This window comes from Juglans microcarpa x Juglans regia, chromosome 1S, assembly GCF_004785595.1.
Source record: "Juglans microcarpa x Juglans regia isolate MS1-56 chromosome 1S, Jm3101_v1.0, whole genome shotgun sequence".
In the NCBI taxonomy this organism is placed as follows: domain Eukaryota; kingdom Viridiplantae; phylum Streptophyta; class Magnoliopsida; order Fagales; family Juglandaceae; genus Juglans; species Juglans microcarpa x Juglans regia.
Window position 1 is genome coordinate 27,871,170 of NC_054595.1, and position 60,948 is coordinate 27,932,117.

The 60,948-nt window shown below is 34.4% G+C and overlaps 6 protein-coding genes across 19 annotated transcripts in view; 2 read left to right on the forward strand and 4 right to left on the reverse strand.

Moving 5' to 3' along the window:
• Positions 1–2,583, reverse strand: part of LOC121246858 (OVARIAN TUMOR DOMAIN-containing deubiquitinating enzyme 9-like) — a 7,151-nt gene extending 4,568 nt beyond the window's left edge. For 2 of the 4 annotated variants that reach the window (XM_041145170.1, XM_041145169.1), the window contains exons 1-4: positions 2,416–2,583; positions 1,613–1,957; positions 1,255–1,520; positions 290–363 (exon numbers count right to left, since the gene is read on the reverse strand). In XM_041145170.1, coding sequence (XP_041001104.1) covers positions 290–363; positions 1,255–1,520; positions 1,613–1,934 — 662 coding nt within the window. In that variant the 5' untranslated portion in view covers positions 1,935–1,957; positions 2,416–2,583. Of the gene's footprint in view, positions 1–289; positions 364–1,254; positions 1,521–1,612; positions 1,962–2,415 lie in introns of all 4 variants that reach the window. The other 2 variants (XM_041145168.1, XM_041145167.1) reach the window with 2 other exon arrangements.
• A 3,691-nt stretch (positions 2,584–6,274) lies between these two features.
• On the reverse strand, positions 6,275–9,510 carry LOC121247237 (serine/threonine-protein kinase PCRK1-like). Of its 6 annotated transcripts, none has more exons than XM_041145611.1 (6): positions 8,821–9,510; positions 8,629–8,698; positions 8,054–8,459; positions 7,440–7,700; positions 7,133–7,255; positions 6,275–7,006 (listed from the first exon to the last, which is right to left on the reverse strand). In XM_041145611.1, exons 3-6 carry the CDS (start codon positions 8,432–8,434, stop codon positions 6,383–6,385), a joined length of 1,389 nt encoding a protein of 462 aa, XP_041001545.1. In that variant the 5' UTR covers positions 8,435–8,459; positions 8,629–8,698; positions 8,821–9,510; the 3' UTR covers positions 6,275–6,382. The 6 variants fall into 6 exon arrangements, with proteins under 6 accessions (XP_041001545.1, XP_041001546.1, XP_041001544.1 ...); XM_041145612.1 differs by lacking the exon at positions 8,629–8,698 and having other exon boundaries at positions 8,054–8,474; positions 8,821–8,984; positions 9,157–9,509; XM_041145610.1 differs by having other exon boundaries at positions 8,054–8,474; positions 8,821–9,509.
• Positions 9,511–11,344: 1,834 nt separating this feature from the next.
• LOC121247213 (ATPase GET3B-like) lies at positions 11,345–20,781 on the forward strand. 5 transcript variants are annotated; one of them, XM_041145583.1, is made up of 12 exons: positions 11,345–11,654; positions 17,152–17,363; positions 17,445–17,534; positions 17,671–17,781; positions 18,477–18,551; positions 18,644–18,712; positions 18,781–18,846; positions 19,353–19,427; positions 19,511–19,609; positions 19,795–19,929; positions 20,287–20,441; positions 20,534–20,781. In XM_041145583.1, exons 1-11 carry the CDS (start codon positions 11,465–11,467, stop codon positions 20,422–20,424), a joined length of 1,260 nt encoding a protein of 419 aa, XP_041001517.1. In that variant the 5' UTR covers positions 11,345–11,464; the 3' UTR covers positions 20,425–20,441; positions 20,534–20,781. The 5 variants fall into 5 exon arrangements, with proteins under 5 accessions (XP_041001517.1, XP_041001516.1, XP_041001518.1 ...); XM_041145582.1 differs by having other exon boundaries at positions 20,568–20,781; XM_041145584.1 differs by having other exon boundaries at positions 20,287–20,440; positions 20,564–20,781.
• A 1,615-nt stretch (positions 20,782–22,396) lies between these two features.
• Positions 22,397–27,561, reverse strand: LOC121246896 (adenosine kinase 2-like). Its single transcript, XM_041145208.1, has 12 exons — positions 27,370–27,561; positions 26,238–26,291; positions 25,789–25,835; positions 25,605–25,636; positions 25,405–25,506; positions 25,253–25,320; positions 23,939–24,015; positions 23,752–23,849; positions 23,603–23,673; positions 23,463–23,529; positions 23,186–23,369; positions 22,397–22,824 (listed from the first exon to the last, which is right to left on the reverse strand). Exons 1-12 carry the CDS (start codon positions 27,450–27,452, stop codon positions 22,682–22,684), a joined length of 1,026 nt encoding a protein of 341 aa, XP_041001142.1. The 5' UTR covers positions 27,453–27,561; the 3' UTR covers positions 22,397–22,681.
• Positions 27,562–33,553: 5,992 nt separating this feature from the next.
• Positions 33,554–38,244, reverse strand: LOC121245957 (phenylalanine ammonia-lyase G4). The gene is made up of 2 exons (XM_041143892.1): positions 37,681–38,244; positions 33,554–35,562 (listed from the first exon to the last, which is right to left on the reverse strand). The coding sequence occupies exons 1-2, from the start codon at positions 38,082–38,084 to the stop codon at positions 33,813–33,815; spliced, it is 2,154 nt and encodes a 717-aa protein (XP_040999826.1). The 5' UTR covers positions 38,085–38,244; the 3' UTR covers positions 33,554–33,812.
• Positions 38,245–56,139: 17,895 nt separating this feature from the next.
• On the forward strand, positions 56,140–60,680 carry LOC121246181 (E3 ubiquitin-protein ligase WAV3-like). 2 transcript variants are annotated; one of them, XM_041144231.1, is made up of 2 exons: positions 56,140–56,776; positions 58,348–60,680. In XM_041144231.1, the coding sequence occupies exons 1-2, from the start codon at positions 56,549–56,551 to the stop codon at positions 60,250–60,252; spliced, it is 2,133 nt and encodes a 710-aa protein (XP_041000165.1). In that variant the 5' UTR covers positions 56,140–56,548; the 3' UTR covers positions 60,253–60,680. The 2 variants fall into 2 exon arrangements, with proteins under 2 accessions (XP_041000165.1, XP_041000166.1); XM_041144232.1 differs by having other exon boundaries at positions 58,351–60,680.
• The last annotated feature ends 268 nt before the right edge of the window (positions 60,681–60,948 follow it).

A 60,948-nucleotide genomic window follows, 5' to 3' on the forward strand; every position in this document is an offset into this window, starting at 1 on the left:
CAGTTTCTACATACAGAAAGGGCCCCAAAAGAAAGCAAAGATAAAAAAAAAAAAAGCTTTAAAACTTTATAAATATTACATATATAAAGTTTTGATAACTTTATATATACTAATGTGGGAAAGGAATATATATATATATATATATTACCAAGTAATGGCTGTTTCAGTATATTTGATATTTTCAGTAATTTATGTTTGAAAAAACCATAATAGATATATAACAATCCAGAGCTCCCAATAATCAAATGTACTAAGGATAGCAATATACAGTGAGAAGATGACAGAATACCTTTCTAGCAGCCTTTGGTGATCTGATATTTCTTCATCCACAGAGGGCATTTTCTCATTTGTTTTAGGGACATGCTGCAAAACCAAAATTTAATAGCCACCACATCCTTAACAACAAATTAGAAAAGCACATATATCTGCTCAAATGTAAGCTATCCACCTTAAGATTTTTTTTTTTTTTTTTCCCCGGAAACTGTCCAAGTAGGGACAGAACCTTAGTCCACAGAGAGTATACAAGAGAAGCACCCAGAAGGACTTATCAAGAAAAAAAGAAGCACCCAGAAGGGAAAAACTAACATCTATGAATTAAAAGATAAATAAACTCCACTAATAACTAGTGGCCACGGTCCAGTCAGAAAGAATGCAAGAATCAAAACTTCAACTTTGCCATGGATAATTTACACCCCTCAAAATCCCATGCAGTTCTCTCTCTCTCTCTCTCTCTCTCTCTCTCATTTTGATAGATAAGATAAGATTTTATTTGATCAAATAGGCAAAACCCAAGTATACAGGAAGTATTTGTTTTTAAAAATTGTTGGATCATCATACCATAATCGAAGTTCAAGCATTCTAACAATCAAGAATCTGCATCATTTACACAAAATTGAAAACTAAAGAGAAAATGCATCCTCTCTTCTCTCAAAATATACTGAAAATGGATTCACACTTATGGTACTTGTGAGATAATTTGCTTCATAGGATATTTAATAAGTTTATGACAATCTATTCCAAACAGCACCCCTGAAAAAAGTAGAGAAATCCAAAAAAGTAGAAAATGCTGCTGCTCCACAAAAAGGAGTGCTGCCAATCTCCTGATGTTCAAATATAAAGATTCTCCTACTTCATTTGTGGAATCTGCTTCAAATGGCACCAGTTTTGACATACACCACTACACATGATGAGGTGTTGGAACCAGCAAGAGGAGTTCAGATACAATAATTTTCTCCCTTAAAAGAAAAGACTTACAGGAACAGGAATCATCTGATTAAATCTTTTGCCTACTTCACCATCAAGAGCAGACTCGTCTGTAATATCCAATGTACGCAAACAGTCTTCTGCATTGGATAATCTTTCCCATGGACAAGAACATGAATTGAAAATTTCAAGTTCAGCCAGTAGATCATTTCCAATTTTTCTGTGATCATCAGCCTTCAGTATTACGCTTTTGCTGGGATCTGCATCCTCCATCTTTCTGCCAGGATTATGTCCTGCTTTCTTATCATTTTCATGCCCTACATGTTGTTGGAAATCCATCACAGTAAGCAAAACACGGAATACCAAAAATGAATAACAATCAGAAAAGCAGCAGCTAAGCTTTCCTCACCAGAACTGTATCGTCTTTCTGAAGGACCGAGCCAATCTTGTGCCAGAACAGACGCTTGCAAATGTGCTTCCCCAACATTAGATAATCCAGAAGCTTCTAGAGAATAGATTCGCGAAAATTCTTCTTGAAGAGCACGTGCTACAACCTCATCATTCTCCACATTAGCATTCTCAGAAAAACCTTCTCTGACATACTCAACTTGACTTAAATCTTGGTCATACTGAGTAATGGTACTACAACAACCAGTATTTTTAAGGGCGCAAACATCAAGCAGATGGAGGCCCCACCGAGTAACATCAGGATCTAGCTCGTACGTTTCCATTTACTCATTCCGCCCAAAAGAAGCTGTCTACTCCAATTATGTCGCTCTATCTCTCTATGCCCCAAAAGATTTTGAGAACCGGGTGAGAGAATTAATTAGATCAGTCATAATCAGACCCCACCGAGGGTTGGAAAAAGGCCAAGATATGAGAAATGTAGCTAATCCATTCATTTTATTTCTAGAGTTTTTAATCAATTTTGTGCGGTACCCATAGCAATTAAAAAGAAAAATAACTCAAATCATGGTGGGGACAGTTCAATATATTCTGAACCCCATGCAAACTGCAAGCAGCCTTGTGATCTCTAGACCAAATCAAATAAATAAAAATACGAGTATAACAAATTACAAAATCATTCCAACGTAGAACTTTAGGAAAACTCAAATTTCACCCTTTATAATGCCAGGATCCGTAAAACCCTAGACCTAAACCACGGAGAGAGAGAGAGTTATGCATTGCTAGATGAAAAGCAAGGAAACGTACCTCCTCCGGGAACCCAAAGAATGATTGTTTGTGGGCGATGCATAGAATCTTGAGAAAGGAGGACAATGAAGACGAGGAGTGGAATCCACGCGCCTGGGGTTAAAAATCGAGGAGCAGTTATGTATCACTGGATCGTGACGGAAAGAATATAGCGATGGGACAGATTGCCAAAGCCGGTAACCGAAAGAGTATAGAGGCGGTGTTTACTTTACATTTTATTAAAATGATATGAAAAATTTAATTGTAATCGATTTTGCGCATTAATACGTATATGTATTTAATATGATTGGTCAAAAAATAAATTTTATTAAAAATAATATTAATTTAAATTTAAAATATGAAAGTAATAATATTAATACGCAGATTGGTACGGAAACTTACTTCTACATAACAAAACTCAAATGATATTTGCATTCTTTTAAGTTTTTTGGCATTTTTTTTTAGTATTGTTGCATATATTGGTGAAGTACGTAAGCATCATATAGTTTTTTGAAAAAAATTTAAGTTTATTATTAACTTTTTGTTTATGTAAATCTCGTATTTATTTATTTTTTTAAAGGAATTGTACAGCGCTTGCGCATTCCACAACCGCAAATATCATTTTTTTTTTTTTTAGTTTTACTCATCATCATCCTCACATACCACATATCACACTTATTTTTTTATTTTTTCTAAATTAATTGAGTTCTTCTACTTATTATCCATACACTACATATTTGGTAAGATAACAAAATTAAAAATTTTAAAATTATGTGTGGTATGAAGATGATTAGTATGATTTTTTTTTAAATCAGTAAATATAAAAAGTAATTTTTTAATAACAGGTTCTATTATTTTAATGAGTACGCGAGATTTGTATATTTTAAAATTATATCTAACATCACTGTCATTTAAAACCAATTTATTACATCATTCATTTCGTAGTCATCGATGAATTGTATCGTTTAGGGTAATAAGTGTGCAATGTCCCGTACTCACTTTGAAAAAGGGTGACAGCCATTTTTAAAAAAATATTTTTTTTATATGGATTCCAAAGTTATCCACTTTTTTTAAAATGAGTACACGCATACTACACACTCAAAGATTGAAAATATTTTTTCTCATAGTTTTATTATAGATATATATATTATTTTAAAAAAAAAAATAGAGATATATTATTTATGAGTAATGTTAGATACGGTTAATGGTATGCAAATCATGCGCACTCTCTTTGTAAAATAGTGTGTTCCACTAATAGAAAATAATTTTTTCATGTGAATCTCGAATTCAATTATTTTTTTAAATATAATGCATGTGACTCGCACACCCTAAAACCAAATATCATTTCTCATTCTTTATTCAAAACAATTAGATATATATATATACACACATGTCAAATCATTTAATATTTTAAAACAATATTATTGGAAGGGCTTTACTGCCACCATAAGGGCTCGCAGGCTGCCACCTTGGGCCTGGGTCATAGGGGCCTGACAAATCACTCAAGGCTCAAACTCCTCTAGCTCAATAGAACTCAGGTCAGTTTGTTAGAAAGATGAACGCCCGCCCGCTTATCCTAGAACCATTAGGATATTCACTCATTCAAAACAAGTGGATGGTCCGAAAGCCCTGGGGTTCAAGTTTCAAATAGTAGGCAATGCATTTGGTTCAGGTGATCTTAAGGAGACAAATCCTCTATTTAAATGATCCATGTATGCTAATAAAAACTCAGGAATAATTGGCACTTAGAATATTGATATCGTGACTGACTTAAGTATCAGAGAGGCTCATTTCAACCCTTAAAGTCATCTTGCTCTTTGGTTGCAAGAGATCGAGAGTGCGTAATGATAAAATACGTCCTTAACAATTATCTATAATTTTTTTAAGAACAATGACAATGTCTCGTGATTTTATTTACACCTGGCAGGATAAACTCATAATTACATCAAAACACATTAGAGAATACCAATATTAAAACCCAAAATCAAATTGGGTAAAATAATTAAACTTACTATTTTGAGCCCGTACAACACAAAGCTAAGATGTATGAATTGATTTAGAATAATCAAAAGAGCGAGTATACAAAATGGATGTTGGAGAGAACAAAACATCCTAACTCTTGGGTTATGGAGTCTAATTAGTTTTGTGAGCTGGAAAAGCAAACAAATTGTTCCCTCGACTGTTGGCCCAAGTGAAACTTGAACAGAAAACTTGCTCAAGGTTTGCCCAACAGTTCGCTCAAGCCAATATTAGATTGGTTGTTCGCTTACAGCACACTTGCACCCGCTCAAGTGATAAACCTTGTTTGGTTAGATTATGACTTTCAATGCCATTTGCTATATATATATATATATATATATATATATATATATACATATATTATGTTTACGTTCATAGTGTATCAGATTGAATATAAAGAGGCAAGAAACAAAATAGAATATCTTGTAAGAGAGAAAAAACCATAGAAAGAGAGGTGAGATGTGTGTGAGTAGAACGAAGCTATTGTAACTCATTTGTATAATTGTGATCTCCTTTTAAATAAAATATCTTGTAGCTTTGTGAATATAGATACGTTGCTGAATCACATTAAATACTATGTGTTGTGTATATGCTTGATTCATGTATTTCTGTATTTATTTAGTTACCTCTTTCGTTTTTGTTGTGTGTGGATGCGGTATTTTTCACAACATTGACTTGCAACCCCTCGTACTTGCAAGCCCATCTGCAAGCTGTTTGCACTCTCTGTAGACATATTTGACATCAACTATCATATAATCACCTAGGTTAAGGACCTCCTCCCAAATTTTTAAAAAACAAAAAACCCATGGTAGTTGAAACTATGTAATCTACATAAACATTCTAGGCCACGTTTGAATATTGAGATGGGATGAAAAATTTGTAAATAATATTATTTATTATCTCTCTCAAATTGGACCTTGCAATTCAATTAAGAAATTAGAAAAAGATGTTAATCGTAATCTTATAACCTCTATTATGAGGCCTCTATAGTTGATGTTTAGCAATTATTAATTTTATAATTTAAAAAATAAGAATTTACCTAAATATCTCTCTCAAGCTCTTTTGAACATAGAAAATCTATAAATAATGCCTTAGAAAAGTTTTGAAATGTATTTTTTTTATTGACTTTCGTAAAATATTTGAGAGCTATACGCATAAAATTGCTAAGATATGATTCTCATTGGAGTCAATGAAAAGCTGATAAGTAAATCTAAAAAATTTATTTGAATATCAATTTAAAAGATTCTATTTTGGAACTTTGGTAAAGAAAAATTATAGTCATAATCCTTACATCACACATAATTTTTTATCTTCTTATTTTTTTTTCTCTTAATAAATATATGGTGTAAAGATGATGAGTAGAAGAATTCAATTAATTTAGCAGGAATAAAAAAAAAAAAAATTAAAGACTTGTTTAGATAGAGAAATGATCACATCTCATCTCATCATTACAACTTTTTTAAATATTCACACAAAATATAATAAACAATTCAATTTTTTCAAATTTCAAAATAATAATAATATTAAAAAATAATATTCTAATAATATTTTATTCAAATCATTTAAAACTATATAATCTCATCTTAATATCCAAACGAGCCATAAATGTGATGTGTATTGTGTAAGATAATGAGTAGCAAAATTAATTTGTAAAAAATTGTTTTGGTATTTATGTTTTTTATTTCTCACTGAAATCTAACAAACGATTAAAGATGTTTCAAGTGAAAATAAAAACTTGTATTTTTAACACATGATTTTTTTAACAAAATAATAATAAAAAAAATGTGTGCAGTAGTGTAGAAATGATAAGTAGATTTTTTTAAATTTTAACTTTCTCGGTTGCCATACATGCCGAGTTAAGAATTTCCAACATACATCCACTCATCTATGTTGATGGGATTTACACGTGCTGCACAGTAAAGAGAGAACTAAGAATTTTCACATTCTAACAGATATCCAGCCTACCTCCCTAGGAGGGGAAGGAGCTGGGTGGGCCGGAGAGAGGGTTTAGCCAGCCCCACTCCCCCACAACAACAACAAGAAGATTATTTCTCAGGTCCTCATTTTCATCCCCCCGTGTCTTGACAACCTTGGGCCTCGATGTACCACGCCTCAAAAGACCTTTTCCTCTGATCAGCGGATCCAAAAACAACCTCTTCAAACGTTGTCTTTTGGATTTAAGTAAATCATCATCTTCTGCAGCCAAGCTCTTGATGGGGAGTTGGGGGCTTCCAATATCTGTTGTCTCCATAATTCCACTAACCATCTTCAGGACTTCACTCATTGTGGGGCGTGATTTAGGTTGCCGAACCAAGCACCGGTTGGCTACGGTAGCCAACTTTTGAGCGCACTTGAGGGAGTATTTTCCTTGGAGTCTTGGGTCCAAAATCAGCTCAAACTTTCTTATATTAGAGAGGTGTGACTTCACCCAATCCAACATTTTCTGCTCATTCTTGGGGCGGTTTCCGTCAAAAGGGCGCCTGCCGGTAATGAGTTCATAAAGAAAAACACCATAACCCCAGACATCAATTTTTGATGTAAGATGTCCGGTTTGAATGTATTCAGGAGCCGCATATCCAATTGTTCCTACAACCTAACCAAAGTTTTGGAAAATTGGTTCCTCTGTTTCTATGAACTAGCCTTCATTCAGAGAGTGCATGAGTCCATAATGGTCACTGCAACAAGAAGAATAAAACATGCATGAATAGTTTAGACATACCGCAGTTGAGACATGACTTAATCCATCTGAAGGGCCCAGCCTGGCCAATCCGAAATCTGACAACTTTGCATTCCAATCTTCATCCAAAAGTATGTTTGAAGACTTAAAATCTCTAAAGATAATCTGCACCCATAACAAAGACGAGCAAGAAATAATCTCTAAAGATAATCCATAACAAAATTTTACAAAAGAGCAAGAAATAAAGACGAGCTATTAATGAATAATAGCTCATCTTAAAAGTGAAAAAGAAATAGCTTTTACTATAGTTCAGCAAATCTTATTTTCGACTCAAAAGAATGCAGGAGACCTGAAAATCCATTCCTTCATGGAGGTATGTTAAACCACGAGCAGCATCATGGGCTATTCTCATTCTTGTGGTCCATGAAAGAGGTGACTGAAATCGGTTTGATAAATGATCCTGCACACTTCTATTGGGCATGTATTCGTACACCAGCAGCCTCTGGATCCCTCTTTCATCATCCTCAGCACAGTAACCCAATAATTTAACAAGGTTTGGATGTTGGACAACCCCTAAAACGTTTACTTCATTCACCCACTCTTTATGGCCCTGTCAGACAAGATACATCTTAAAAACAGTAGATATTTTGAAATGCTACAAACACAGACATGGAATACGATAACATTAGTTTAAAAAAAGAAAAATCCCTGAAGTTTTTCATTTTAAACTTCACCAACAAGAGGGTGAGACAATATATGACAGAAACAGATCTGTATTGCCTTCGGTGCTGATATGTTTGTATTAAAAGTTTATTCCATTAACATGACAAACATACAAAAATGTCTGAAAATTTTCAAATTTTCCAGCATAGAACATCATACTAAGGATTATTGCAAAATCAGGTGCAGTAGAAGCATATTTTTAACTCAATACGAAAGAAGAGCAGGAAGAAGAAAACTTGCCTGCAATCCCCTTCGACTTAGTTGTTTAACGGCAACATCGATCTTTTTATGAGGATCCTCTGTGCTCCTGATCACACCCCTATATACACCACCAAACCCACCCTCTCCAAGCATGACGGAGCGGCTGAAATTCTTTGTGGCTGTCTTCAACTCCGAGAATGTGAATTCTCTAAGATTACTTTGTCTTTGAGACATGATTGCAAATGTCTTGACTGAGGATGCTGTGCTCAATTCTGAGACATTCTGAGAATTGAATTCGGAACCAGATCTCCTCATATCCTGGTCGGCCGACATGGATTTGGAAGTGGACCTAATGGAAATTAACTTGGTAGTCGTCGGTTCATCATGTTTCCCTTTGTTGGAGAAAAGAAAACACTTCATAGCCCCCTCAAAACCAATTGCTTCCCTGCAAATCCAACACCTGTGTCATGGTGGAAAACAACTTCCACTTCATTCCTATACTCTAGAACTTTCTTTCAGCATTGTTTTTACGGAACCCATGTTCCAAAATTGATCAATTATGTTTAATCCCCTTGCTATATTCCAAAGCAAGATAAAGGTGCCAGAACCCGTACAGTAAGAAGAAAGTCTTTGGGGACAATCAAGTTTTTGAAAACCTAGAATTCCATTTCCATTGTGACTCACCTGAATACCCATAATCCGGGAAAATCAATAATATCAAAAGTCAATTTCGGAAACTTAGCATGCTTAAACACAGAAAAGATAAAAGATACACTTGATATGATGAGCAGAAGAAGACGGCTTACCTCTCATATAAGTCCAATCGATAGAAATGAAGAAGAACTTCTGTAACATTCACAAAACTTAAATTTAAGAGCTTTCACGAGAAACCCAGAAACCAAGAACGCAGTAAAGTTTATCCAAGGGCATAACGAGCACTCCACGATCTGCGGGAAGTAAATACTACGCCCTGAAATTTAGCTCGCCAACCAAAAGGCCCATTAGATTAAAAAAAAGAAAAAAGAAGAAGTCAGCAAACAGCAAAAAAGAAAAAGAAAAAAGTGAGAGGGCGTGGACTCGGAAAGTAGAGGTGTGTGAAACAGATTTAGGGTGGAAGCGAAAACCGAGGGAGAAGAGAAGACCGATCGCTTTCTTCTGGAGAAAGGCACGGAGGAGGTATATCACGGAGACGAGTCTATCTCCCAAGTCTAAAGTATTTCAAATATTTTAAGAATTCTTCATGGATGATTTGTGAAATGTAGTTGGTACTCGGTAGTTGATGACAACCTAAACTAATAAAAAAAGACGACAAGAACTCGAAAATCTCGGTTTTAGAGAAGAACGAGGATGTAATTTCCTCTACACTCACAAAGCCAGTGCTAATTACGCACTGTATGTGCGTCTCTTGATATGCGAACTTGCGCAGTAACTCACCATGGCGCCAAGGATGCTTACAGAAGCGACTGATCTCTATGTACTGTCCGTAGTCAGTCTAAGCCCCACATTGGTTTGGTTTCCTTAAAAGGCGCGTCTCTTTATCTTTACCTTCATTTAAGACAATCATAGAAACATGTGTCCGTGTGTGCTTTGTAGTTTGTATGCTTCATTTGTATTCAGTTGGGACCATGATTTTCTTTCTTTTGGCGTTATGGGAAATTATGGGTCTTGGTGAGTGTTCCCACAGGCTTCAACTGCAAGATCGTGTCTCTGATTACATTCTCGTTGGTTAAGTTGAAGACGTTTCTATGTCCGCTTTCCATTAATGTCCGGCTTGATACAAAAATCTCAATAATTCATTTCATTCGATTATTATAATTTTTTAAAATTTTTACATAAAATATAATAAATAATTTAATTTTTTTAAATATTAAAATAATATTAATATTAAAAAATAATATTATAATAATATTTTATTTAAATTTTAACTTTTAAATTAATTCATTTTATTCTAAATTCTCAATTCACTATTCAAATCTTTTCTAAAACCGAAAAAATTGAAACAAACTTAACAAACTTAACATCTCAATTGAATGCTGAGTTCTGTTAAGAATCACTCTATGAAAAATTTAACCTACTTTTGAAGTTTTTAACTTTTAAATTGAATGAAGTTGGAGATTCAATGCCAAAAAAAAACATCCTCATGGCACGATCTTTGCCATCATCTTTGCTTGCAAGGTCTGCGAAACAAGATCTCTTTTGCGGTAATCATATGAGAAGGGGGTGGTGTGATTGGTATCATAACCTGCACCTGATTGCAGACCTTCTTAGTTCTTGGATGGTTTGAAGAACTGAGGAACACGACCTTCTTGGATGTACATGTCAATTTTAAGGTAGAAAATATTTTATACATCTCTCTTTTGCGTATTCATTTCAAAAAATAAGAAAAATCTAAAGCATCGTGCTAGTCGGTCACTTTTAAATAAAAAAAAATATATACAAAATTAATTAATAATAACTTTTTTTAAAATATTTAAAAAAATAAAATATACTAACAGTTAAATTCAAAGAGCAAATCCAAAGACAAACTAATATTTTCCAAATTGCGTACAGAAACCAATTTTTTCATAATTAACTTTACCTTTTTATAAAAAATTATGCGAGACATAATTAAGATCGTGTCTCTGTTTGCACGTGGAAGGTCTCGGAGCTTGTGATATGAATTAAACGACTGTCGTACGATGAACGAGAAAACTATCCACAGTGACGTTCATTGAATTGTTTGACTAGAAGGACAGCATTTGTTGTGCTATTTAATATGAATAATCTAGATACAGCTACGATTATGAAAGCGTGGACGTTTATTTTAAAAAATTTATTATTAAAATTTATTTATTTTATCAAATACGGACGCTTATATTTTTAAGATAATTTTACATACGTCGTATAATTATTTAAAAAAATAATTTTTTATATAAATTTTATAATTTTTTTATTTTTTTTAAAATGATTATATAATAATTATATAATTTACTATCACAAATATATATTTTTTTATATTCTAAATATCATTTCTCACTCGATGAAGAAGAAGGAGTTGGTAACGGGATTACGGGCTGGGTATTCATAGTTAGAAAGAAAGAAAGGAGGGGTGTTACTCCCACCGTTGGAAGCTTCCGCTGGTCCCGTTAGTGGTTTTAGAATTTTTTTTTTTTGTATTTTTTTTTATATATATATTTAACACATTTAAATATTTTTTAAAAATAAAAAAAAAATTATAATATTATTAAAAAATACTTACATAAGTGAAAAATAATAATAAAAAAATAAAAAATTGACAGCAGTAAAATCTAACGGTAGAAATAAATGATAAGAGTAGTATATTCCAAGAAAGAATTGTATATATTTAGAGCTTGGCTTCGTTCATAGTTCATACTAGTACTCTCCCACCCAGCTAAAGCCTATATTTATCAAATCCCAGAGTGCAAGAAGGATTTGTTTGTAGCAGAATCTATGGCGAGTCGTTGTGTTGCCTCCGCTTTGTCACTTCCTCTTCACAGCTTCGCCGCCAGAATTTCCATCGCATCTCTGGGTTGGCTCTCTTGCTCACCCAAGACCCGCCCCGAGCCACTCTCCATTACCAGAAGTTTCAGCGTCGTCGCACTTTCCACCTCAAGAAAACCTCTCGCAAAATCACTAAAGGGTAATCTTTTTCAATGCTACTTTCTAATTATGTCTTATTTCGTGGGCTTGTTTTATTTTCATTTCCATCTCTGTAGAATGATATGTATGTACGCAAATTAATACCAAGACTGAACTTTCGCTGGGATTTTAGTCACATGTGAGTTTTTCTGGGATTAAGATTCCCTAAGCTCATGGGAGACAGAAAAAAGAATGCCGGAGCTAATGGTGATAGAAAAACAAAGACTGAAATACAGGATAATAGTTTTTTTTTTTTTAAATGTCGGAACTTCTCCAATGCAGGGCTTCAGACCCAACCAGTAAACTCTGATCCCGTGCATCGCACCCTTGAAATTTTTTCTATCCGAAACTGGTTAAATAGCTGGCTTTCCACCGGGAGATGATGGCGTATGACCCAAATAATTGTTTGCACCTGTTGAATCTTGGATCTTGAAGAGAGTGATACCCAAGATAATTATTGAGGTGAAAGGGTGAAAATAAAGTATTCTAGATGTTTTTATTCAGCGAGGCATAAGAAAAGGTAGGAACACAAACAGTAAGGCTTCGTTGGCTTTAGGTGAAAGAAATCAATCAGAACGTAATATATGTTAGCCCCAATGGGCCAACACTGGAATTTCTTTTTGTTTTTAGATTCTTTGAGGTCTTTTTTTGTTTTGTTTTTTTGGGTGTCACCACACTGGTCTATGCATTATTCTAAAACAGCGTTATTATGGAATGCGAGTCGGATGTCAATTTTTTTCTATAGGTTTGGGTTCGTTCAGTCTGTAATTAAAAATATGGGAAAAGGAAAAGTAAAGTAAAATTGAATATTTTTTAGTACCATTTTCATTGAAACGAGCCCAATTATTATTTCGAAAGATATAATAAGAGAAACATAAAACTTGATTTAATCCCCTCTTCTTTTTCTCTTAAACCAGGATGATAGCTGTTGGCTATTTTACCTAGATCAATCACTGGCATATCACCCAATTTTAATTTGTTAAGCCATGATTTAAGTTCATGGTTCTGTAAAAACTGAAAGAAAGTATACTTTTGGCCTCTGTACAAGGACAAAATGAAGCAAATGAAAATTTCCCTTTCCTTGCTGAATGTTAATGCCATTTTTATTTAGGGTGCTATAGATGTCATGGAGTTTTGCTTCATCTTCCAAGACTTAGCCGTTTGGAAAAATAATCATCTGAAGATAAAATAATTTGGTGTTATTTATGCAACTTCTGATGTGTCGTTACATGTTGATAAAAAGGCATGGGGATGCCGACAAATGGTCGACAAATACTAGATGAACAAGCTTATGTATGAAGACTCGAAATTACTCTTATTTAGTACTTACCAAAAACATTAGTGCGACTTCTGAGGATATGAGTGTCAGATATGAATGTTTGTTGAGCCTAGTAGGGGAGGGTACCAGTTTGTTGAGCCTTTTTGTGGATTCTGAGGGCATCGAGGGAGAGGAGATGGGTAGCCCGTCACCATTACAGATGATCTCACCTCATATTGCACCTTGAGCATCAGATTGGGTATAAAAAAGTAGAGGAGCTTCATGGTTGGGTGGGAATTTCCTGTGAGGGCTATGAAGATCAGTTCATGGCTCTCCTAGTAGCCATGGAAGCTGGTCGATCTACGGTAATGAAGTTAGCTGTTAGAAAGGAGAGAGTTGAAATGATTGCAATGCCTCCATTAACTACATTAATAAGGAAGGAACTTCGGGGAGAGATAGAGCCAAAGAGAGGGACGCTTCCTTTGTTAATGAAGCCTAAAATACTGTCTTGGAATGTGAGAATGATTAATGACGTTAATAAACGCCTACGTATTAGATCCTTTTTCCGAAGTTGGAAAGTTGACATTGTATGCCTACAAGAAACTAAATTGACAGTTATTTCTCTTTGCATCATTATGAGTTTGTGGAGCTGTTTTCAAGTGGGATGGTATTATCTACCATCTAATGGAGCATCCAGGGGCATACTAGTTATGTGGGATAAAAGAATGGTGAAAAATATGGAAGATTTCTTGGGGGATTATGTGGTGATATGCTCGTTTAAGAATGTCATGGATGGATATCAGTGGGCTTTTGCAAGTGTTTATGGGCCTAATTTTGACCCGTCATGAAACTTTTTATGTAATGTGTTGGCTGGTATTAGCAGCATATGAGGCCTACCTTGGTGTATTGGAGGTGATTTCAACGTCACTCGTTTCCCGAGTGAGAGATCGGGTGTTTCGGGTTTCAACTCACCCATGGTAGATTTTTCTAACTTCATTTCTGAACAGAATTTACAGGATATCCCCCTTGCAGGTGGTTCCTTCACCTGGTCTAGCAACCGAGATCCTCCATCTTGGTTAAGGATAGACAGATTTCTAATCTCATCGGAATGGGAGGCACACTATCCAAATCTCATTTAGAAGAGACTACCCAAGTTGTGTTCAGATCAATTTCCGATTTTTCTGAATTGCGGGGGCATTAGAAGAGGCCCAAGGTACTTCAGATTTGAGAACATGTGGTTGAAGTCAGAGGGTTTTCTAGATAGAATAAGACAATGGTGGTCTTCTTACCATTTCCATGGCAATGCTAGTTATACGTTAGCTTGCAAATTTAAGTCTTTGAAAAAGGACTTGAAGGAGTGGAATACACAAGAGTTTGGTAATGTGGAAAGTCAAAAAACTGTTCTAATGGAGGAGCTTAAGGGCTTGGAGGGCGTGGAAGAGAAGAGATTTCTTTATGAAACTGAGCGGGCCCACAAATCCCAAGTGATTGTGGACATTGAACGGATGTCTCTTTTGGAAGAAATATCGTGGAGACAAAAATCACGAGCGTTATGGTTGAAGAAAGGGGATAGATGCAGCAAGTGGCCAACTCACATAGGCGAAACAATGCTATAGATACTTTGTTGATAGATGGGCGGTCTCATCCAACCATAACGAGATCTCAGACCACATTGTTAATTATTATGATAAGCTGTTTTCAGAATAATTTGAGTGGAGGCTGAGACTTGACGGGCTAGTTTTTTATGTTCTTGACTCGCAGGTTGTGGAACGTCTCGAAAGGCATTTTGAGGAGGTAGAGGTCAGGTCGGTGGTCAAGAGAATGGTGGGCGATAAAGCTCCAGGTCCCAATGGCTTCTCCATGGCCTTTTTTCATACTTGTTGGGATGTGCTTAAAGATGATATCATGGAAGTTTTCCATGAATTTCATGTAAGCGGGCGGTTCGAGAAAAGTCTCAATGCAACTTTCTTAGCATTCATTCCCAAGAAGCCCGGTGCTGTAGAAGTGAAATATTTTCGTCCCATTAGTTTGGTGGGTGGGCTATACAAAATTTTATCCAAAGTATTGGCGAACAAATTGAGTAAGGTGATTAAAGCTTGATTTTAAAACCTCAAAATGTATTTGTTCAAGGTGGGCAAATCCGTGATTCGGTACTTATAACTAACGAATGTCTGTAGAGTCACATTAAATCGGGAGAGCCGGGACTCCTATGTAAGTTAGACATGGAGAAAGCATATGATCACGTCAATTGGAGTTTCTTAATTTATATGCTTGAGAGATGCGGCTTTGGCACTAAATGGTGTTCCTGGATTCATCATTGTATCTCTACGGCCTGTTTCTCCGTATTGGTGAACGGTACGTCAAAATGTTTTTTAAAAGCTCTCGAGGTTTGCGACAAGGAGACCCTCTTTCTCCTTTTCTCTTTGTTTTTGTGACGGAAGCTTTCAGCAAGATGATATCAGGGGCGGTAGAGGGAGGGTTCATATCAGGATTCTCAGTAGGAGAGGCAAGTTCAGGTTCACTAAACATATCTCATTTATTGTTTGCTGATGATATATTAATCTTTTGTGAGGCCAACATGAGCAAATTCGAGCATTGAGGGCTCTATTACTATGTTTTAAAGCCATGTTAGGGTTGAAGGTGAATTTGGCTAAATCAGAGGTGGTGCTAGTGGGGTATGTACCCAATGTGGAGAGTTTGGCATCCATCTTGGAGTGCAAGATATCTCAGTTGCCTATGAAATATCTTGGTCTTCCATTGGGCGTAGCGTTCAAATCAAAATCTATATGGGATGATGTGTTAGAAAAAATGGAGAGGAAATTATCTGGTTGGAAGCGGATGTACTTATCCAAAGGAAGCCGGGTAACTCTCATAAAAAGCACTCTCTCGAACTTACCACTGTATTTCCTCTCATTATTTTCGCTCCCCGCCAAGGTGGCTCATCGCATGAAGAAACTTCAACGTGATTTTCTGTGGGGAGGGATCAAGGATGAGTTTAAATTTCACTTGGTCAAATGGGCCACAATTTGCTCCCCCATCAAAGAAGGAGGCTTGGGTATACGGATTTTGAAATCTTTCAACCAAGCCTTGCTTGGCAAATGGTTATGGAGATACCACCATGAGCGGGAGGCCTTGTGGCACACCGTCATTGCTTTGAAGCGCGGGGAATCATGGGGAGGCTGGTGTTCTAATGAGGTGAGTGGACCTCATGGAGTTGGGTTTTGGAAACATATTAGAAGAGGGTGAGACATTTATGTAGCACATACTAGCTTCAAAGTCGGAAACGGAGTGAAGGTAAAATTTTGGCATGACTTATGGTGCGGCGATCGGGCACTCAAGGATGTCTTTGCACAAGTTTATAGCTTAGCAAGAAGGAAAGAAGCATCAATAGTAGATTTAGTCACCTTTTCCAATTGCCCTTCCCAATGGAACCTCACTTTCCATAGAGATGCCCAAGATTGGGAGATGGAGGACTTTTCAGCCTTTTTTGACCTTGTGTACTCCATTCGTGTGGTGGGGGAAGGTGAAGATAAGATATATTGGCAACCCATTAAGAAGGGAGTTTTTATGGCCCGCTCTTTCTATCATTTCTTGAACATGCACAACTCAGCCCCGTTCTCATGGAAGAGTATTTGGAAGACAAATGCACCTCTAAAGGCAGCTTTTTTTGTATGGACAACCACTTTGGGAAAGATTCTTACTATAGATAACCTAAGAAAACATGTCATTATAGCTATGAATTGGTGTTATATGTGTAAGAAGAGCGGTGAGTCCGCTGACCATCTATTACTACATTGTGAGATTGCCATGACCTTGTGGTCCGAAGTCTTAGCACGAGTGGGATTAGCGTGGGTGATGCCGGAAAGGGTATGTGATTTTTTAGCCTCGTGGAGAGGTATTAGGGGCAACTCCCAAATTGCATCCATATGGAAGATGTTACCTATTTGTCTATAGTGATGCATTTGGAGGGAGCGGAACGCAATATGCTTTGAAGATCAAGAGAGATCAATGGAAGAGCTTAGAATTTTATTTTTCAATACTTTATTCCATTGGTCGATTGTAATTGATTTTCATGGCAAATATTTTCACGATTTCCTTGTATCTCTAAACTAGACATAAACTTGCTCATGTATATGTCCCGTATACTTGGGCATTTTTGTCTCTCTTTTGATCTATAAAAATTTGTTTACCGATCAAAAAAAAAAGATATGAATGTTTACTGTATACCACTTTTTGGCAGTGAGATCGGTGGCTACTCCTGCAGAAGGTGTTGCTGTCTTCGATGACATGGTTTCTGGGACTGAGAGAAAGTATTACATGCTTGGTGGCAAGGGAGGTGTAGGGAAGACAAGTTGTGCTGCCTCACTTGCAGTAAAATTTGCTAACAGTGGGCACCCCACTCTTGTGGTTTCCACTGATCCTGCACATTCCTTGAGTGATTCCTTTGCACAGGTGGAAAAGATTTTTTTTTTTTTTCTTGTTCTGCATTTAAGTATCTGCTAGCCAAGTAATCACTGAACTAATTGCATTGAGTTAGCATGCATCTATTATTTTACCCAGGACTTGGCTGGTGGAACATTGGTACCAGTTGAAGGTCCCGATGCCCCGTTGTTTGCTCTTGAGGTATACTGAAGCTTCCTGTATGTGTATCTTCCCTCTCTCACCCCCCTTGTTTATTATAAAACTTACTTTTGCTAGTATTTGTGGTGATGGTTTTGTTGTCACGTGTACTTAGTTAAATTAATTGGTTTAATTACAGATAAACCCTGAAAATGCTAGGGAAGAGTTCCGCAGTGCAGCTCAGAGAAATGGTGGAACTGGGGTAAAAGATTTCATGGATGGTATGGGCCTTGGAATGCTTGCAGAACAGGTGAAGCTCTATCTAGAGTTCTCGAGATTTTAACTTACATCAGTAGTTATCTTCCCCTGATAGAACTAGTAAAACAATACACCATGGATGTTCTCTATAGTTGAGCCTTTATCACAGCTAGAAATAACATGAGAATTTCATTTAACCAGAATTGAATTTAGTGGTTGTTCCTTGGTTTAATTTCTCTCTATTTGGTTAACTGACTAAGGTATCGTTTGGATTCGAAGATGAGTTGAGATGAGTTGAGATGGGTTGTGAATAGTAGTGAGATGAGTTGTAAATAGTAGTGAGATTTGTGAGTTAAAGTTGATGAATAATAATGAATAATAGTGAGATGAGTTAAGATGAGTTGAAATGAGTTGAGATGATTTGCGAATACAAACTGGGCCTAAGTGGTCTGTTGCATGCACATGCACACAAATAGACATGTTCACTTATGGTGCAAAAAGAGATTGGGTCTGAGCCACGAGGAAATTGGAAAAGTAATTTTTTCCTTCATAAATTTCTTTCAATCAGTTTTGGATGTATCCATCCTTAAGATGAATATATATATATATATATATATATATATATATATATAAGGAAAAGGAAAGAGAAAAATAAAGAAAGCGGAAAGTTTGTAAATCTGAGTGTATTTATTTCTGTGTTAACCCAGCCTTCGTCTCTTTGATTGAGATATTTTTTAACTGATGAAGTTAGGAGAGTTAAAACTAGGAGAGCTACTAGACACACCACCTCCTGGTTTGGATGAAGCTATTGCAATATCCAAGGTGCGTATTATATGCTATTCTTATTTTGCTTGGCTGTTTGCTCATTACATCTTTTTGGTTCCTTGCTTACTTGCTAACTACAAATCTGCCAGGTGATGCAATTTCTGGAATCACAAGAATATGGCATGTTTACTCGTATAGTATTTGATACTGCACCCACGGTGAGCACATAGCTATATTCTGTCACTTACTTTTTTAGATCATCCATTAAACTTGATGTCTTTCTCAGGGTCACACTTTGCGACTTTTGTCCTTGCCAGACTTCCTGGATGCATCTATAGGCAAGATATTGAAGGTAGGAACGTGAATGAAGTGTAAGGAAAATAAACAGAAATATTTTTTTTCCATGGAAAATTTAATACATGACATGACTATAAAAGTCAGAATTATCACAATGGGCAGAGAATGTAAACTTGCTGTGTCTTAGGCTTCTAGCAGAACAAATGATGTCCACAATGTTTTGGTACATAATTCCAGTATTCTTTTCTGGCGATTTTGACCTGTCATAAAAATTTCGATAATCAACTGTATTGCTTGACCAAGGATGGTTTCTGCCTCTTGCTGCGAACACAAAGCGACTAAACGACTTGTTTTCAGATCTTATAGCTTTTGATAAGATATTTTTAAACCAAGCGATTGCTATGTATTATTTCCACATGCATTTTTTTACTGGTAGGTAGGCCACACTTTAAACAATAATGTTCTTGCATCACTTTAAATTAAAATGAAATACACAGTGTTTGTATGGGTGTTTCCCATTTTAACTGTTTTTTTTTTAATTATTCACACTGGCTTTGGCAGCTTAAACAGAAAATAGCATCGGCCACCTCAGCCATCAAATCTGTTTTTGGGCAAGAAGAAACCCGGCAGGATACAGTAAGCCTGATTTACTAGGAATTGGTGTTATTCTCTCTTTTGATAGAGATTACAAAATATTCTAATTGGGCTTTAAAATACAGGCTGACAAATTAGAGCGTCTGCGGGAGAGGATGATAAAAGTGCGGGAGCTTTTTCGTGACACAGATTCAACCGAGTTTGTCATCGTAACAATCCCCACGGTAAAAATGCTAGAAGTACTTTCATGCTAGTTTGTTATGTCATCTAAATGGTATTTTGCTTCGTTTTGTACTTCCATTTGGTTTGAGTTTTGCTAAAGCGAAACTCAAGTAATGTTGGTTTACATAATTGTAGGATAGGCTGATAGCTGGTTGGCTGTTTATTTTATTTTAATTTTTTTCCATAGGTAATGGCGGTTAGTGAGTCGTCTAGGTTGCATGCCTCTTTGAAGAAGGAGAATGTTCCTGTAAAGAGGCTTATTGTTAATCAGATTCTTCCTCCGTCTACCTCAGACTGCAAATTCTGTGCTATGAAAAGGAAGGTAGTCATCAGTACCCTGTCCCATTGGTTGCGCTTATATTCTTTCAGTTCAGGATGAGTTGAGCGTAACTCTTATATAATGTGTCTAGTAATCTGTTTAATGCGAGAACTATCCAAACTGTGAACATTTGTTATTAGTATTACAATATTTGCAGGCCTAGGTGTGCAAGCTCCGTCACTTCCTTTGAAAAAAATGGATAAATTTGGGATCCACATTAAAAATTTATTTATTTAATGGTAGACCCCACTTTTTTTCAAAGAGTGTGCGTGAGGCTTGTACACTTTAAGACTATATCTAGCATTACTCGAGGTGGGAATGGAAAGAAAAATTATAGATGTTCCTTTTCAAATATTTCAGGATCAGATGCGTGCTCTTGATATAATTCAAGGTGATCCAGAACTCTCCCACTTGACTTTGATCCAGGCACCTCTGGTTGATATGGAGATTAGAGGTGTTCCAGCTCTCAGATTTTTGGGAGATATTATTTGGAAGTGACCATATAAACAATTTAGGTAACCTTTTCTCTGATCTTTTTGGTAGCTTTTCATATCGGAGAACCAACTTATGATCTTATCCTTTTGGATTGAGGAGAACCACATTTCAGTGAACTGAAACTTGGGATGCTTCTTCCCCCGCAGGGAAACTGAACCACTGGGGGATACTTATGGCCAGCTGCAATGCCAAGCACGGTTTATCACTTGGTAAGTTCATGAGTCAAGTATCTAAGCTCAGTGTAATGCCCCAAATTTTGAGTTTTGAGATGCTTGAAAACCGGGTGCTTCGCTGCCCCGAGTATAGTTTTGGGTGGGTCCCACAATTCTTCTTGGGCCCCAAATCTTTGTTATATTTTTATTTTCTTATAGCCTTTGAGGTTGGTAATGCTTGCACATATCCTCAAAACTCGTAACACACACACCAAACTGATTTATTTACTTACTATAATGGGGACTAAAATCAGTTATACGAAATGCATTATTAATCTCAAACAAATCATTGTCAATCCATCCGTTTGGATTCCAGAACATGCCGGAGACGGTGAAAATTCCCACCAGACATAGCCATCAGGACCTTCCTTGCCCATTATACCATGTTGGTAACGTGTTTGGCGCTCTCTCTACCAACGCTATTGGACGTCCCTTCCAACTCTTTTTGAGTTTTTGTTATTTTGTGCTTAATTGGAGGTCAATAGATTTTTGAGTGTTAGGTTCTCTATCTAAAACATGGAATACTTGAAGTGTGGATCAAGGAACATGTTAACGAATTTGCAGAGCTTGTTTGTTACCCATTAATAAGCAACAACAATAGGATAATTGTGTTTCCTTTCTCGACAAAAATAAGATTTTCGTCCCAGATTGTGCTTAATCCCATATAATCTCAGCAATGAATTAAAAGTATATTAATCTTCTAAAAAACATTTGTACATCACAATGGGGGTATGGTCACTCTTTTATTTTTTTAAAAAAAACATATGTACATCGCAATAAAGCTACCAGAAAATAATGATGATGATGATGATGATGATGATGATGATAATCAAGTTCTGATTAATTTTTTCTATATTTAACAGATGAAATGAAATATAAGAATTTGACATGCCAACATTCCTTAGATTTTATTTATTAAATAATGTAAAACTGATTTACATGCGGGGATTCTAAAGGATTCTTGACATACGTCTCTTATTAATCAAGGCTTCAGAAGAACATGCTGTTAGTTGGGCGAGAAGTAATTTGGTTAAAGAGTTTTTACACGACGCCAACCAACTCCCCCACCACCTCCCGAAACTTGTTTGCAATAATCTTCACAGGCTTTTCCACATGCCTCAAGGGTTGCGCCTTTTTCCCTCATGCATACAGGCATGCACTCCTTGGCACATTCAGATAGCGCATCACTCACACTTGCACACGCCATTACAACCAGCATCGAGATGAGGAGCACGGCCGGGGTTTTCTTTGTGGCCATCTTACCTGTTATTTTCCTTCCTTTCTTTTTTTCCCTCAAAAGAAAAATAGAATGGGATAGGGAGAAGAAATAAATTTGTAGTATTTTTTAGGTTCTATATAAAGAGTATTCGGTTACACCCATGGCCAAAAATAGAAATGGTTTGGAGCAAAACACGGAGTAATGTGGTGACGACAAGGGATGGATGTTTTAAGTGTTTTCTAAATAAAGGTCATGATATAGGGAATACTCTTTGCCTGAGGAGAGCTTGCCCATTAATCGAGTACTTGTGGTCCTGTTATTTTTATTATTATTTTGGGAACATTGGTGACATCGAACCTTCCGCTTACGAGCAGATGACATAACTGCTAATATTGCAAGATTTATTTTGCAGCTTCCATCCTCCTTTAGTATCAAAAAGAAAAAGGGCAGAATTCCAGACATCAAACCTAAATATCTGAGTAAAATATCCCGACGAAATTGACCACAGTATGTATAAAGACCAAAGAACAGCATAAGTGCAAAGTAGCGGAATAGGGCCAGATTTATATAGAAAAGTATCAAACTCAGCAGAATTTAGTAGCGTGATGGAAAAATCCCACAAATAACTCGGTACTTAATTGTGGATAATAACCACAAACAAATTTAACGTTTAAAACAAACTAGACTACTTCACCGGATACATGGCTTCAGAAGGCTATAAAAGCATCCTGTCGTAATAACCTTTGGAGGTAATTAATTACTTAAGGAATTTGAACCAACCACAAAATGCAAAAGGATAAGGTGCCGCATGCTGCTGCTATAAATGAGCTTAGCTGAAATCAGGCTTTTCCGGATAAGTGCAGCCTGACCTTTGGATTATAACATTCGCTGCATAGCAACCAGCTCTAACACATTCTTCAATTGGCTTCTCCAGTACCAGCTGCGACAAAAATCCCCCAACAAATGCATCCCCTGCCACAGAAAGAGAAATTATGTATGTAAAGCCATGAAGATGTCAAAAACTCAATAGGTTCCCCCCCCCCCCCCCCCCCCCCCCCCCCCCCCCCCCCCCCCATATGAGTCCCAGACCAGTATCCCTTACCACATTCAGAAATTTAAATTATAATATCAATGTAATTAAAGAACTCAAACCTACAGTACTAAGTTTTTTTTTTTTATGGTCTTTTCAAAGTTCCACCTTCAGAGTTTCACAAAAAAGAAAATAATAAGGCAGAAGAGCATGATGCCAACTAACATCATCTATTTTGAATTTCTATGGAAAAAAGTCACCAATTTGTCAGATTAAATAACCAAGCTCAAATAGAGCAAATACCTGCTCCATTGGTATCAACCAGCTTCTCCTTGGGTAGCCTGATCACAGGAAATAATTTCACCTTCCCATCCTCAGCAACTACAACAGGATCAGCACCTTGAGTGATAACAGTAATCCTCTTGTGTGTTCCTGATGCCTTTTGTAACTGGGAAATCTTTATAGCAATCTCCTCGACATTATCATTCTGATTATAAAAAATACAAGAATGAGGTAACTTGTTGGGGGATTATATAAGTAAAGTTCACAGCTTTGCAGCCAAACACCCAATGATGATTACCTCCCAGCCATGAACCTTTGAGAAGGTTCTTGCTTCTGTCTCATTTCCAAAAACATAATCTACATAACTGTACCCAAAAAGCATGTCAGTCTCAACCATAACAACATCATGAATAGGGGAAAGGGCAGAGTGAAACTCACGGCAAAGCTTGCAGTTGCACATCCTTGAAAAACTCACAGATGAATGGGGCTGAAAGGTTCATCAGAAACACCTGCAAACATTAAGAGGTTAACTGGAGCAACTGCAAAATAATACTTAGAAAATGAAAATCTAAATACATTAGCGGTACCTTGTTGGTGGCAGTTGCATGTTTGCCAACTAGTTGAATGGACTCGGGGGACACGGTAAGGAAAAAGCCAGCAATATAGATGTATTTTGCTTTCTCCACTGTTCAAATGGGGGATTATAAAAGGTGAGTTTGAGATGGCTAGACACTATGCAAAGAGGTGAAGGAAGAGATAGCAGGGAAGAAGTACCAAGTGACCAAATTTCTGGTCGCTTCAAGTGGTCAGATTTGTAACAATTTGCGGCTGACAAGTTAGCAATAAGTGACCTGGATCACAAGACATTTTTTTTTATAAGTAAAAATTTATTAATATTAATAGACCTGCATCGCAATACATTCAATCCAGCAAAATTCAACCTACAACAAAATGAGCAGAAATCAAACAGATGAAAAGCTGGTGCCTGTATTACAACATACTACAGCCAATTTAAGCTTGATGGGATCCATGAGTTTGGAACGAAAATGCAGGACATGGCCTAATCATATAGGCTAGAAGATGACAAAAATATCAATGAGGATAGCCCTGCATACAGATTGTAGATTATTTGGAGGACAATAAATTATCTAGTATTTGATTCATGCAAGCAGAAACACCACAATAGGCTCTCCCGGAAACATGACCGAACAAACTCTTCCAGAACAGCTGCCGCCCCACAAGGAGTTGCAGTGACATGCCAAGCACTAAAGTAATGATAACTGAAGACTGACTACAAAAAGATGAGCATGATCCCTAAAAAGTTTTAGGAATTATCTGGCAGCAGAGAAGCATCTGCTTGGACTTGAATAACCAATCAATTACATTACTATATCTGGATATTAATAATATAACATATTCAAAAGATCCATGTCATTTATAAATGAAACAGAAGAATGAAAGGAATACAATCATGCTGAAAAACAACTATACAATCATCACTGAGAAGATTTATTTTTTTTATCCGCACCAGGTGTCTAGAATAAAACCCCAACTAATCTTGTGGGTGCACATGCCCTCGGCAAAGAGTTTTCCAGAAGTGCACCTTGGATAATTCAAGGGGAAATTCCCCAAGTCTGCTAGCCCCAAGAAATTATTTGCACCCAAGGGTTAGACCTACAAGGAGCAACCACCAAGACAAAGGCTCTTACCACTTGAGCCTGAGAAGAATTTTTTACCATAGGCTAAATATATATTTCAAGTTTCAATGGGAAACGAAAATTATAAACAAGGTTCTAACTTATAAAAAAAAATTATAAACAAGGTCCTTGAAAGATTGTTAGATTCCATGACAAGGCTAACAGCACAAACAACCAAAACTAAGCAAACAATATGCAAATGTCCATTGTTACTGTGGCTAATGGTTCCTAAAAGATCATTGTACAATTGGTTGATGAGCAGAAGAACCAACTTCTATGCAAAAATTGCACAGGGAATTAAAGATGCATAAAAGGAAACAAGTGGAAAATTAGAGCATCCGGCAAAATCAAGCATGAAAGGAATTAAGAGTGGGCAAGACTTAGAACTGACCTCTCACCACCAACTACACAAACAGCACATGTTCCTGTTGGTGTTGATTCATCCTCATAATAATTTACCTGATTACATTAATCGACCTCCTTGAGACAAGAATGTGAAAATCCAGCAGAGAGAGGGGGAGGTCCAAGATGTAGAGAACTCACATTAACACCAGCTAGTTTTGAGTTACTTTTCATCTGCTCTCCGAACTTGTCTTTTCCAATGGAACCGATGTAACTGGTTGCACCAGGAATTTGAAGCATCCACTGGAAGACACAGAAAAAGGGGGAAAAGCAAGAAGTTTCATATAATAAAAATTTAGTTAAAAAAGTAAAATATCCTATCTTATAGAATGGAGACAGACCTGGGCAACTCTGATTGAATTTTGTGTAGCACCTAAGGTGGCACAAAACGTAAAGCTCATTACTCATTAGAGAACCAATCATGAAAAAAAAAAGATAGATAAAGGGATCATTATATGGTAATTTCATTCAGCAATATCAAAGATGACACCATCAGAGATTCAAATCATAAATTAATCAAATTACCCCCGGCAATATACTCCACATTATACTTGGAAGCCATTTCTTCGTACCTTCAAATATTTACGAAAAAAAATTGGTTCAGTTTATGTGGCATTTCAACAGTTAGCAAAGGCAGTAACAGATAATCATCCTACAGTTGGATGTGACATCACAAAGAATGTTAGACAATGTTGCACATAATACAGGAAACAAAATATCATTCCCCATATTGGACAAATCCATAGCCTATCATATTAATTTTTGGGAGGTAAAAAAAAGGTTGGTATGAATATATTGGGGGCCATTCAGGGCAGAGGAAATTGTAGTGTTTATAAAATGAATAAAATAAAATAAAGAAGAACCTAGAAACAGACACGCATGCACAAGTGCATATACATTTTTATTTTCTTGTATATACGCACTTGTTTGTGTGTGTGTATCAATGAATGAAACAGAATACAAAAGAAACTTACATGGGCAAGTGCTTGTCCTCGGCAAGAATAGCATTGTTCAACTTGATGTCATACCTGTTAAAAAAACAAATAACCAATTAGTTACAAATACCAAAATACAACTACAATATACTATCATAAATGAGCAAAATATTGAAGAAACAAAAATGTAAAGTAAGCATGCCAACACAAAATATCAACTGCATATATTCTTGCAGCTTCAAATAATATCAGGGTGTGTGTGTTCTTGTAGATATTTTTAAACTCTAAACAAATGCAAGCATTAAAGCAATCTTCAACTAAAGTGACCTGCAAAATACGGAGCAATATCTTGAATTGTTTTGAAATGCACTTTCCGTCAATACAGATCCTTGCTTGGTAACTTTATTATAGGGAAACGGTTTCAACTCAGACTTGGTTTCCGAATTCCGGGAATGAAAATAAATCAAGAAAAAATTCTGATTCGTATTATATTTTATTTGCTTTCTCATTTTCGGGAAACAAATGCAATGGAGATATGAAATACCATGATTTATTTGTTTTTCCTTCGTTTTTTTAAGCATACAAACGTGGGGAGACGGCATTGGATATTAGGGGAAAAACGAACAGAGATGTCACTACAACCAAATCCATAATTAAAGCAATCAGATCTACACCGTTCTGCCCTGTTCAAGCCAATATCAATGAACGCTTGGGGACGAGAATCACAGCGCCGGAATGAACTACGATGATTTCATTGTTTTTGTCCGTCTTTCTTAGCACACAAACGCGGCAAAACCGCATTGAACATAGAGGAAACAAAGGAACAGATGTCACTATAACCAAATCCAGAATTAAAGCAATCAGATCTACGCCGTTCTGGCCTATTCAGGCAAGTATCATTGAACATTCTAGGACGAGAATCACATAATATACGATCAGAGTACCATAAGAACCGCTTTTTTTAATGAGATCAGTAAGAAACCGGGCGCATCATACAAATCGCTCTTTCTTCGATTGAAACAAACGTGTCATTTCTTAGGATCTCACATTTCACGTTATATTTTTATATTCTGTGTTGTGAAATATGCGTTTCGCTTTTCCTACATATTACGGGAAACCAAACGGAGGGTTGAGAATTAGATTTGGTAGAATTGAGAGAGATGGGACTTACTTTTCCAGGAAACTCTCGTCCACGACAGCTGAAATGTCAAGAAGGGGATTTCCCATTCCCAGTAGAATTCCCTCGTGCGCCATCGAACCAGACTTTGATTGTTTTCAGAGAGCGAGCGCGAAAGCGAGAGAGTGAGAGACAAGGGGGGGGGGGGAGCTGAGTTAGGTTTTGAGTGGGTATTTATAGTAACGTTACTTGAGGAATTCGTAGGGTGAGATGGCTCTGTTGTCACCAACCTTGTCACCAACCCCACCCCCGCTCTGAACGTTGCAGCAAGTATTAAGGCTGCGTTTGGTAATCACTCCGATATTATTTCATATTTTATTATTATTATTTACTTATTTTTACTTACTATACATTATTATTTAATATTTTATTTTTATTTATCATTTTTATTTTTATTTACAGATAACTTCTCAGCCCAAATCTAGCAGACAACTAAAATGGTTTATACCACGTATCAATTCATACAACATAATAAAGATTTAAATCTTGATATAATTCTTCTTATAAATTATCTCATTATCTATATAAATGGTATGTAATATAAAGATATTTAAATAAAATTATTTTTTAAAAAAATAATTGGCCTTTGCAAAACTTTATTATTAAAAAATTTACAAACTTAAGTGATTTAGGACTTTTTTAGACACTCAAAATATATTAAAATTTTATAAATAATAGTGAAATTATTTGAGATAAAATATTTTATTGAATTTTGAAAAATGAAAGAGAGAAAGTTGGATAATATATTATAAAGTTAAAAAAATTATTTTTATTTTAAAGTTTGTGAAAGTTAGATTGATTTTTATATTTTATTTTGAAATTTGTAAAAGTTGTATTGATTTTTATATTTAGATAATAATTAGGTAATGATTAAATTAAAACATTAAAGATTTAAAATTAAAATATATTTTATACTTGAATGATGTTTGAAAATAAATTATGAGAAGTTTAGAGAATTTTAAAAATTCTTTATCTCATCTCGTGTTATAAATCGCTTTAGAGTATTTATAAAATTTTATAACTTTTTTAATAAAATAAATTAGACGTATTATATTAAATTACGGAAATCTACGTGTAAACCTGCATCACTTAATAAAGTTTTCTTCAACGTTTAATTATTTTGAAGTGAAAATTAATATCGAAACTCGAATCTATCACTTTTGCCATATGAAAAGAAATAAATATATATATAACAATAAAATTATTATATACCATGTTCTCATTCACTCCTATCTCGATGTAGTGACAAGATATTAATTAATAACCTTCATATATAATAATTGAAAAAATAATAATAGAAAATGTAACTTCAGCAAATAAATAAATATAATATACAAGATAATTCATAAACTGGGCGATGGACTTGAGAGATCTTTCATTGGACTTATCAAAAGGTAAATAACACAAAGCCTTCTTCAGCGTAGGGATTAGGAAAGTAGCAAAGGATTAGTTAAATTTATAGACTAATTAAACTGGTTGAGAGTATATATTTGCTAATTCCATAATTTATTTTAGTCTAACGTTTCTACTAATTAAAAGACAGATGTAGTGTGATTTTAATAGATATATGAAATAAAGAAGTCGAGAGGGAAAGCCCAAAGATTGATTTTTCATATCTTTAGACTTTTGTTAAGAGTTTAAAAATAAATGAGCAGTATTTTTTTATAAACTGTAATTGATGTAACATATTTTAAATAATTTTACAAGTTAAATATTTAAAAATTAATGCATCGATTAATATGATTTAAAATAAAAAACTTATAATGAAAAACAGTATTTTTCGTAAATAAATTAATGAAATAGAATGATTATTTAACAATAAGTAATATTAAATTAATTAGTAATTTTCGCCTAAAATAAACTTGTGATGATAGTTTTGTGGCAAATAATTGGCCTTATTTATTAACTGATCTCATCTCATTCTATCTTATATAATTATTATAATTTTCTTAAATTTTTATATAAAATAATAATAATAATTTAATTTTTTAAAATTTTAAAATAAAAATAATATTAAAAATATCTATTTTAATAATATTTTATTTTATTTTTAACTTTAATTCCAACCTTCCATCACATATACGAAAATAAACAAGGCCTTGGTAACCAACCGACCCATATCTCAATACATATTTTATTTATTACTTATTTTGTCTTTACATAACGCAGATCGTCTCGAAAAGTTTATAATTTATTAAGCTTTATTAAAATCAGATGATGGGTCACTGTATTAGTGGCTTATTGTACCTGGCCCATTTTTTCTAAAGAAAATCTACTATGACGTCAAAATCTTATCGTTGGATTTGATAATTTGAATTTTTTTTTTTTTTTTGTTATCGAAAGAGGAAGAAAGTAATTTAAAATATATTGATGTATTTTTTTATTTTTTTAAAAATATTTAAATATATTAAAAAATAAAAAAAATTAATTTTCCAACTAACGGTAAAGCACCGCTCTTTTCTAAAGCAAGACTAATTTTGTCTCAAGATTGTCCTTCCAATCAAATCAGTTTCGGTAATAACAGCAAATTACTGTCCAAGGGATTTAAATGAATATCAATAAATACAGTAAAATTGAATTTATATTACCATCTCTGTCTTATTAAATTTTAGAGAATTGATAGAACTACCGTATTTTTGTACACATATTTTATATCAATTTTTTAATTTATTTTACTTAATAATTAATGAAGTATTTTTTAATAAGTTTGTAAATTTTATTTTATTATAAAATTTTAAAATGATTTAAAAAATATTTGAAGAAAAAAGAAAAAAAATTCACTGTTCGATACCCATTTAGTACCAAACATTCGATCGGAGTAAAATTTTAAGTATAGAAAAAAAAATTTTGATAAAATTTGTCGAAAAATAAAGTGAAACTTGGTATGGCCTAGTGTAGGGTTGAAAACCGACCCTGACCAAAACTGTACCGATATGTTTTTCAAGGGCAATATTGACCGAAATCGATTGATGAATTTCAATTGATGAAGGGGGATAAAACTGGTAGGCATAGTTTCAGCCGGTTACCATTAGTTTATCGGTGATCTCGTTGGTTTACACTTCAGAAATCCATCAAACAATTTCACAACAAAATCAATACAAAAACTAGAAAAATTAAAAGAATCCTATCAACAAATCTCACAACAAAATCATTCTAAGAACCATATCAATAAACTTCAAATGAATCGAAGATGAAAGAATTTGAGAGAAAGAGCCGAAAGCTTGAATATTTGAAACAACACAAATGAATGAAGGGAGAGAGGGACCGCAATGGAAGAAAAACTCCATCAACAAATCTTAAATAGATCGATGACATTAGAGAAACTGAGAAAGAGAGAGATGAGAGGATCTAAAAGAAAGAGAGAACAACACGCTTAGGAGAAGGGAGCTCGGGGGGTCAGGGCTTCAGCCCTAACCCAAAATGACGTCGTTTGGTATATTAAACCAAACTGCATCGTTTCATATATATTTTTAAAAAAAAATATGTCTAAAACGACGTCATTTAAATCACCCAAATAAAACGGTATATTTGATATATATATATATATATATAACTAGTTCGGCGTCGGTTTCTTGTATTTACTACCGCCAGTCTACTAATTCTCTACCAGTTTTGACAGTCGGTTCCAGTCAATTCCTATACAACCCCATCCTAGTATAACCAACTATGCAGAGGGCTGGAAAAATAGGGGATTTTGGTATGTTTTTCACACGTGAAATTTATAGAACTTTTAAAATTTATTTGTTTATAAATACAACTGTTTTCATATATTTTAAAATTATTTTATTATTAATCGTTATTATTTATTATTTTTTACTATTATTTTATTATTATTCATATTTTGAGATATTCTCTTTATTCAAACCAGATGTAGTAGTTTGAGGTGAAGAAACTGTGTCACCAACTACTTGTGCAAGTATTCAATTTTTTCTGCTCACGATGGAGACAGTGGAGCTTCGAGGACCACGTATCGCAAGAGTTTGGTCATGGTGGGTTGATAACTTGATGTTGATATTGCCACGATTCCCATCAACAATAATGACCCCTTTCCACACTTTTTTTTTTTAATAAAAACCCCTTTCCACACTTTAAATGGGTGTGTTCAGAGCTATTCAATTTTTTATACATTTTATTCAACGTGGTAAATGTTACGGTAATACACTATATAAAATTAAGGTTATATTTAGATATTAAATTGAATTTAATTAAATTGAATTTTTTTAATAGTAATAAATTGAATAATAGAAATAATTAAATGAGATGTATCTAAATTGAGTTTAAAATATATTTAGATGTTAAGATGAGTTTAATATTTTTTATGAAAAATTGAAAAAGAGTATAGATCTCACGCATAAAGATGTTTTAAGTTGAAAAAAAATTTTTATGAGTTTAATATTTTTAAGAAGGTTTTAACTTGAAATGAATTTAATAATTTAAGAATTATATGGTTGAATATTAGATTCAGTTTAAAATTAAATTAAATTTAATTAAATTAAAAAACTAAATGCAGCCTAAAAGTAAACTAAGCGAGGCTGTCAGGGTCAAAAGTCTTTTCAACGTGCCAAATGAGTCTTTATTTTTTATTTTTTCAAAAGGCTGTAGATTTGCATTAATTCATTTTGATCATGCAATTGTTTCAATCTTACGGACACGTGGGACTTTGCGTGATTATACGTGATTATAAATGAGAGGTTTTATTTACCATATGTCGTAAGGAAGTTGGTGTATTTGAAGTTGATGATATAGAAATTATGGCTCATTTCGAAGTTTGCAGATACTTTTGAATATGGTTTTTTCTGATTTAATACTAGAAGGGGATTCATTGGTGGTTATGGATGCTATTCGAGCAAGAGGTGATCCTTTTTTAAATCAGAATTATTTTGCTGTACAAATTCAGCTTATCTTTCATAGGTTCATGGCTTATGAAGTGACTCATGTTGGACGACAGGAAAATGAAGCAGCACATTTGTTGGCACAACATGTCCGACTCATCGACGACACTGTGCAATGGCATCAATGTCCAGATTTTCTCCTTTCTCTAGTCTTGTTAAATGTTGAGTCGTTGAGATGTAATGTATTGCTTGTATATATGTATACATTTTTATTGTGAATGGAGCACTTGATATTATCAATAAATAAAAAAATAAATAAAATCTATAAGGGTGTTAAGTCATCATTACATGAAAAATGACATTTTACCACTAGTTATTTCTAGCAAAATGATTATTTTTAGTTAAAATGAATATGTTTTCGTCGTAAAATAATAGTCACAAATATCCATTTTTCTTGTAGTGTGTGCCCGTAAATCTCCTCCTCTAGGTGGTTCTCACAAATTCAATCTTTAAAATAGAATCGTTGTAAATAAGGTGGTTTAGGAATTGCTATTGTGGTTCGTTAAATATTGATTATGCTTTTAAAGGTACGTAATCTCGGTCACACCAGTTATGGGGACATCACACACTCTTTTGATGATTCTCTTATAGTTATTTCCTCTTAATTTTTGAACTCGTGTACTAATATTTTTGCAAAATTATTAGCTTGAAGATGGATCTCACTTTATGCTATAAGTTTAGAGTTTTCGATCTATGGTGGAAGTTGACTCCCTTCTACTAGTTAATGGATTCAATAATGATTATCAACCCCCTTGACATTCATGTCTGGAGAGAAGATAACGCCTCCCTGATAGTCTTACTTGTCATGGAGCATTGGGTAAGAGGGTTGGTGTCTCTTCCCCTATAGAATTACCTCTTTTTGTTGTGAATCGTGCCGTTATCTCTAGTTTTCGGTATCAAGATTTTGCACTATTCTATGCTTTTGTCCATATTGTATATTTATAATCACGACTAACACATGTTCGGTAGTGCGCTTTCGCTTTCTCATCGTCTTTCATAACAATTTCCCACAAGAGACGTCGCCATGGCGCAGGCGTACATCCTCTAATTGTCAATCAAGATAGAATACTCATCTTCCCAGAAATACATGCATGCATGTTTGTCGAAAGATGGTAGTGGTCCTTGGAATCATTCTAAAGATACAATTGCCTTCAAGAAAAAGGAGTGGGAAAATATCATCAGGGCGAGCTTGTTCAGGCCATGGAAGACCTTGTGCTAAGGCAAGAGCACTATCTACTCTGCCGCTGAAATATAAGACTCCCGCACGTAGAGGTGCACTTGCAGCAGAACCAAAAGTAGTTGGTCTCTATTGCATTCCTCTGTTCAACTGAACTTGTAAGTACAAACAAAGATTATTATATATTAAATTAAAGAAAAAAACCCCTAGCAATGAGAGACAGTTTGGCAGTACATATATAGCAGGTACATTGATCCTGGTAAAAACAAACTATACTATAAAAAAAAAAAAAAAAAAAAAAAAAAAAAAAAAAAAAAAACCAAATGAGAGAAACAAATTTTAGTGTAACGAACCGGAACAGATCTTAATTAACATATAGGAAGAGGAGCGCCGTTCCACTCCTTGAGACAATCCAGCATCGGGTCAATCAACTTCCCAGCACACATTGCCGAGAACACCTTGTCAAATTCTTCACCTGGCGATCGAATCTTCTCGCCTGTTAGCAAATCCGTTCCCAGTTCTTCTCTCACAAACTTGTATAATGGGTAGGACCTGCAGCCCTTGATCTGGTTCGGAATTGCCGCTTTTCCATTCTCGACTTCGGCCCTGGCACTCTCTATTTCTTTGGGCAATAGCAGCTTGAGCTCCTCCTCGAAGGCACCAATCTTTTGGAAAATGGAAGTGCTCAAGTTCCTCTCTTTCTCACCGTTGTTCAACGCGTGCTCGACGAGGACTTGCCTTAGTTTCTGCATTAATGGATAGGTTGCGCTGCAGGCGTCGTCTGCGTAAGCGAAAACGTACTCTCGGTCGACAACTTTGAGCAGGTCTTTTTCACAGAACCTGGACGGGTGAAGTTCACCATTGGAGCCCATGGTTAGGACTCTCTTGGCCACTTGACTGACTGTGTTCTTGACAGTGTTCTTCAAGTTCTCCTCCAAATGCCTCAGATCAATGGCTTGGCATAATGCAACTAAGAAATTGGTTGACATGAGCTTCAATATGTCCACGGCCTCAGCTGTTTTTCTCGAGGAAATCAACCCCAGGGAGTTAACATCTTGATTATGTTGCTCGGCACTTTGGACATGGTTGGTGACGGGATTGGCCAAGAATTGAAGTTCTGAGCAGTAAGACGCCATAGTAATTTCTGCGCCTTTGAATCCATAATCCAAGCTTGGATTCCTACTTGCGGTGAGATTCGAAGGCAACCCATTGTTGTAAAAATCATTGACAAGCTCAGAAAACTGAGCAAACATTAGCTTCCCGATTGCGGCAATGGCTAGGCGGGTGTTATCCATCGAAACACCAATTGGGGTCCCCTGGAAATTCCCACCGTGCAGGGCCTTATTCCTCGAAACATCAATCAGAGGGTTATCGTTCACAGAGTTTATCTCCCTCTCAATCATTTTGGTCGCTGTTCTGATCACTTCAATTTGTGGTCCTAGCCATTGGGGAGAGGTTCGGAGGGCGTATCGGTCTTGTTTGGGCTTCTGAAGGGGATCGATCTCATGCAACTTTTGAGCTGCTTTAACATAAGCACTTCCATCTAAAATGTGTTCCATGATAGCTGCTGCCTCAATCTGGCCAGGGTGGTGCTTCAATTTATGTGTCAAGTGGTCTGTAAATTCAGGCTTTCCTTGCATGACTTCGGCAAAAATTGCCGACAAGATTTCCGAGAGAATTGCTTGGATGTTGGCTTCAAAAAGTACCATGGAAGCTAGGCCGGACCCGACTGCAGTGCCATTCACTAGTGCTAGACCTTCTTTGGGTTGTAACTCAAAAAACCCACCATTGATCCCAGCTACTTGGAAGGCCTTGGTGGCGTCCAGGGATTCTCCATTGGGTCCCACGGCCTTGGAATTGGGCCTGCCAATCAAAAGTCCGGCGATGTAAGATAGAGGAACCAGGTCGCCCGATGCAGAGATTGTTCCCCGGAGTGGTAAGCATGGTGTAATATTGTGGTTCAGTAACTTGGTGATGGCTTCCATTATCTCAAATCTGATGCCCGAGTAACCTTGGAGGAGGGTGTTTATCCTGACCAGCATCGCCGCCCTGGTCGCCGAGTGTGGTAACGTGTGGCAAGATTCTGTGTCATTGCCAAAGATTCCAGCATTCAAAAATCTGGTGCAAGGAAGTTCCATGAAAAATGTCAGCTAAGATTACACAAAGGCACATGAACATACTTGATTCCATGGATGCTAATAACAGATGAATCTTAAAAACTAATGCAAAAATTTAAACAGAAAAACAAATCGGGTGACAAAGTTTACATTTTTACTAAAAAAACTTCTACCAAAAATATCACAATCCAAGTGGACAGTGCCACGTCACAAATACGACAAACTGGATCGACGATCATTTGTTTGTAAGAAAAGTCTATCATGTTTCCATTTTTATATTTATACTCTCCGTACTATTCCCATTATCTGTGGTCAACAAAATCACAATTATATGTCCATTTTTATCTTTACTTAAAAAGCTAAATTCTTGTGGATGTTGGCACTTTGCCCACTACTACCTACCATACTCTTGCTGGCCAGCGATTAAGGTCTAATTTGAGTGTCAAAGTATTTTTAAGTATATTTTGAGAATATTTTTTTATTTTTTATTTATTATTATTCATTACTATTTAATATTCTATCATTATTATTTTACTACTATTAATAAAATACTTCAAAATATCTCAATACTCAAACGGAACCTAAATTTAAAAGTTAACAGTATCAATATCACTGTTAAGCCACTCCACCTCTAAAGGTTCTCTTTATCTAATTTTACTCATTTAAATTAAAAGTTTGACCAAAGAGGACAGATCAAAAGAAAAGCCGGCAACATGGACAAAAAAACAAACTGTGACAACAATATAAGACTTGTTTCGTGCACGAGTTGAACATGTCAACTCTCGGACGAAGTAGTTCATGTACTTGGAAATTCCGAAATTCTCCTCCTCGTCGTATAAAGAGCTCCAATCATTTCCTAATATAGTCCAAACCTTGTAACTTACGCCAACTCAAAATATCCAATCAAATCTGGGAAATTTTAAAAAATTGTATCTATTTTTACTGGCAATTTTCCTGCAAGATTTTAAGTTTTTTTTTTTTTTTTAATTCGAAGTTATATGCATGCTCTGTTTGTTGCGATACGTTAAAATGTAATTTTTTTTTTTATAAAGAAGATCAAATATATTTTTATTAAATTTATTTATAGACTTATCACTTTTCTACTAAGATATTTGAGATTTGCACCGTGAAAATACTAATTTTATTTTTTTTAAAAAATAACAGAGAGAAAAAAAAATCAAAGACTTTATATCTAGCTTTACTTCAATAATTATAATGGCGGGCTATCCTTCTCAAAGTGGTACCCACAGTCCATTGGGGGTACTTGGTCCATTCCAAAATGTTATTCAAGAGTGCTGATATTTTTTTTTTAAGAATAAATATATTTAACATCCTTAAATAATTGAGAATTGTATACTTTGATCTGAAAATTATTAAATTAATATATTCTACCCTCAAATTATCAAAACTTGAGATTTTACCTTTTACATTAAGATCTCACGTGGTCATAATTAAAGTACTATAAATAAATTAAAAAAAACATAAATTTTGTAATAGTTTGGATTCAAAATGTAGAAAACTCTAATAATTTGAAAATGCAAAGTTAAACTCTATTTTTCTTTTTACTGTCCTATATATATATATATATATATATTATATATTATATATATATATATATATACAGATATATATTTATGCGATATATATGTACCTACCCATCCTGAAATGGCAACAAATAAGCTTGGTGCCAAAGGGAAAGAAAAAAGGGTGATTAGTGCTGTCCTTTATGTTCCTTACCATATCCATATTTTTGGGCAAACGATTAATGAATTAATAATTCTGAAAAAAGAAAAAAAGGGTAAAGGTAGAATCGCGAACATTGTTCATGAGTAGTGTGGCCGTTATTCTAGCGTTTTAATTCAAGGAAAAACGTCGAACATGTGGCCCTCCATCCATTTATACGTATCTACGTACCACCTGGTTTATGCAAATTTCGGAGGGGCTTGATTATCGAGATCATATTAGAAATGAAAAATCTTCCAATTTCGCATACTAAATCGCACATCAATATTAAATATAAGATATTTTTAATTAGAAAACTAACTAATTAATTACAAGTAGATGCAGCACGTAATTAATCAGACAGTTAAGATATAATTTATAATCAATTAATTATTACCTGATAAGCTCCTTCTGAAGGGCACCACCCTGCTTGGTTCTCCTGTGAGAGGTTGCTCCAAAACCGGTGGTGACACCATAGCTGTCCGTGCCCTTGTTCATGCTGTCCATGACCCAGTCACTGCTGGCCTTGACCCCGGCTCGAGCTGCCTCCGACAGCTCCACCTTCACCCCAGTATCCTGGGTTGCAATAGCTGCAACCTGTGATATGGTCAGGGTCTTGCCCCCGAGCTGGACCACCGGCTTCCGGTACTCCTCCACCATGCGTTTCACCTCATCCAGATGACTACCCTTGAGTGACTCCGCAGCCGCGCCCCAGTTCAAAGGGTCAGTGTTTACGCAGAAGTTCACTGCAGTAGTACTACCGTTAACGTTGCCGTTGCCGTTGGCATTGCATGCTGCCATAGTTTCTTTCTTGGAGTGGGTTGTTTGGAGGGGAAAAATGCAAAGGAAAACTTGGAGCTCGCTCTTGAAATTAAGATCTAATAATATTGGTGCATGAGGAGACAAAAAATGGTGGTAGGAAATTTTCAAGCCGTAGGAAAGTGAAAATATTCCTGAGTTGGTTCACCAAAATTCGGGTTGTTTATATAGACGGGGGGGGCCTTGAGTGTTGTCACGTTTGGGTGGGTAGGCCGAAGGGTTAGTTGAAGATTGCACGTGGCCGTCGGATCATCGCGAAATTGGACGGGATAAAATGACGACACGTGGTGTAGTTATGTTCCAATGAGATGAAGAAGACCGAGGGGTTGGGTTTTACTCGTCAGGGATCAGAAGAATTGGGGATGAAAATGGAGGAAGGCGAGGCGTGGTTGGTGAGGAGAAATGACTCGTGAAAACCCGTGCGAGACCATATTGTGTCGTCTTTCAATTTCTCATTCTTCCTACCCTCTTATATATGTACGTACGGTAGCGATAACTTAAAAACATAAACATAAGACTAAGGAATTAGTTGATGGCCACCACATTAATTGACATCTTAATTAATTTGATTTTATTTTTCACTTTTTATTTTATTTTTTGGTTTTTATCGTAACATTGTAAGATTGTAATGGAATTCTTGTTTGACTCTTCTCATTTGGTTTCTTAGGTCCTGTTTGATTGTTAAACATATCTGATTTTAACTCAGTTCAGTCTAATTTTAAGTTAAGTTTAATATCTAATTACTAAACTTTCAAATTATTAAACTCATCTTAACTCAAAATCTATTTACACGTGAGACTCACAACCTTTTTCAATTTAATATTTTTTTACACGTGAGACTCACAACCTCTTTTTTTAACTTCTCATGAATATATCTAAATTCATTTTAACATCTAAACATACAAACTCATCTTAGGTAGATCCTATAAAACTCACTCTATCATCTCAACTAACTATTATTCATAAAGAATTCAACTCAGCTCAAAATCCAGACGCAGCTTAAATGCATCCTCACTTGATTGATCTTGTCCACTTAATTACATGTTTGATTTTTGTCCTCATTAATATCCATTCGTTAAGATGAGCAAAAATAAATCGTAATCATTTTGCGTAATCATTTTGGTGTAGTTTTGCCTTTGGTATTAGTTTGTTAGAAAATGACCTTTTTCTCTGTCTCTTTTTGAAAAATCAGCGGGCAAATATGCATGCAGTTGTATATTTTCACACGCTACGTCCAAATTTTGGCACCGAGCTTCAATTTGCTAGAAGTTGAACGTGTCTTGGTAAAAGTGCTTGCTTACCACAAAATATTACTTTCTTTCTATCATTCTATGTTGAGAACAGGTTCCCAGATGATTCTTTGGGCATTCGTGTATACGTGATCAAATTTATTAGATTCTTAATGCCTACCTGGCGAATGTCTTCGATCCATATGGATAGCTCATGCATGCGCAGCATGCTTGAGTTCCTGCTAATCTGTTGTATAAGGTTTAAATGGGTATTGGCAGCTAGAGAAGATAAAATATAGAAAAAATATATATATATATATTTACAGTCATAGAGTGTATAAATATCGCGTATTCATTTAAAAAAAAAAATAAATATGATATTCACATTAAAAAATAAAATTTTAATAGTGCATACCATTCTTTTTTAAAAAGATTGTGCGGCACTTGCACAACTTGTAACTGTATCAAACATTACTTAGAATATAATTTATGTGTGGATCTATAGATCATCGACACTAAAAAAATACTTAATTAATTGTGACTAGTTATTTATAACAAAAATGATTATTTTATACCAAAATGAGTATATATTATCATCACAAATAATCATTCTCGTCTTAAATAATATGTCATAAATACTCATTTTTTACTTTTTATATCGCGATTAAAACACAAAAATAAAAGTATATTCCATGAAAAGTTGCCTAAAGAGCCATTTATTTAATATCTTTGACTTATTTTCCTAAAAATTAAATGAATATTATTTATTCAAGAAGAATTCAATCAGAACATTAATAAGGCCTAGTTTGGATAGCAAAATATCATCTCATTTAACTAGTTTGGATGGTAAAATTAAATGAATATTTTTACTCATCTCATCTCGATATCCAAATACCACAAATTCAAACACTTTTCAGTTTTAAATTTTTAAATTTTTTATTTAATCATTATCTAATTATTATAACTTTATCAAAATTCTAAATAAAATACAAAAAAAAAACTCAACTTTTTCAAATACCAAAATAAAAATTATATTACAAAATTATATTCTAATAATATTTTAATTTTATAATATTTTTATTCAATTTTTCTTTTTCCTTTTCCAAAATTCCATATATAAAACATATTAACTTAAACTATTTTACTATTATTTACAAATCATCTTATTTTATTTCATTTTACTATCCAAACTAGCTACGCCGCCGAAAGCTCCAAGCAGCATTGTTATAATTATCATGGACCAAAACATAACTAATTCATGATACCTTTTATTTATTGGGTAATTAAAGTCTAAACATAAAAATCGATCATGATCATGCATATTAGCTAGCTAGGTGGAGACGAATTAAGAGAAACCCTGAGTGCCATGATCTGTATGGCATCCCTGATTAATTATCTTCATGAACTAGGGGCACCCTCTAATTAATATAGTTTGTCCCTAGGACCATGCATGCATGGTAATTATAAGGAGAGGGCGATCGAGGAGATCCAATATCATCTCGATGTCGAGCAAGTTACTAATAGATCTTTACAATTTATATAATCATCATGTTACAAATTGAAATGGTCATTAATTTAATACGTGAAAATGAATGTTTTATATTATTCTCGATTTCTTAGTGTTGAAAATCATGCCAACAAATGTGCAGTTGATCAAATGACCGGTGGACGATGCACGCCGGTGGTCCAATAAAGTATATTACTATATATATATAGGTGTACGTCCTTGACTTGATAAAGTAAGAAATGACCTGTAAATAGTAAAGACACAGGATTTTAATGTGAATTATACCGTGGTCTTAAACGATCTAACAATTTTTTAATAATATTTGATATAATTATATTTTAAATAGATAGTATTAGATAAAGGTTGAAAGTTGAATAAAATATTATTTTTTAATATTATTATTATTTTAAGATTTAAAAAAATTAAATTATTTATTATATTTTATATAAAAATTTAAAAATATTATAATAATAAGATGATACTTCATCCTCAACTCCATTTTTCCTGATCAGTCGTGGTCCTGTCCACTTTCTCTTCAGTTTTCCAAGCTTTATATATATATATATATATATATATATATATATATTATTAATTCTATGATTGATTGTCCCCTCTTGAGCATTGTATCTGTCTTGTATCATAAATATTTTTTTGCTAGGCTTTAATCGCTGTGGGGGCCAAAGGTTAGGTTTTGCTACCAACCCCATCAAAATGATCCATATTTAAAATGGTAACTTGGCAGCAATCTAACAAAATTACATTTTACCAGCACTCAAAGTTGATTATTTTTTCCTGAACGTACACCATTCAAATTGATTAGGAGCTGCAAAAACTACATATATATATATATATATATATATATTCATCATGCCATCATCAGTGTACGCGACATGAAAGATCGATGGGTCGACCAAGACAAATAATTAATGCATTCAGGAGAAAAAAAACAAAAAAAAAAAAAAAAACTAAGTATTAGAAAACTTAGGGGTTGTTTCTTGTTAAGCTTAATTATTAGATAAAGTCATGCATGCATGCCCACCACCAACCCCCGTCCACCTCCACGTCTACGCGGTCTCTTTGGGGTAGGTGAATCCAATGATAAATTCACGAAATCCGAGTTCCTTCAACTTTTCGTCTTAGTCAAATATAAAGGCTCCGATAATTTGGATAATGTAAACCCTTTTTTCGTGTGTATGCTGGATAAAGTTTATATTTTTTTAAGGATTGAAGATAGAAAGACTGATCAAGCACCGGAGCCAAATCCTGTAAATTAAGCTGTAAAGCTGTCATTAGCTTAAACGTTTATATTGTTAATTTGATGCCGATCGAAGTCTTTTTCATGCCAGGGGATGACTAGCTTTTTAGTCCCTATCTCTAACTGTGCAGGTCTGCAATTAATATTGAAGAATTCTGATCTAATTTAACCGATCAAATTAATTAATTAATTAATTACGTGAGTATATATATATATATATATATATATATATATATATATATATATATTTGATTAGGTTTTGAACTATAATGATTCCAGAATTAAATTGCACATTTTGCATGATCTACTATACATTAATTTTTCTGAAAAATGCTATTTAGCCCCTTACGCTGGAGTATTTAATTTTTTTTAATGGTTAAGAAAATATTGACTATTAGTAAAGTTGTATATTTTTTTTACTGATTAATAATATTAAAAAAAATTTATAAAAAAAAAAATTACAATATCAGTATGCTGACTGCCCGCTAGCACATGCCCTTTTTTTTTTATGGCTGTGTTTGCTTTGAAAGCGTGCATTAAGCTACCCCAATCATTGCAAGATGGTGTGAGTCTTCCCCCGGCCCCAATAAATATATATATATATATATATATATATTACACACATATATATAATAATGTTATATACCATACTCTCATCCTAATTTGATAATATTAAATAGTATGTGACACATTAATAACCGTTAAATGATAAAAAAAAATATACAATAAATGATCATTTAATGGTGATAAATATATCACTTCATATTTAGTGAGATAAAAGTGAGATGATAGTGTGGTGTATAGAATTTTTCATATATATAGGCTTTTTATTATCTAATAATGATTAATATGACACATCTTATTTAATGAGATGAAAGTGAGATGATAGTGTGTTGTATAGCATTACTATATATATGTATATGTTATGGGAGTGAGGGTGTTGAACATATATATTAAGCTGCCACCAACCAAGTGTTTAAGAGGTCGAGGATCTTTGCAAGTGGGGCATGAAGAGACGGCCAACACTGTATTGTCCAATATGGATGGCCACTGAAAGCAATCCACGATTTCATTGTGCTTGTGTTTTCTTTCTGTGTTTGGTGTTGAATTCTTTTCACCTACCAGGCCAGGCCATCAAGAAAAATTCAATTTATAAATATAAATGAGCGTATTTAATCCTGCAAATGTTCTTTTAAAAAAAAAATTACGTGTATTGTCCTTAAAGTCAGAGCATATGACCAAAATAAAAGAAGGGGAAATTATTTAATTAAGAATTCAAAACTCAGTTACAAACGATGAAAGATTAGTATATATAACCATTAATTCCAGCCGTGGCAGGCAACTCCAAGAGATTATCTCGAAGTTGAGCAGAAAAAACAATGAAAAATACGAAATTGAGTAGAAAAAGTCAATAATAATGTCATCCACAGAAACGAAAGAGGTAGATCATCTCGAAGTGATGAAATTAGGTATATCGATCTACCAATTATATACACGGTAGAGTACATATATGCAGAAGAGGAGAGAGTTTGGAGTTGACCAAAGTCTTGGTGGCATTGACTTGATGGTCAAAATTAGCATATGAAGAGGGCGGGATGGACTGGTAGAAGTGATTGGAAAAGCATGCATGCAGGGGAGGTCTGGTTGCAATTAATGCATGCGTGAGAGAGATGTAGATAGCCAACCACCTCCGGTGACAAAATATGCGCGCGCCTTCACCATCCACCACGAGGCATGACACCCGTTTATAAATATAAATGAACCTAGCTACTACGTTTCCCCTCACGTACTCACTAGGCAGTCCTCCACGTCCAAGCCAGCAACCTCATCCACCCATTACTAAAACTACCACTGCATGCATGCTTTGAATAGCAGAGCAAGCAAGGCAAGCTAAGCACTTAATGAAACTACATTAATTCCTACGCCTACGCCTAAATCATGTTGTCCATCTATAATTAAGGTCAATTTCTCCTCTCTCTCTCTCTCTCTCTCTCTCTCTATATATATATATATTTATATATTATATGTTCAATTTGATCATTATTTGTTTTAAATATTTCTTGATTAACTCTCCGATATATTTATATATATGTCGGTAAAGTTAATTAGGTGCGTACGTATTTAAAAACTCTTTAAAGACTAAGCGATTATTGAAATAGATTTAAGAAACAGGAAGTGGGAAATTTGTTAGCCTACTAAGCGATTATTGAAATAGATTTAAGAAACAGGAAGTGGGAAATTTGTTAGCCTTTGTATATAATGATTGGAAAGGGAAAGGCTAGCTAGCACGATCGAGCTGCGTGCATATATACCGCATAATGGCGTGGTATATATGCACTAAATTGGCATCGGCATACATCTGGGGTGGTTTTGCTGGCAGTAGTACCATCACCTTGGTGTGTGGAAATTGGGATCTCACCAAATTTTTAGGGTGTGACGCTTCAAGGAGATGCAGACGTGCTGGGTCGTGGCCCCGATGGCACTTATTGTGGCGCACGGCCACACAATTCTCACCCTTCCCTTAAGCAGCGGCATGAAAACCGTATTAAGAAATATTTTACATAACTCGCCGTTATGCCTTAAAAAGTTATTTTATTCTTAAATCGGTTTCTAAAGTATATTTAATAAAGTACTTACGTGATATAATTTAATTTAAATAATAAATTTTTAAATCTGAATATTACAAATCAAATCTTACATTTTAAGTAATGTAAATGGTGTGCTCTACACCCTACTTGAGAATATAATTTTTTATATGTTAAATTGTACATTTTTTTAATGATAAATTAAGTAGATTGAGTAGTGTATCATATCAAATGACATCAATTTATAAGATAATGTTATATAGTTCATTTAATTATTTTGGTTGATTGATTATCAACTACAAACTAGGGCCTAATCTCAAATCCAAGACTTGGTACAGAACAAATGCACCCACTGTAAGGCAAATTTGTTCCCTGGCATGCTAGCAAAAGACTTTGTCGAGATAATTCCTTCTTCTTCTTCTTTTTCCCTTTTTTTGGGTAAGATCATCAATTTTACTAAGAAAATTTCAAGTGCAATATCAAGGGAATTTACCCCCTAAAAAGCTATACAAATGTATACAAAAAGTCTTGGCATGAACTGTTATCATTAGCTAATTCCTTTTCATCCTATCTTCCTACCCCTTCTGTCTATAGCTCCTTTGACACCATTTACCCAGCTAAAGGCTTCAGATTTGTTCATACTAGCTAGATGTGATAGGATTAATTACTTATAGGAACTTTTCATACCGTTTAATTCTATCACATCTTATCTCAATATCTAAAAATCATTTAAATATAAATATGTTTTAATTTCAAATTTTCAACTTTTTTATGTAATCTTTATCTAATCATTACAACTTTTTCAAATTTTGAACCAAAACATAAAAAATAATTCAACTTTTTCAAATCTCAAAACAAAAGTTCTATTAAAATATTATATTCTAACCATTTTTTAATCTTATAATTTTTTTATTTAAAAATTTCTCTCCTTTTCCAAAATCCCATAAAAATCTTTAACTCAAATAATTTTGCTAATATTCACAAATTATCTCACAATAAATTTCTCATTTTATCTCATTTATATAACTAAACGAGGCCTTATCTTTTACTAAGTAGTTAAATAATTAATTATCTCGCAGAATTATATTAATTGGAGGACATTCTTCTTTTTTTTCAAGCGGGAAAATGCAGTTTACTATTTAATTAATTCATAACAACTTAACAAAATATTAATTACAGCGATTCTCTATCTTTAATACAAGCCACAAACGAAACCAACAAAAATAGGTACGTACGTAAGTAAACAATTGTGAATTATAAATCTTAGAATTAGGATAACCACTATCTGCATGTGCTAGCGTGGGCACGAGATGCATTTTCTTTACCCATACGTGAAGTATATATGGACGAATTTAAATTACTCTTTTCACTGATATAAGTTATATATATATATTATATATATATATAGATAAATGATAATTACAGTTATGAATATGCAAGCACCGCACAATCATTTTAAAAAAATGAATAAATATAGAGACCACATGAAAAGAAAATTAATTTTTTAATAATAGATCTCACTATTTTTCAAAACAACTGCACGACAACTATACATTTTGTAGCATTACTCTTAACTTATATATTAATAAAAATCCTCGTACTCACTTAAATAATAGGAGGGGCAGGATTGGGATTTAATTAAGAACTGTAATTGCTGATCTAGAAATAAGAATTGAATGCAAAATCTGGCCCATTTATTCCCAACGACCCAATGTCCAAGCACGCGCAAATAATAAGTTGAACGAGGTCCATACCTTTGCCCTGCCTTGTAGGACAGGACTAGACCTTGCCCAGTCTGTCATGTGGCTTATTTACACCCATTCTGCATCTACATAGTTTAGGTCTTTTTTTTTTTCTTTATATATATATATATATATATATCTATGTGAACCTGCTCATGGTATGTGTCATGCAATCAACATGCAATGGGGGTTTCTAACACAATGGAGATATATATATATATATATATATATAGACACACACACACAAGCATATTGTACACATGCAGCATAGCATGATGTATATTTACAGATCATGACTTGCATATATCTTGCGTGAATCCAAAAAATAATAGTGTTTTTTTCGACTTTTTCTGACGATTTTATCCCTCATGATTTGTCTTATTTGTCCCTGCTTTTGTCGTTCGATTTGCTTTTTCGCGGTTGTGTTTTTTTATTTTGATTTACTATTTCTCTTCCGATTCTGTCCCTTATGCAGTGCCGCCTCTTTCACCGATTTCTCTTTCTCCTGCCGAAATAATTGCATCTTTTGGGTGAATAGATTATAGATCTACAAAGTCTCTCTCAGTCCACCATTTTTAGCATCTATGACATGTCTGAAATCCACTTTCCATGTCAAAGCTTAAAGAAGAAATTTTATTGTTTGAATCACTGCACATTTCCAAACCCTGCAAAATTCAAACAAAAACCATTTTAAAATTCTACTACTTTTTTTTAAATAAACCCTTAAACCAAATCAAAGCAGAGGTCGATAGCATCTTCACTGAATGAAGAGGTTGACAACATCTTTAACAGACTGAAATGGTGCATTGGTGTCTATCTCTCCCACCTCTACTTTGGGAGTAGGAGAGTTGGTAGCATGCTGATGGTCTTTTGCAACCATAATGCTTTACTATTTTCCTTATTTTTGTGAATCACACCTGCAGAAAGCAATTAAAAAACTTTAATTTCGAAATTGTTTGAAGAAAGGAGAAAAGGAGAAAGAATGGCCACAAGAAGCTGAAAACACAACATGTATCAGCAAGTTGGGGGTAAACTTCAACCCAAAAATCATAAACCTTAATATTTCTAAAGAAATTTGCTTCCGCGATTAATATTTCTAAAGGAAGATGAGCAGTCAATTTTGCAAACTCATGAAGAGATTCAATTCAAATAAAATCTAAAGCCAACCTCAAATTTCAACTAGAGCTATAAGACAAAAATGAACCCCAAATGAAAAAATAAATAAATAATAAAAATCAAACAGCCATTATAATGGATAAAGAAAGAACAAACTACCATTATAATAAGCCCCCATATGTAAACACCGTGCAGTCAGAAATTCATAGCTACCAAGGCGAGAGTGAGGAGAGTAAACTAACAAACCGACATTCATATTCAGAAGAACTTTTAGACGAGTTAGCCTTGCTCCAAGTTCAAGCAAGCGACTTGGCCTACCAGAGAATAATTTTCTTTCATAATCTTGCGAAAAAAAAAAAAATGAAACTAGAGCATAAGCACCGGCGACCTAGACTAGATCATCTAGTCCAAACAACCCAACCTAGAATCCAATCTTAAAAATTTAGCTCAACAAGCAAAACTTCACTGGTAAGCAAAATCCAGCAAAACTTCTCTGATTAACTAAAACGACAAAAATCAAAATATGTAAAAGTAGGCAACACATTTTTTACTACACTGTGCGTTGTGAGCACTTCACTGAGTCTGTCTTTTGTCCAAAAAGGATTTATTCCTCCTTGACTTTGAGTACGAATGGAGCCTCTGAGAAAGCTCAATCAACTCCATCAAGCACGGCGGACGATCTGCTTATAGGAGTGATTTGGACTCTTAAGCATGGATGAAACAGAGATGAGAGAAGCAGGGCCAGCTCGCCTAAGGCTAAAATTTTGATTGAGGTTTTTTGTTTTGTTTTTTTTTTTTAAGTAAAATTAAATATTTTATTTTATTTTTGATAGAATAAATATATTAATTTTAATTTTAATTTTATATTATATTCTTATTTAAAAATAATTCCTATCGTTTTGCAAAGTGAAATTATTGATTAAGATTTTATACCACATTTTTAACTAATAACTGACTTAATTTTTATTAGAAAACTTCCAATTTAAAGATGATTTAAAGACATAATTGTTCTTAGCTATTCTTAGATGTTTTCAAATTCTACTTTTTTTCTCTCATTTTTTAAAATTCAATAAAATACCTTGACTCAAATTATTTCACTACTATTCATAAACTATTTAATTACTATTCAAAAATATCATGATATATTCTTAGCATCCAAATGAATCATAGAAGCAATTATAATTATTATCAATAAAGTTATACAAATAACCTACACATTTGGGAAAAGTAGGCCATTGCCTTTGCAAATGATTATACAAAAAAATTTATGAACACTCGAAATTTAAATTTTATTATTTATAATTTTTACATTATATATTAAGTTAATAATAACAAAAAAAAAATAAGTTTATTCTTAAAATGAGTTATGAGAGTTCCTAAAATAATTATTATGTATGAGACTTTCAAAACTAATAATGATATAATATCTATTTGATATTTTTGATATTCTCATTGAATTAATTGATTTTTTTAATTAGATATTTTTTTATATTTAAAAAATTCTACTTAATTTTTTTGGGGGCCTTCTTCCACCAGGAGACTTAGGGCCTAACTTGCTTAATAGAAGAGCCGGCCCTGGAGAGAACAGAGAGTGTGACAAAATGATGGAGAGAGAGAGCGAAAAGAAGAAGAAGAAAAAACCAATTAGGGTTTCATACCCTTCATTAAACGGTGTCACAACAGAGGATATCACTTTAGAGATCAACCCACGTAAAAAAATTTATAAATGGCCTACACTCTTTTTTTTCTTTTTTTTTTCCCTTGCAATTTGATACTAACTCTTCAAAAAAATTTTATAAGAAAAAAGTAACTCTTCAAAAAATAAATTTTAATATTGGCCATCGTTTTATTTTCTTTAACTTTGAATTCTGTGAATATTAAATTGAATTGTTACATTTTAGTATGAATCTGTACTTCCTTATATATATATATATATATATATATATTATATATATAAAATTTTTTGCATTTGTTAATGATTTATCCTTATTCATCTATTAAGATATATAATTTTGAAAGCTAAATATTTCCTTCATTTTCCTATGAATTGAAAAATTTATTTATTAACCTCAAATTAATTTCGAAATTCAAAAGCTAATTTACAGCTTGAATTATATTATAGCTTCTTTATTTTTTTTAATGTAAAGGATGACACTTCACATTATAATTATATGGTCAAATTATTTAACACTTAGTACTATAGTTTAGATTATTAAAATTGACATGTTAGATGTTTATTCTAGAAATAAATAGTATATAACATAAGGAGCAGTGCTACTTTGTCGCCTGAGTAGTACCACTCCAAGTGACGCTAGGATAAATTGGCCTTTTTATTTTTTTTCAATTTTGTTATTCATAATTTTTTATTCACATTTTTTTATCATTTTAAAATATTTTTAAAAATAAAAAAATATGAATACACTAATAGTCACTTCCTTAATTATTTATTAAGTAAAAAAAAATTAAAAACAAATACATAAGGGGGCAAATTGAGTAGACAGAGTAGTATTTTTCTAACATAAGCATTTGATTTCAACTGTTAAGAGTAATAACAATAGGTGAAGTAGTATAATTATAAATTTTCACGAAGAAATAAATTTTAACTTGTTGATAATTTAAATATATAATATGTCATTGTTAATATTTTACTTTGAGGAGTGTGATAATGTAAAATCAATTAATGTTTTACATTTCTAAGATTTCTTATAGCATCTTTGAAAAATGAAATAAATTAATAAAAAAACTTTTGGTTCTAACAGATATTATATAGCTTTTAGTTTTGATTATTTTACATGTGAATAGTTAAAAATTAGAAATTAAGAAGTGTTCATGTTTTAGTAATGTTTAAAAAAAAAGTTATGAGAAATTTTGATATAAATTCATACATCATCATCTATCATATCTCTAAAATATTGTAGCACAAGCTTTAAAAAAAGAATGGATAATCCATTTTGGTACAAAAGTAAATCAACTAGGACAACAACGTCAAAATAAATTCAACGTCCTGTCCATCAATCCCGTCAATGAAACAATGACATAAACTCATCTGTTTTCATCAAACTTCACAGCATTGTAATTATATGACTAGATAAAACATTGACTTGTATGAATTTGTTATTTCTTTTAACTTTATATTACATTAAGTTTAGTTTAACTTGTATAAATCTAAGATTTATTTTAACTTTGTACATATTTTATTTCTCATTTTCTCTAGATTTTATTTCCTTATTAGCGTATTCGTGTGTGTGTATATATATATATATATAATTTATGTGCAGTTATTTTTATATATTTTTTAATACTCCACAAATATGATTCACTATATCATTTTTTTAATATAAAATAATTCATTTAGTTAAACAGTAAAATGCATAAAAATAACTATATGTGACTGATATCTATATATCCGCATGATATGTACATGGGACACGACGATGTTCGACGTATCAAGTAGCTGAGGACCCCCACAAGAGGCATGGATTGGGTTTGACTCACTGATGATCATGATACATGTGACATCATCATTACGGAAAAGCTACTCGCTGGCTAGTTGTTGCCTTGCTGGATATGCATGGTGACTCGTGAGGAGTACATCAAATTAATAATATATAGTCAATACCTGATAATCAATTAGAATAATAAAAAGTAATTTATATAAATCTCAAATAGATAGGTTATAAAAATATAATTTCATCTTGAATAAATGTATAAATAATTATTATTTTTGAAGTAAAACTCATTTTCTTTTATAAAAAATTTATACGAAATTTATATATTTAAAATTTGTACCTAATCTCACTCTTGCAATATTAATATATAGAAGTTGGGAGAAAGGTGAATATTACATCCTCATTGGCCGCTTAGACATTTAACACCTTTATTCAAATATTGCCTAACATCATCATTTATTCATTACAAGAGGCAAAGTCAAATAGAAAGGACATATTTATATGGAACTATTACTCTCTCTCTCCATAAAATCATTTTCATCACCTTGCATCCAATATCCATAACCCATTTTGATGTATAGGTTATGGAAAATCACGAACATAAAAATAACAAGTTCTTAAAAAATTAATAAAAAAATAAGCATAAATAAACAATAATAATATTTTATGATTATAAAAAGTAAAATAGTTTATAATTCAGTGTGGTGTTTATGTTTTGAGTGGATAGTCAAAAGCTAAAAAGTGGCATATATATTATTCAAAACTTTGCCTAAACCAAATCCAATGCTCTATAAGATGGTGTAATTTAAAAAGAGAAAGGCATATTATGTGAGTTTTAGAGCAACATGGACCTCAATCACCAAAGTAATTAAACGACTAATTAGAAAATTTGATTATTTAAACACTATGAAACAAATCTTTTTCCAACCTTTCTGAATGAGCTAGCCCTCGAAGATTACTAATTTAGTTAACTTAATGGTGTAATGTCGATCGAAGAGGAGAGAGATATAATTAAATTTATAAGTAATGGGATCTGTATTCTGTACAGTGAGTTCTAAGTGCAAGACATCAGTACCACACCCATGCAAGTGGGGGGCACCATTATAAGAGGATAGGTTCCCTATCTTATTTTTTTAAAAAAAATGCCAGCTTTTTCGTTGACTTGCCCAAGAAAGTCTTGCAAATTTAGAGGTAGTACTAAAGGGAATACCAATATCCCCTCTCCACGAAGGTTTTTACGAGGATTCTTTGTTAATGGATATATAGCCACTCATTGCTACAGATCAGAAACCCTAATCTCTCTCTCTCTCTCAAGTTGTGTGAAGGATGTGTACGTCCTCTCAAAAGGAGGTGTGAAATGAAAATGAGTCGGTGTCTTTACTTTCTTATTGATGTTTTTTGTGGGGGAGAGGAATATATAACTTTTGCCTTCTAAAAGATGGAGCATTTTTTCTTTTTAAAAGCTTGTCTTTTGAAGGCCGGAGTAAAGTGGGAATAGGAGCTCCACTACTTATAAGGACTCGATCGTTACGATCGATCATATCATGCAAGTCTTTACTGATCTATCTCGTGTAGTCTGTACGTACATACACATACATATATGGCCGGATGCATGCATTGGTTGATAGTGCTCTCTCGTCTTTGAGCAACTTAAAGATTGATGATTGGATTGATGATTGGAAGAGACATATAGTGCAAGTGAAATCATCATTTTCTTTCTTGGTGCCCCAGCCGACCAATACCAAACATTTGAAATGGAGAGATCTAAATTCTCCCCCACCCAATATTAAATATCCAATTCCACTTAAAATTAAAGAGAAGTATTATAACTATAAAGAGATATTACAAAATTAAATTCACAAACTGAAATAACTTTATATGATACATTATATTTATTTTACAATCTAAAGTAACAAATGATCAAGTCATGTTAATTTATAGGTTTATTTTTGTGAAATATCTCTATACATAGCTAAAGAATTTCTCAAAAACAAACTCTCCCAACTTCAACGGATTCTGGCTTTAATTGGTCATCACTTCGAAATTCAATTAATATCTATATATGATCTATATATAATGCTAATAAAAACAAGAAAAATGATAAATAGACAATACTTTACACAATAATATATGTTTTAAAATGAATGGCATTTTTATAAAATACCTTATAAAAAAAACATCATTTTATAAAAATATATTTTTTTTTTACATATGTTGTGAAATATGGTTTAAAATCATGTATTGTGTGGGTATGATTACTTAAAAAAAACAAAATGATAAACAAAGTGAATTCAATGCTTGGGTTCGGAGAAGAAGGACTAGTATACACAGGGACACTATATATATATATATATATATATAGGAGATCAGGCTTTAATAATTCTCGAAGACCATGCCACATGTTGATTTTACGATTCAAACTTGAGGGATTATATATTATATATATATGCTGGTCAAAATTCTTGAGTTCTAGATTTTTGAGTACTGTTGCAGGCTGGCCAAATCTTGAGGCTGGATCATGTACGTACGTTGACGAAGGTTGTCATGATTAGAATAATAATAGTTAATTTAATAAGGTTAGGGGAAAATTATGGACTGCCATGCACCTAATCAAGTTGTTGAAATTAAAAGCTAGCCCATAAACAAAAGAAAACTAAGTACAGTAGTTGAAAAAAAATTGAAAGCGCGAATGAATGTCAAGTAGTTAGTTGCATAATTAGAAACTTCTAGAAAATCTAACTAATTGTGCAGTAAGGAATTATTTTAAGTTGAAGAGGAAAGTGCAGCATTTGTTTTCTGGTGCTTGGAAAGTTCAACATTTCTGTCCAATGGCCTCAACCAAGTCAACGAACTCCAAGGGCCGGAGCTGTCCTATATATATATAATTTAATAATGATAAATATGACTTTAAAAATAAAATGATAATATAGTGAATAGAATTTTTCATATAATGATTATCATCGAAATTCTCATTTATTCTTTTTAAAGAGGAAAAAAGAAAAAGAAAAAAACAGATAAATCTATTATATATGACCCATTTGTTGGGAGAAAGGTGAATATTATATTTTTTCTGTCACCAAAATTAAGAAGGTCAAGGTGTACGTACGTTAATGTCATAGACTCATACTCCTTCAACAACAAACACAGGCTTTAGAGTCAGAAAATGTTTATGTACAATACAAAAGAGGAGAACAAATTAATAAATGGAAGGGAAAAGATCATCCATATATACCAAAGAGAATAATTTTTTTGTTATATTTCTGTTTTACCCAAAAAATAAAAAGAAAGAGAAAAACCAGAATTGATGTCAACAGCTAGCTAGCTAGCTAGGGTTGACATGCATGCATGAATGGAACCACAACACGACCGCTGTGATGATGTGCACGTGTGGCATACTGATCATCATCTCGTGTCGTCGGAGAAGAAAAATTGGCGTCATTAATGTTACAAGGAAAATTCCACCAATTAATGACTCTGATCATGATGGATGATATGTATGAATGAGGAATTATCGACTTTCTTAAATTATAATATGAGGATTGACCAATATCTAGAAAAGGCATTAGCGGCATATTATATAATCCACTCAACAACTTGATTGCCAATAATATTTTAAATATTCAATGAAAGGGAGATCAGAAGAGACTCTTGACAACCAGCCAGTACTCGCACGAAAAATACGATCCCAGAACTGGCAAATTGCATTCATCGTTTGCGCTGGTGCAACTTGAGCTGATTGAAATCATGATTTAAGGGTAAGTCCTGAGTCCTCCACCCGGCCAGACGATATTGACAAGAATAATGCTACTCATTATCTTAATTTTTATCATCTTTTCATCATCTTATGATGTGGCATTAAGTGATTAAAAATTATTTATTATATTTTACTTATAAATTTATTATTTAATGACACATCATAGGATGATGAGAGGATGATAGGAGTTAGGATGATGAATAAATTTTTTCTATTAACAAATGATGGCTTGGGAACAGTTCAAAATTATCTTCTTCTTGGCATATTGAATGCAAGCTGCATGCTCGAGAGGAGTTTGAACATTCTGATGAGAGAGGGACTGTAATCGAACTCAGTCTAATTTAGACAACAAACCGATCAAGCCCTTTTCTTTCACTTGAGTCGTCAAAGATCTCACCTATTCAAAAATGGTAGCACTAGACAAATTAATATGAAACTAGAAGCGCAGCCATTCAAAATTAAGCACGACAGTTGAAACTTGAGAACAATGAAGAACAGATTTGCTTTGTGTTTTTTTCTTCTTTGCAAGGAGTGAATACAAAAATATCATGCTAATAATTTTAATAGTATTTCAATTATATTATTGATTAGTCTTTTTGAAATATATAGACTCAGATTATATGACTTAGACCTTTAGATATTTTATTGAAACTAAAATGTGAAATATCTCTAAGCAATTTAGATAAAGAGTAATTCTACTTATTCTCCTCTCATCATTTCATAATGTGGAATTAGATAATTAGAGACTATTTATTATATTTCACTTATAAACTTATCATTTAATACTACATTATAAGATGATGAGAGAATGATAAGAAAAAAAAAATGATAAATAGATTTTTTCTTAAATAAAATATCTTGTTTAGGTATTGGGAATATTCTTAAATAATGAAATCACAGGCCATTTCACTTTCTTAGTATTAATTCATCAAAGCACCGATAGTACTTTACCAAAGAAAATCACATTACGTAGAAGAAAAACACCGGTAGAAAAGAAAAAAAGATCACTGATAGGAATGCTTGACCATTTTCTTTTCTTTTTTTTTGGGTCTCAAGATTAAAGAGAAATAACAAAAAGGAAAAAAAGGAACAGAGAAAGACAGCAGAGGACTAGAGCTTCATGACAACGAACGATAAATTGATAGAAATAAAGAGGGGTAATACAGGAAAGGATGCTGTCAAGGGTATAAAGCAGCTTGCTTTCCCAATTCTTCAACCAACGTGCTTTTATTTCTGTCCTTTTACCGCTAATAAAAAATCTCAACGATCCAAAGCAGGTCAAAATCCTCTCAATAACCCCTTCTCTCTCGTCCCAAGACTCTCAACTCTCTCTCTCTCTCTCTCTCTCTCTCTCCCCCCCCCCCCCCCCCCCCCCCCCCCCCCCCCCCCCCTCTTCTTCTCTCTCTCAGCCTCCCATGGCGGCCGAGAACAGCAAGAAGACTAGTACATTCTCAAACTCCCCATTCTTCAACGACCCAGTCTCTCCCTTTGACATCTTTTAAGCCTAAAACCCACATTGAACCTCAAAGCCAAGTCTTTATAATATTTCTCTGCAACTATAAACCCACATTGATGATTGAACCTCCCACTCTCTATCTTGATTCTCGGCTCCGTTTGCACTTTTCCTAAAGCCCCATTCCCTCCTTTCTCGGTCTTTCGCTCTGAACTCTCAGCTTAAAGAAAGAGAGAAAAAAAGCAACTTCTTTCAGATCTTGGTTTTGCCTTTTGTTTTCACTCTCTCGGGCTAAATATTGTGGATTCTTGGTTTTTTGTCTTGGGTTTTGCTTGTTTGAAATCTGAAAGCGAAAAATGGGAGGCAAATGGAGAAAAGCGAAGGTCTCACTGGGTCTCAATCTTTGTGTAGTTGGCCCAAGAACTTTAGAGGATTCGCCTCCTTCTCTAGAGGCCCCTGAGAGGCTGTCCGATGCTGCTCTGCTCTCTCCGGACAAATGGAGCACTGTTTCTTCGCAGCCAAGCACGCCCACACCGTCTTCTCGCGGTTTAAGGTTGCCAAAAAGTGGCAACAAATCGTCCAAGGTATCAAGTTGTTTAACTATAGCAGCTGCATGGTGTAGTGTTTGTGTGCGGGGGTTTTTTTCCCTTATCGAGTTCTACTGGTTTTTTTATAATCTTTGAACGTTTGCTTTCGTTGGTTGGAAAGGAAATGGCGGCAGAAGATATATAATTCCTTGATATAGCGTTCTCAGTTGTGTTGGCGGTTAAAATTTTTATCGAACTCAGTCTAGTAGTAGGACTCAGTTGCTTCACCGGGGTCCGGAGGTTAACTACATAATGGAAAATGGATTTTTTCGGGTACTGAAAATGGAAGTTATGGGACACGAATCAATTTAGTTTCTTGTCGCTTTCTGGATAAGTGAAAGATCTTCGAAATTTCTTCATGTCTTTTGGTTTCTTGTTTGATACGTGATTTGGAGTTATGCTACCTCAATTATTTCTTGTTTGCTACAATTTCCTCGATATAAGTTGAAATTGAGTTCCTCTGTGGCTCTACTTATCTCGCAGTTTTTTTCCTCACTTTTTTTTTTTATGAGGATATGCATAATTCAATAATTGCTATGTATTTTTGTTTGGTATAATCATATTCTTGCAGTTGTTGAGGTGTGTAAGAAACATCTAAGGCTCCGTTTGGATATAGAAACGGTTTCATCTCATCTCATCATTACAAATTTTCACACAAAATATAATAAACAATTCAACTTTTTTAAATCCCAAAACAATAATAATATTAAAAAATAATATTCTAAAAATATTTTATTCAACTTTCATCTAAAGTCATCTCATCTTAATGTCGTGTATCATTCCCCTCCTTAGGCTTGTGGGGTTATCCCACAAGTCCTTTTCGGGACCATTCATGTTTGCCTTGCTAGTAAAAGATGACCACAGGTTTTACCTTTCCTTTTCCTGCTTACCTTGGAGAGAATAAAAGTAGCTAGTTGGTGGCCTTCTCTGTTTGACTCTTTAATTGCAAGCTTTCTACCTGGGAACTTCAATAAAGGAAAGAAAAACAGATTTGAGCAAGCGGTCAATGATTTACATCCTTTGATTTTATCCTTTCTGTTTCCTCTATATGTTGGATACTAATGTTTGACTTCCTTTCCTCATTTTTTTCTCGTTAGATAATTCTGCTTCTTGACTACTGACTAGGACATAGGAGAACCTACCCACAGCTACATCTAATTAAATATATTAAATGAATTTAAACTTGCTTAAAGTGGGCATCCTACTCTTCCTAGATGTTCTTGGAAGTAGTTGCCTGGAACAGTTATAGGTTCTTAAACTTAAACTTGTAATAAACTACCTCAACTATTGAAAAAAAAAGGGCCCTATAAAATATATAAAAAAAAAATGTTATTCTACATTTAAGCCCTGTACAGAAAGATCTGCCGTCATCTTGATATACAAGATCTTTTTTTTTTTTTTACCAACCCCTGTAATTTAATTGGTCACAAGAGTTGTTGGACTTTTCAGAACACGTTGTGTTGATTCCTTCATTTCTTTAAACTTCATGGTGCAACATCTTAACTCTCTAATTTGACAAAAACTGTGGTCAGATTGCTCATCTTGCTTGTGTTCTTTTTCATTCTCAGCAGACTTGCTCAATATGCTTAACCAAAATGAAACAAGGAGGTGGTCATGCTATTTTCACTGCAGAATGCTCACATTCATTTCATTTCCACTGCATCGTTTCAAATGTCAAGCATGGCAACCAAAGCTGTCCAGTTTGCAGAGCAAAATGGAAAGAAATCCCTGTGCAGGGTCCTAGTTTAGATCCTTCTCCAGGGAGGGCATCAATTGGTCCAGTTGGTTGGCCACAAAATGATGCTTTGATGAACATGGTCCGCCGACTACCTCCTACTCGAGATATCAATCGGCGGCATATCATTCCACTTTATCAATCTACGGAGCCGGCTGTATTTAATGATGATGAATCCTTACATCACCAGCCTGTATTTTCTAAAAGAAGCCTCTGCAATAAGAATGCTGCATATCACGATCCTGTTAAAACAATAGAGATCAAAACATACCCAGAAGTCTCAGCTGTTCCTCGTTCCAAATCTTGCAATAACTTCACTGTTTTGGTCCATCTAAAAGCCCCTGCTGCAATTACAGGGAAAAATACCAGCCAAAACCATGCTAGCTTGCCACAATTTTCTGAGACTGCTCGTGCTCCAGCTGATCTAGTCACAGTGCTTGATGTCAGTGGTAGCATGGCAGGGACCAAGCTTGCATTGCTTAAACGAGCAATGGGGTTCGTAATACAGAACCTTGGCTCCAATGACAGGCTTTCAGTTATTGCCTTCTCCTCCACAGCACGTCGCCTCTTTCCCCTCCGTCAGATGTCAGACTCAGGGCGGCAACAGGCACTGCAAGCTGTTAACTCTTTGGTTGCTAATGGTGGGACCAACATTGCTGAAGGCCTGAGAAAGGGTGCCAAGATACTGGAAGACCGAAGGGACAAGAATCCTGTGGCAAGTATAATACTGTTGTCTGATGGGCAGGACACTTATACTGTCAGTGGCTCTGGCAGTAACCAACTTCAACCAAATTACCAGTTGCTTCTCCCTTCATCTATTCATGGTGGTCATAACACAGGATCTCTGATTCCAGTGCATGCTTTTGGATTTGGTGTGGATCATGATGCTTCATCGATGCACTCAATTTCAGAGATTTCGGGGGGGACCTTTTCTTTCATTGAGACTGAAGCTGTGATCCAGGATGCATTCGCTCAATGCATTGGGGGGCTGTTGAGTGTTGTGGTGCAGAAGCTGCAAGTGGGAGTTGATTGTGTGCATACAAAAACCCACCTTGTCTCACTGAAAGCAGGAAATTACCCCAGCCGTGTGATGGTTGATGGGCGCACTGGATTTATTGATGTTGGAGATTTGTATGCAGATGAAGAGAGGGATTTTCTTGTTTCCCTCGATGTCCCCACAGAACCTTCCAGCAGTGAAACATCACTGATAAAGGTGAGGTGTATGTTCAAGGATCCTTTAACTAAAGAAATGATGACATTGGAGAGTGAAGAAGTTAGGATTGAGAGGCCCGAAATAGCTAAACAAGTGGCAGTAGCAATAGAAGTAGACCGCCAACACAACAGGCTCCAAGCAGCCGAGGCAATGGCACAGGCACGTGTTGCAGCCGAGCGGGGAGACTTAGCTGCTGCAGTTTCAATTCTCGAAAATTGCCGAAGAGTGTTGTCAGAGACTGTCTCAGCGAAATCCCATGATCGGCTGTGTATTGCACTGAATGCTGAGCTCAAAGAAATGCAAGAGAGGATGGCAAGTAGGCATGTGTACGAGGCATCTGGGAGAGCATATATTCTTTCTGGACTGAGTTCACACTCGTGTCAAAGAGCAACGGCAAGAGGCGACTCCACTGATGGTTCAAGCCTTGTTCAAGCTTATCAAACTCCATCAATGGTTGAGATGCTTACTCGATCTCAGGCTATGTTACTAGGTAGTCCGTCAGACCAGAGGCTAAAGCCAAGGTAAATTTTGCAGGATCATTGTGGGGGTCATCTTCAAATAGCCTTTTTGTTGCATCCCTCATTTTGCTGTATTTTTAATTTTTGTGCTGGGGAGGGTGATAAATTTGAGAGATAAGAGAGGTTTTTTGGCTGTGATTTTGCTCCTATCTTATGTATAAATGAATAAAGTATAAAGCTTGGAGGAATGGTAAGGGTAAAAATATATTTGGGAGTTACTTGTCAAGGAAAAAAAAAAAAAATTTGGGAGGTAAAAAAGGGCACTAGGTAAGGTTTAGAACATGAAGTTCTTCATTTTTCGTGGTGTTGGGGGTGTACACAACGAGGAATGGCTCCTCTCTGGGAGACTTGGGTATATGATGCGATGAACTCTTTTGCCTGATGTATAAGTTACCTGATCTCGATTATTTCCACAAAGCTCTGTTAATTTTGTGACTTTCTTGAGTTTAGTGTTTGGAAACCAACACCCCCTCTCCCTGGGGTGGCATTCGCGGGTGGTTAATTTTGTCCGTGATGTATGTACAAATACTTAATTTACAAGAAAACCTTAAAAAACAGATGCACATGCAGCGACAAAATAGATGCACTGATTTTGTGCCATGCTTCCTGGGATGGAGTTTGAAGTGTCAGTCTCGTATAATTCAGGGACACCATCTGAGTTTGAATCGATCGATGCAATTGTTAAAACCCAACTATTGATCCA

Coding starts and splice junctions, on each gene's coding strand:
- LOC121247237 (XM_041145611.1), bottom strand. CDS start 8,434: ATGAAGTGTTTTCTTTTCTCCAACAAAGGGAAACATGATGAACCGACG. Junction 7,256..7,439: donor ATGAAGGAATGGATTTTCAG/GTCTCCTGCATT, acceptor TTATGGGTGCAG/ATTATCTTTAGAGATTTTAA. Junction 7,007..7,132: donor TAAGTCATGTCTCAACTGCG/GTATGTCTAAAC, acceptor AACTTTGGTTAG/GTTGTAGGAACAATTGGATA.
- LOC121247213 (XM_041145581.1), top strand. CDS start 11,465: ATGGCGAGTCGTTGTGTTGCCTCCGCTTTGTCACTTCCTCTTCACAGC. Junction 18,847..19,352: donor CTATAGGCAAGATATTGAAG/GTAGGAACGTGA, acceptor TGGCTTTGGCAG/CTTAAACAGAAAATAGCATC. Junction 19,610..19,794: donor TCATCGTAACAATCCCCACG/GTAAAAATGCTA, acceptor TTTTTTCCATAG/GTAATGGCGGTTAGTGAGTC.
- LOC121246896 (XM_041145208.1), bottom strand. CDS start 27,452: ATGGCGCACGAGGGAATTCTACTGGGAATGGGAAATCCCCTTCTTGAC. Junction 25,637..25,788: donor TGTGGAGTATATTGCCGGGG/GTAATTTGATTA, acceptor GTGCCACCTTAG/GTGCTACACAAAATTCAATC. Junction 23,850..23,938: donor ACCAGAAATTTGGTCACTTG/GTACTTCTTCCC, acceptor CCATTTGAACAG/TGGAGAAAGCAAAATACATC.
- LOC121245957 (XM_041143892.1), bottom strand. CDS start 38,084: ATGGCAGCATGCAATGCCAACGGCAACGGCAACGTTAACGGTAGTACT. Junction 35,563..37,680: donor CTTCAGAAGGAGCTTATCAG/GTAATAATTAAT, acceptor TCCTTGCACCAG/ATTTTTGAATGCTGGAATCT.
- LOC121246181 (XM_041144231.1), top strand. CDS start 56,549: ATGGGAGGCAAATGGAGAAAAGCGAAGGTCTCACTGGGTCTCAATCTT. Junction 56,777..58,347: donor GTGGCAACAAATCGTCCAAG/GTATCAAGTTGT, acceptor TTTCATTCTCAG/CAGACTTGCTCAATATGCTT.